This window comes from Manihot esculenta, chromosome 7 (assembly GCF_001659605.2).
Source record: "Manihot esculenta cultivar AM560-2 chromosome 7, M.esculenta_v8, whole genome shotgun sequence".
In the NCBI taxonomy this organism is placed as follows: Eukaryota; Viridiplantae; Streptophyta; class Magnoliopsida; order Malpighiales; family Euphorbiaceae; genus Manihot; species Manihot esculenta.
In genome coordinates this window covers 7,889,115-7,961,203 of record NC_035167.2, presented here as the reverse complement: position 1 = coordinate 7,961,203, position 72,089 = coordinate 7,889,115, and the positions used below count along the sequence as shown (strand labels likewise).

General features: G+C 29.2%; 3 protein-coding genes and 1 long non-coding RNA gene across 4 annotated transcripts in view; 1 reads left to right on the top strand and 3 right to left on the bottom strand.

Moving 5' to 3' along the window:
• Positions 1-24,341: 24,341 nt before the first annotated feature.
• Positions 24,342-34,852, bottom strand: LOC122723952. Its single transcript, XR_006351177.1, has 2 exons — positions 34,435-34,852; positions 24,342-24,418 (listed from the first exon to the last, which is right to left on the bottom strand). It is a non-coding gene; the product is annotated as an uncharacterized LOC122723952 (long non-coding RNA).
• A 31,007-nt stretch (positions 34,853-65,859) lies between these two features.
• On the top strand, positions 65,860-67,167 carry LOC110607737 (BURP domain-containing protein BNM2A). The gene is made up of 2 exons (XM_021746887.1): positions 65,860-65,883; positions 66,394-67,167. Exons 1-2 carry the CDS (start codon positions 65,860-65,862, stop codon positions 67,165-67,167), a joined length of 798 nt encoding a protein of 265 aa, XP_021602579.1.
• A 1,229-nt stretch (positions 67,168-68,396) lies between these two features.
• LOC110607736 (proline-rich receptor-like protein kinase PERK2) overlaps positions 68,397-72,089 on the bottom strand; it is a 3,724-nt gene continuing 31 nt past the window's right edge. Inside the window, exons 2-11 of the mRNA XM_021746886.2 lie at positions 71,827-71,960; positions 71,509-71,670; positions 71,183-71,258; positions 70,544-71,047; positions 70,221-70,304; positions 70,078-70,151; positions 69,935-69,993; positions 69,715-69,838; positions 69,040-69,192; positions 68,397-68,777 (exon numbers count right to left, since the gene is read on the bottom strand). Of these exons, the coding sequence (XP_021602578.2) occupies positions 68,733-68,777; positions 69,040-69,192; positions 69,715-69,838; positions 69,935-69,993; positions 70,078-70,151; positions 70,221-70,304; positions 70,544-71,047; positions 71,183-71,258; positions 71,509-71,670; positions 71,827-71,960 (1,415 nt within the window). The 3' untranslated portion in view covers positions 68,397-68,732. The remainder of the gene's footprint in view (positions 68,778-69,039; positions 69,193-69,714; positions 69,839-69,934; positions 69,994-70,077; positions 70,152-70,220; positions 70,305-70,543; positions 71,048-71,182; positions 71,259-71,508; positions 71,671-71,826; positions 71,961-72,089) is intronic.
• The window catches only part of LOC122724032 (proline-rich receptor-like protein kinase PERK3), a 2,030-nt gene continuing 1,773 nt past the window's right edge, over positions 71,833-72,089 (bottom strand). The window contains exon 5 of the mRNA XM_043958249.1: positions 71,833-72,089. This exon is cut by the window's right edge and continues 119 nt beyond it. The gene's annotated coding sequence lies outside the window, so the exon portion shown is untranslated.

Genomic DNA, 72,089 nt, shown 5'->3' with positions numbered 1-72,089 from the left:
ATTTGTTGTATACATTTTATTTTTAAATTAAAAATAAATTATTTTATTAAAAAAATATAAAAATATAAAAATATATTTTAAAATATAAAGTATTTTTCACCTTTAATTTGAATTTAAAATTTGAATTCAAAATTTGAATTCAACGGAGCTAGACAAAATTTGAATTCAAATCCACACATAATCATGACCGTTTGTAGACTAGGTAGCAGGGCAATCTTTAGCATAATGTCCCTTTTGGTTACATAAATAACATGTTATATTGTTTTTATTATTTGGTTTCCTAAAATTATTTTTCTTATAATTATTTCTCCTAAATTATTTTCTTTTAAAAGGTTTTTTCGCTATCTATTTATCATATTTTTTATGTCTATAATTATATCTCCTATAGATCTTTTCTGTCTTATAAGGTTTATACTTTCTTTGTTTAAGTTTATTTATGGTTCCAAAACTAAATTGTTCACACCAGTTTCCTAATTCTTTTCTAGATTGTCTATTTTCCATTTTCAACTTATTTTGTAGTTTTATATCTCTACATAATCTTATCCCTGTTAAATTTACACATGTTATTAAATCTCCATATGTTAAATCATCGTATGATATATGGCCAAATTTTTGTTCAATTGTCTCTTTTACTTTTGTTGAAAATAATCTAGGTAATCCTGTTAGGAATATTTCTTTCCAATGGTATGCATTCGGGTCTGCTAAAGCATAAACTCTTTTTAGAAAATTGTCTTTATACCATCTAAAATTTTCTAACTTTCGACATTTAAGATTTTGTAATATTACACTATTTCTTTCAGTATATAAATCTAAATCTCCAATAAAATGGGATATAATATTATAAACTAAATAAGCTAAAGTAAAAGATTGTGGTTGTCCTGTGGATGGGTCAATGACTGGTTCTCCTGTAGTACTATCAATTCGTCTAGCTGTTAGTATATTGGTTTTTATTTCATTACTTAGTAATTTGTCCCACCAAGTTCTTAGTTCTCCTGTAAATCCTAAAATTATATTTTCTGCTGCATCTCTTTCAGTAATGCCAACTCTTTGTTTATAAATATTTCCTACTATTACCATTTCTTTGGTTACTTGGATTATTTCTATTTCTGATAAATCATCTATGTTCCATTCGTAAATGTTTTTCGCATTATATTATTTTTGTTTTCTATCTAATATTTTTAAGTCATCTGGTCTGTTATTTTGTCTTTCAATGATATTTATAGGAATATTAATATCTTGGTCAGAGTCTGATGCTTCCAAGGGATTGTATATGGTTTCATTATCTGAAGAAGAAGATGTTTCATTATACTCGGTAAGAATAGTTATTTTTCTTTTATCTTTATTAGTACTTGGTTCTTCTATTTTTATCCCTCCTGAAGTATTAGTCTTTTGAGAATTATTTTGTTCATTTATTATTTTTTTTAATAATTTTGACATGTCATTTAATTCTGTCTTTGGACTTAGTGTTACTGTATCAAAGGGGTTTTGTGAAGGTGGTATCATTTTTGTGAAAGGTTTATTGATTTTTTTTTTAGCTGGATCTATATCATATGGTTTTGGATTACTAAATCTTTGAGATAGATATGTAGTGTTTGGTTTAGGAGTTATAGGGGATGGTGTCTGAGGTGTTTCTACATGTTCTATATTTGTGATTTCTTCATGGTTTCTATCTATTTTTTCTTCTATTCTATCTAATTGTCCTCCTATGATATGTAATGTAACATTTGTCCAATTATTTTGTAGACTAATATCTCTTATGTCATTAGTTGATATATTTTTCGTATCTACTATTGGTTGCATTCCATGAGATATTTGGTTCTTTTTAAAGAATACTCTATCCATTGGTGGTCTTTCACACTCATGATATATATCACTAGGTTCTCCTGCATTATTTACTTTGTGCCATTTGTGTATTTTCCTTACTAATACATTTAATTTCTTATCATGAAAATATTTTAAGTATGTGAAAAATGGTATAGTTTCTTCTACTTGTTCACAAAATGCAAAGAATTATTTTTTAATTAAACTTTATTCTCTTCTGGAATAGGTTTGTAGAAATATGTCCCTTTTCCCCCGGTTTTGATCTGACATATAGTCAGCTTGAATTTGGTCTTTATCTAAAACAAAAGTATGTGTTAAAGTGTTAATGGTGAAATTACTATCTTCATAAGGTTGGCTAAATTGGCCTTGTCTAAAAATGCCTTCTTGTATTTTTATACCTGGTGGAGGTTGTGGTATAGTGTGTTGATTAAAGGTTTCTTCTATTGGTTTAGTTCCAGAAGTTTCACCAATATATGGTCCTTGGTAAGGTGGAATGGGTAATTCTTCTGATATACTAGTATCTGTCTGTATATCTATGTTATGTCTTCTACATGAGGATTCTAAGGAATGTCGAGATGGTTGGTATATACTAGGAGTACTTTGTCTAAAAGAATTGGATCTTTTGAATTTTAATTCTACCGTTCCATCATTATTTTGAATAATATAATCTATTTCTGTATTTTCTTTGGCAGGTAAACTTAGCATGGTTTTGATGGGATATTTCCATGTTTCTGGTAGGCTGACATCTTTCCACTGTATTGCTTTTGGTATATTTATATTAGCTTTGGTTTGGTCAATTTCCCAAAAAATTGTTTCTCCTATTTGTCTATTATGATCAATAGCATTAGGACATAATCCTGTATTCATTATTTTATAATTTAATCTATAAAATACTTCATAAATATGGGATCCTTTTAACATATTATAATTATGTGTTAATATGTCTAATGTCAATATTTTCATTATATGAGGGTCAGTTAATGAAATTATAAACTTAGGGAAACAGTTTGAATATATTGGTCCATTTGTTAAACTAGTTTCAAATAATCCTAATAAAGAATCTTTGTAATTAAGATGTCTACGGTCTCTTAATGCTACATGCATACTAGTATTTAATCCTTCTACTGTTAATGGTTTTATGGCAATTTGTACTAATCCTATATGCATAAATCTATATCCTTGATTAATATATTTTAATATAGTCTTTTTACTTAATAGACTCATAGTTTGGTTTTCAGAATATAAAGGTACTACTTTTTCTTTTGTTTTAATTGCTCTGGCGGATTTAAAATCTAATATACCTGTTTTATATATTGTTTCTATTGGTGTCTTGGGAGGTTTCTAATTTGTTAATTGTTGATTATTCCAAATACTTTCTCTAGATAATATTGTTTTATTGCTATCTGTATTAATATTTAAATCATTTATGAGTTCGTCATCTGGTTGTCTGGACCTAGAAGATCTATTTCTCCTAAATAAACTCATCTTAAAAGTCTAGGGTTTTCACATACACTTCCTTCTCTACTCGTTTTGCAGGACTTACACCTTTTGCCTGACTTATGACTTTCGTGACACAGTTCCAACCCTAAACGTTTAATTTGAATTTATTTAAGATAAATAAAGTCTTCACTGGCTCTGATACCATTATTAACACGAACCCAGGTGTGATTTAAATGCTTTGTACAGATATTTTGATTATTTTGATTTATTATGATCTAAAAATTATTATTTCTTAATAATTGATCTAAATAACTTATCATACAATTAAATAAATCTAAGATTCTTTGTGTTTCTCGACAATCACAGAGAATATTATGGTTTGTAATATGCCATTCAAATAAATGTGTTTCTTGTCTTACTAGACAATTTCTAAAACTTTCTACCTCTGTTTTATTTGTCAAATCGACTAGACTTAAGTTTTCTAATGCAGATTTTATAAATCTCATGATAATAGTTTAATTAATGTATTCATAAAAATAATATGCTATAATATAATCTGTTCGTGATGAAATATAATATTTAAGAACATAGCCATTTTCTAATTCAATAATATCAAATAAAACGATAAACATAATGATTATACAATATTAAGAGTTAAATAAGGATTAATAATACCATTACATTCATAACAGTAATATAAAATATAGAATTGGTTACAAGTTTCACAATAATATATTCCTATTTCAGCTTTCATGGTCAATACAATTTCTGATGTGGGAGATCAACCGAAGTTGCAGCCACAGAGCATACTTATCCAAATGATATGCAATTTTGATTTGGTTTCAGGATTCCTGCACTGTTAACCTGGATCCCATAGTTAACTCAGAATGATATTTGAAGAGAGAGAGAAATGATTGCCGTTAACACGGTCTTACACAGTAACAGTTGGTATAAACAGATGTATATTAATAATTGAAATATAGAATACAAATTACACACTTACTTTTGTAAATACAAATAATTAAAAATAAACTGCTACGTTCCAGTTGTAGTAAACTTGGAACTCCTTACAGATTGAAAATAAAGCTATTCTGGAATACATGAGAGAATTTAAGAGAATTTCTTTGTGAAATTTTTTCGGTGTGTTGCAATGGTCTGGGACTCCTCCTTTTATAGGCTGCGGACTTCAAAATTTTCTTCAATGGAATTGAGCGGTCCATTTCTGTGTGGTACTGTTTGGTACTGTTTGGTCACTGTTCTTGTCAGCCACTTGTCTGCTGGTTGCGTCATTGCTTACGTCATCGATTTTGTCCTTCTTCGTCTGAATGATTGTCTGAGTCATTGTGGGCCATGATGTCTGCCATCTTTGTCGGGTAAATGCCTTGTGACATCATTGCTTGCGTCACCATATTTGTCTTTGTTCTATCTTTGTCAAATTGTAGGTTCATGTGGGTCCTACATTTCTGCTTGTGTAAAGAAATCATCATTGTCGTCTGACAGATCTACTGGTGAGGCTGTTGAGTTTTTGGTCTCATTTAATTCTTTTATTAATTTTTCATATTCTACTTCAGAAGTGCAGGCTGCTAATTGAGATATGATCAATTGTCTTTTTGCTAAAAAAGTCTCATGTTTGGTTATATAAACTGGGCTCGGGTTTTGGCATAATTGTGGATATTTCAAGAAAAATGGGTCTAAAGCTTCTGGGCCACAAGCCTTCAAATCGGTCTTGGACCACCATTTGGTTTTGTATCTTCTTACAAGAATTGGTACCTGAAAATTATCAATAGTTTAGTCTTTAATTTGGTATTCTATCATCAAGATCCAGGGTATGTGAAAATAATGGCTATAAATTAACCATTTTGGGGAACAATTTATGGTGTCTGGTAATTTGGTTTTCTCAAAAAATTGAAGGAATGCGGTTTGAACTTGATCTGGGATTATATCAGTGTGGATGCCAAATTTGTTCCACCATTGGTGAAACCAATATGGAATAGGATATTCGAAATTGTCAGCAATATAAATAAAAAATGAAATAGACATATGGTCATTCTGCTTTAGGAATGTTCGTTCCCAAGCAATTTGATAATCATAATAATTATATTTTGTACTTTATCCATTTGTCAAAATAAAATCCTTTGTCTGGTGGGGCTCTTGTCCCCACTCTGCCAGAGTCCATACCTTCAAGAGGCGGACTTTACAACATCTAATTTTGGTTGGATATTGAGGATCATAATTATTTTGCATGAGTATAGAATTTGTCTGGATGAGAATGGCTTCATAGTATTGTTGGGATTTGGTAAAATTATCAGGGATATAAAAATGTGTTTTGGGAAAAATTGACTCACATATCTGGTATGCATTAAGGTTGGGGTTTTTGGCCCAATATTCAGGTTCTATTGTAATGATATGGTCTTCAATAGGCTTATATTTATATTCTGATGAGTTTGGTTCTTGTGAAACTTGTGGACTTTGGTTGGAGGATGAAGCATGTGTAACAACCTGTTTGAAGGTGGATGGTGTAATAGGCCTAATCGATCCCATAGGGGATTATAATGGATTATATCTATTTAGTGAAGTAAAATTTGGAGAGAAATTTGGTCTAGGTGATCTTGGTCTAGAATAACTTGGTTGAGTTATCAATGCACTTGAGATTGGAGACAACGGTCTATTTATTATGCTAGTACTACTAGTGTACAATGGTCTTTGAGCGGATGGTCCAGAAGTGATTAATTTTGCATTTGTCAAATTTGTCTTTATGATATTTGTCTGGGACCTTAATGAAATCTTCTCTGGTTCTTTTCCTTTGTTAGTTGTCATTTTCCCTGCAACAATTCACGAGTTAAAAAATCTGCAATAGAATTATCAGTGCCTTTTATATGCTCAATATCAAAATCAAAAATAGAAAGGAAAGCTTACCATCTGGCAAAAATATGTTTAGCTGCTAAATTTTTTACATCTTTGGTCAAAACATCCTTTGCAACTTTACAATCTGTTCTGATAGTAAACTTCTGATTTAAAAGATCACTTTGGAATTTTGTTACACATAATACTATTGCTAAAATTTCTTTTTTAATTGTAGAATATTTTTCTTGTGTAGGATTCCATATACCAGAATAATATCTTATAATATAATCTTTATGATCTATGTTTTGTTTAAGGATTCCTCCATAACCTTGGTCAGAGGCATCTGCTTCAACTATCTTTGGAATATGTGGGTTACAAATATTTAAGCAAGGTAACGTTTTTACATGTCGTTTTATTTCTTTTATTATTTTGGTATGTTCGTCTGTCCATGGTTTAGGGTTCTTTTTTAACCTATTATACAATGGTTTACATAGTATTTGTAAATTTGGTAAAAATTCAGCAACATAGTTTAAAGATCCTAAAAATCTTTGTAGTTGGTTTTTATCTTTAATCTCATCCGGAAATTTGTCAGCAAATTCTATACTTCTTTGAATTGGTACTATGGTATTTTGATAAATTTCATGACCTAGAAATCTAATTTTTGTTTGAAATAATTTCATCTTTGGTTGGGATAATCCTAAACCGTTTCTCTTTACAGCTTTATAAAAAATATTTAGATGCTTAATGTGTTGGTCTATATTTTCACTAAAAATTAAAACATCATCAATGTAAGTAATTATAAAATTATAAGGATTAAATATGTCGTTCATTATTTTTTGGAATTCACTTGGTGCATTTTTGAACCCAAAAGGCATAATATTCCATTCATATTGTCCAAATGGTACTGTGAAAGCAGTTTTATACTTGTCTTGTTCAGCTATCTGGATTTGCCAAAATCCAGATTTCATGTCAAATTTTGAAAATATTTGTGCCCTATATAATCTGTTTAATAGATCTTGTTTATTGGGTATTGGGTATCTAATCCATTGTAAAGCTTTATTCAAAGGTTTATAGTTTATAACTAGCCTAGGTGCTCCTCTTTCGATTTCTGCATTTTTTATGACATAAAAGGCAGTACAGGACCATGGTGATTTGCTTGGTCTAATAAGTTTTTTATTTAATAACTCTTGTATTTCTTTTTTACAATATTCTAACATTTCCTGATTCATTTGTATTGGTCTAGCTTTTGTTGGTATATTTTGTTCATTAAAATCAGGTTCATAGGGTAAAGTAACAATGTGTTGTTTTCTGTCCCAAAATGCACTTGGTAAGTCTGAACATAAATTTTTTTCAAATTTGTCTTGGATCTCTTTTATTTGTTGTTGGATATTTAGCTTTTCTAATTGTTCTTCTATTTTTATTGAATGTAAATCTTTCTTTAAAAATTTTATTTGGTTTTCTAGATTATTAATCTTACTTATGTTTTCTTGTTGAAATAAATTTACATCATGATAATTTATTGGGGATATAAATTGAAAAAGAATATCTTGTCCTAATACATTGGTCTCTAATCCTAATTGTGTTACCTTAAAGGGATATAACATTTGTAAAAATATATTTCGTAATATAATTTGTGTATTAAGATTTTTTATTAACATGAAACTGGTTTTAAAACAAATTCCATTGTTACAAATATGTGCACTAGGTATTTTGTAATCTATTTTGACTTTAGTCGAATTTGCTGCAAATAGAGTTTGTTTAGTTTTATGAAAGTATTTACTCAGTATAATGCCTTGGTCTATACAATTCATATCTGCACCTGAGTCTAACATAGCTATGGTTTCTAATTTAAAATCTTTAATTGTTAGATTTATTTTTACATACCATTTTTGATATTTAATCCGGGTAATATCATTAAATTTCAATGTTTGTTCTTCTTCTGTGTCTGTGTCTACTATTTTTTCTATTTTAGTTTTGTCCTTTCCTGAACTCTGTCCTACACTTTGGTTCTGATTTGGATTTTGTTGTATCTTTTGATTTTGTTCTAAATAATCACATCTTAATTTTAATTGTTTAACTTCTAATTTTAATTGTCTTATTTCTAATTGTAAATCCATAGAAAAAATTGTTGTTACTGTTTTTTTGTTTTTAAACATTTGTTCAATGTCTTCAAACTTTGTTGGTGGTTCAGTTTCTTGCTTTATTTCTTTATTAATTAATTTTGTTAACTTTTTAAACATCTTTCGTTTTATATTAAAGTCTTGTACTTGCTCGATTTGTTCTAATACTTGTTGATATTCTGTTAGGACATTTACTTTATTATTACAATTACAAATTTCTCCTTGACAATTATGATTACTGTCTGTGCTACTTATTGTGTCTGATGAATTGTCACTACTATATTCATCATCTAGTTCTGAAGAAGATAATTTAATTTGGTCAATCTTATCTAATAATTGATCGATATTGTCAATTTTTAGTTCTAAACCTAATTCATATATTTTCTTTCTAGCAGGGCATTCTTTGGCATAATGTCCCTTTTGGTTACATAAATAACATGTTATATTGTTTTTATTATTTGGTTTCCTAAAAACCAACTACAAAGATTTTTAGGATCTTTAAACTATGTTGCTGAATTTTTACCAAATTTACGAATACTATGTAAACCTTTGTATAATAGGTTAAAAAAGAACCCTAAACCATGGACAGACGAACATACCAAAATAATAAAAGAAATAAAACGAAATGTAAAAATGTTACCTTGCTTAAATATTTGTAACCCACATATTCCAAAGATAATTGAAACAGATGCCTCTGACCAAGGTTATGGAGGAATCCTTAAACAAAACATAGATCATAAAGATTATATTATAAGATATTATTCTGGTATATGGAATCCTACACAAGAAAAATATTCTACAATTAAAAAAGAAATTTTAGCAATAGTATTATGTGTAACAAAATTCCAAAGTGATCTTTTAAATCAGAAATTTACTATCAGAGTAGATTGTAAAGCTGCAAAGGATGTTTTGACCAAAGATGTAAAAAATTTAGCAGCTAAACATATTTTTGCCAGATGGCAAGTTTTCCTTTCTATTTTTGATTTTAATATTGAGCATATAAAAGGCACTGATAATTCTATTGCAGATTTTTTAACTCGTGAATTGTTGCAGGGAAAATGACAACTAACAAAGGAAAAGAACCAGAGAATATTTCATTAAGGTCCCAGACAAATATCATAAAGACAAATTTGACAAATGCAAAATTAATCACTTCTGGACCATCCCCTCAAAGACCATTGTACACTAGTAGTACTAGCATAATAAATAGACCGTTGTCTCCAATCTCAAGTGCATTGATAACTCAACCAAGTTATTCTAGACCAAGATCACCTAGACCAAATTTCTCTCCAAATTTTACTTCACTAAATAGATATAATCCATTACAATCCCCTATGGGATCGATTAGGCCTATTACACCATCCACCTTCAAACAGGTTGTTACACATGCTTCATCCTCCAACCAAAGTCCACAAGTTTCACAAGAACCAAACTCATCAGAATATAAATATAAGCCTATTGAAGACCATATCATTACAATAGAACCTGAATATTGGGCCAAAAACCCCAACCTTAATGCATACCAGATATGTGAGTCAATTTTTCCCAAAACACATTTTTATATCCCTGATAATTTTACCAAATCCCAACAATACTATGAAGCCATTCTCATCCAGACAAATTCTATACTCATGCAAAATAATTATGATCCTCAATATCCAACCAAAATTAGATGTTGTAAAGTCCGCCTCTTGAAGGTATGGACTCTGACAGAGTGGGGACAAGAGCCCCACCAGATAAAGGATTTTATTTTGACAAATGGATAAAGTACAAAATATAATTATTATGATTATCAAATTGCTTGGGAACGAACATTCCTAAAGCAGAATGACCATATGTCTATTTCATTTTTTATTTATATTGCTGACAATTTCGAATATCCTATTCCATATTGGTTTCACCAATGGTGGAACAAATTTGGCATCCACACTGATATAATCCCAGATCAAGTTCAAACCGCATACCTTCAATTTTTTGAGAAAACCAAATTACCAGACACCATAAATTGTTCCCCAAAATGGTTAATTTATAGCCATTATTTTCATACCCTGGATCTTGATGATAGAATACCAAATTAAAGACCAAACTATTGATAATTTCCAGGTACCAATTCTTGTAAGAAGATACAAAACCAAATGGTGGTCCAAGACCGATTTGAAGGCTTGTGGCCCAGAAGCTTTAGACACATTTTTCTTGAAATATCCACAATTATGCCAAAACCCGAGCCCAGTTCATATAACCAAACATGAGACTTTTTTAGCAAAAAGATAATTGATCATATCTCAATTAGCAGCCTGCACTTCTGAAGTAGAATATGAAAAATTAATAGAAGAATTAAATGAGACCAAAAACTCAACAGCCTCACCAGTAGATCTGTCAGACGACAATGATGATTTCTTTACACAAGCAGAAATGTAGGACCCACATGAACCTACAATTTGACAAAGATAGAACAAAGACAAATATGGTGACGCAAGCAATGATGTCACAAGGCATTTACCCGACAAAGATGACAGACATCATGGCCCACAATGACTCAGACAATCATTCAGACGAAGAAGGACAAAATCGATGACGTAAGCAATGACGCAACCAGCAGACAAGTGGCCGACAAGAACAGTGACCAAACAGTACCAAACAGTACCACACAGAAATGGACCGCTCAATTCCATTGAAGAAAATTTTGAAGTCCGCAGCCTATAAAAGGAGGAGTCCCAGACCATTGCAACACACCGAAAAAATTTCACAAAGAAATTCTCTTAAATTCTCTCATGTATTCCAGAATAGCTTTATTTTCAATCTGTAAGGAGTTCCAAGTTTACTACAACTGGAACGTAGCAGTTTATTTTTAATTATTTGTATTTACAAAAGTAAGTGTGTAATTTGTATTCTATATTTCAATTATTAATATACATCTGTTTATACCAACTGTTACTGTGTAAGACCGTGTTAACGGCAATCATTTCTCTCTCTCTTCAAATATCATTCTGAGTTAACTCTGGGATCCAGGTTAACAGTGCAGGAATCCTGAAACCAAACCAAAATTGCATATCATTTGGATAAGTATGCTCTGTGGCTGCAACTTCGGTTGATCTCCCACATCAGAAATTGTATTGACCATGAAAGCTGAAATAGGAATATATTATTGTGAAACTTGTAACCAATTCTATATTTTATATTACTGTTATGAATGTAATTGCTTTTATACTAAGGATATTATTGATCCTTATTTAACTCTTAATATTGTATAATCATTATGTTTATCGTTTTATTTGATATTATTGAATTAGAAAATGGCTATGTTCTTAAATATTATATTTCATCACGAACAGATTATATTATAGCATATTATTTTTATGAATACATTAATTAAACTATTATCATGAGATTTATAAAATCTGCATTAGAAAACTTAAGTCTAGTCGATTTGACAAATAAAACAGAGGTAGAAAGTTTTAGAAATTGTCTAGTAAGACAAGAAACACATTTATTTGAATGGCATATTACAAACCATAATATTCTCTGTGATTGTCGAGAAACACAAAGAATCTTAGATTTATTTAATTGTATGATAAGTTATTTAGATCAATTATTAAGAAATAATAATTTTTAGATCATAATAAATCAAAATAATCAAAATATCTGTACAAAGCATTTAAATCACACCTGGGTTCGTGTTAATAATGGTATCAGAGCCAGTGAAGACTTTATTTATCTTAAATAAATTCAAATTAAACGTTTAGGGTTGGAACTGTGTCACGAAAGTCATAAGTCAGGCAAAAGGTGTAAGTCCTGCATAACGAGTAGAGAAGGAAGTGTATGTGAAAACCCTAGACTTTTAAGATGAGTTTATTTAGGAGAAATAGATCTTCTAGGTCTAGACAACCAGATGACGAACTCATAAATGATTTAAATATTAATACAGATAGCAATAAAACAATATTATCTAGAGAAAGTATTTGGAATAATCAACAATTAACAAATTGGAAACCTCCCAAGACACCAATAGAAACAATATATAAAACAGGTATATTAGATTTTAAATCCGCCAGAGCAATTAAAACAAAAGAAAAAGTAGTACCTTTATATTCTGAAAACCAAACTATGAGTCTATTAAGTAAAAAGACCATATTAAAATATATTAATCAAGGATATAGATTTATGCATATAAGATTAGTACAAATTGCCATAAAACCATTAACAGTAGAAGGATTAAATACTAGTATGCATGTAGCATTAAGAGACTGTAGACATCTTAATTACAAAGATTCTTTATTAGGATTATTTGAAACTAGTTTAACAAATGGACCAATATATTCAAACTGTTTCCCTAATTTTACAATTTCATTAACTGACCCTCATATAATGAAAATATTGACATTAGACATATTAACACATAATTATAATATGTTAAAAGGATACCATATTTATGAAGTATTTTATAGATTAAATTATAAAATAATGAATACAGGATTATGTCCTAATGCTATTGATCATAATAGACAAACAGGAGAAACAATTTTTTGGAAAATTGACCAAACCAAAGCTAATATAAATATACCAAAAGCAATACAGTGGAAAGATGTCAGCCTACCAGAAACATGGAAATATCCCATCAAAACCATGCCAAGTTTACCTGCCAAAGAAAATACAGAAATAGATTATATTATTCAAAATAATGATGGAACGGTAGAATTAAAATTCAAAAGATCCAATTTTTTTAGACAAAGTACTCCTAGTATATACCAACCATCTCGACATTCCTTAGAATCCTCATGTAGAAGACATAACATAGATATACAGACAGATACTAGTATATCAGAAGAATTACCCATTCCACCTTACCAAGGACCATATATTGGTGAAACTTCTGGAACTAAACCAATAGAAGAAACCTTTAATCAACACACTATACCACAACCTCCACCAGGTATAAAAATACAAGAAGGCATTTTTAGACAAGGCCAATTTAGCCAACCTTATGAAGATAGTAATTTCACCATTAACACTTTAACACATACTTTTGTTTTAGATAAAGACCAAATTCAAGCTGACTATATGTCAGATCAAAACCGGGGGAAAAGGGACATATTTCTACAAACCTATTCTAGAAGAGAACAAAGTTTAATTAAAAAATAATTCTTTGCATTTTGTGAACAAGTAGAAGAAACTATACCATTTTTCACATACTTAAAATATTTTCATGATAAGAAATTAAATGTATTAGAAAGGAAAATACACAAATGGCACAAAGTAAATAATGCAGGAGAACCTAGTGATATATGTCATGAGTGTGAAAGACCACCAATGGATAGAGTATTCTTTAAAAAGAACCAAATATCTCATGGAATGCAACCAATAGTAGATACGAAAAATATATCAACTAATGACATAAGAGATATTAGTCTACAAAATAATTGGACAAATGTTACATTACATATCATAGGAGGACAATTACATAGAATAGGAGAAAAAATAGATAGAAACCATGAAGAAATCACAAATATAGAACATGTAGAAACACCTCAGACACCATCCCCTATAACTCCTAAACCAAACACTACATATCTATCTCAAAGATTTAGTAATCCAAAACCATATGATATAGATCCAGCTAAAAAACAAATCAATAAACCTTTCACAAAAATGATACCACCTTCACAAAACCCCTTTGATACAGTAACACTAAGTCCAAAGACAGAATTGAATGACATGTCAAAATTATTAAAAAAAATAATAAATGAACAAAATAATTCTCAAAAGACTAATACTTCAGGAGGGATAAAAATAGAAGAACCAAGTACTAATAAAGATAAAAGAAAAATAACTATTCTTACCGAGTATAATGAAACATCTTCTTCTTCAGATAATGAAACCATATACAATCCCTTGGAAGCATCAGACTCTGACCAAGATATTAATATTCCTATAAATATCATTGAAAGACAAAATAACAGACCAGATGACTTAAAAATATTAGATAGAAAACAAAAACAATATAATGCGAAAAACATTTACGAATGGAACATAGATGATTTATCAGAAATAGAAATAATCCAAGTAACCAAAGAAATGGTAATAGTAGGAAATATTTATAAACAAAGAGTTGACATTACTGAAAGAGATGCAGCAGAAAATATAATTTTAGGATTTACAGGAGAACTAAGAACTTGGTGGGACAAATTACTAAGTAATGAAATAAAAACCAATATACTAACAGCTAGACGAATTGATAGTACTACAGGAGAACCAGTCATTGACCCATCCACAGGACAACCACAATCTTTTACTTTAGCTTATTTAGTTTATAATATTATATCCCATTTTATTGGAGATTTAGATTTATATACTGAAAGAAATAGTAAAATATTACAAAATCTTAAATGTCGAAAGTTAGAAAATTTTAGATGGTATAAAGACAATTTTCTAAAAAGAGTTTATGCTTTAGCAGACCCAAATGCATACCATTGGAAAGAAAAATTCCTAACAGGATTACCTAGATTATTTTCAACAAAAGTAAAAGAGACAATTGAACAAAAATTTGGCCATATATCATACGATGATTTAACATATGGAGATTTAATAACATGTGTAAATTTAACAGGGATAAGATTATGTAGAGATATAAAACTACAAAATAAGTTGAAAATGAAAAATAGACAATCTAGAAAAGAATTAGGAAACTGGTGTGAACAATTTAGTTTTGGAACCATAAAGAAACATAAACAAAGAAAGTATAAACCTTATAAGACAGAAAAGATCTATAGGAGATATAATTATAGACATAAAAAATATGATAAACAGATAGCGAAAAAACCTTTTAAAAGAAAACAATTTAGGAGAAATAATTATAAGAAAAATAATTTTAGGAAACCAAATAATAAAAACAATATAACATGTTATTTATGTAACCAAAAGGGACATTATGCCAAAGATTGCCCTGCTACCTAGTCTACAAACGGTCATGATTATGTGTGGATTTGAATTCAAATTTTGTCTAGCTCCGTTGAATTCAAATTTTGAATTCAAATTTTAAATTCAAATTAAAGGTGAAAAATACTTTATATTTTAAAATATATTTTTATATTTTTATATTTTTTTAATAAAATAATTTATTTTTAATTTAAAAATAAAATGTATACAACAAATTTATGTATTTAAATTTTTAATAAAATATTTAAAGTGTAAAAAAATTATTATTTAAAAAAATCATATTTTAAAAACCTTAATTTTTTTAATTAAAAAAATATTTTTTATTGATTAATTTTTTTCAGAGTTTAAATATTAAAAAAATAAAAAATATATTTTTTATTAAAATCTAAATATCAATAAATTTAGGGAGCATATGTTTTCATTGTGTAATCAAAAAGGACATTATGCAAAAGAATGTCCTGCAAGAAGAAAAATACATGAATTAGGTTTAGAATTAAAAATAGATAACATAGAACAATTATTAGAAAAGATTGACCAAATTAAGTTATCTTCCTCGACATTCTTTAGATACATCTCGTAGAAGACATAGTATAGAAATACAACCAGATAATAGTATATCCGAAGACTCTACTATTCCTCTTCCTCATTATCAAGGACCCTTTGTAGGAGAAACCTCTGGAACTAAACCAATAGAAGAAACATTTGACCAACATACAAAACCACAACATGCTAATCAAGGTATCAAAATACAAGAAGGTATATTTAGACAGGGACAATTTAGTCAACCTTATGACGATAGTGATTTTACCATCAATACTTTAACCCAAGCTTTTACCCTTGATAAAGATCAAATTCAAGCTGACTATATGTCAGATCAAAACGGGGGGAAAAGGAGCCTATTTTTGCAAACCTATTCCAGAAAAGAACAGAGTCTAATTAAAAAACAATTCTTTACATTTTGTGAACAAGTAGAAAAAACTATACCATTTTTTACATACTTAAAATATTTTCATGAAAAGAAATTAAATGTATTGGAAAAGAAAATACATAAATGGCACAAAGTAAATAATGAAGGAGGAGTTAGTGATTTAGCCCATGAATGCGAAAGACCACCACTTGATAGAGTATTTTTCAAAAGGAACCAAATATCTCATGGAATGCAAGCAATTGTAAATACAAACAATATCGAGGATAATAATATAAGAGAAATTAATTTACAAAACAACTGGACTAATGTATCATTACATATCATAGGCCAACAATTAGATAGAATAGAAGAAAAGATAGATAGAAATCACGAAGACATTACAAATATAGAACACATAGAAACACCACAGGCACCATCTCCTTTAACACCTAAACCAAACACAATATATTTATCTCAGAGATATAGCAATCCAAAACCATATGATATAGATCCAGCGAAAAAACCCATTAATAAACCTTTCACCAAAATGATACCTCCATCACAAAATCCCATAGAAATAGTAACTCTAAAGCCAAAGACAGAATTAAATGACATGTCAAAATTCTTGCAGAAAATTATAAGTGAACAAAGTACTGCTCAAAAACCCAGTGTGGCAGGAGGCATTAAAATAAAAGAACCTACACAAAGTAAGATACCTACACAAAGTAAGATACCAAGTGAAAATACTAACAAAGACAAAAATAAAATAACAATTTTAACTGAATATAATGAAATCTCTTCCTCAGAAGATGACACTATAAACAATCCCTTAGAAGCATCAGACTCTGACTAAGACAATGTTATTCCTTTAAATACTATAGGCAAAAGACAATATGAAACTAGACCAGATGATTTAAAAATATTAGATAGAAAACAAAAACAGTATAATGCAAAAAATATTTATGAATGGAATATCGATGATCTATCAGAAACAGAAATAATACAAATAACCAAAGAAATGGTCATAGTAGGAAATATTTATAAACAAAGAGTCGGCATTACAGAAAAAGATGCCGCTGAAAATATCATATTAGGTTTTACTGGCGAACTAAGAACTTGGTGGGACAAATTATTAAGCAATGAAATAAAAATAAATATACTAAATGCAAGAAGAATAGATAGTATTACAGGAGAACCTGTCATCGACCAATCTACAGGACAACCACAATCTTTTACCTTAGCCTATTTAGTGTACAATATTATATCTCATTTTATTGGAGACTTAGATCTATATACAGAAAGAAATAGTGAAATATTACAAAATCTCAAATGTAGGAAGTTAGAAAATTTTAGATGGTATAAAGACAATTTTCTAAAACGAGTTTATGCATTAGCTGACCCAAATGCATACCATTGGAAAGAAAAGTTCTTAACTGAATTACCAAGATTATTTGCAACAAAAGTAAAAGAAACAATTGAACAAAAATTTGGTCAAATATCATATGATGATTTAACATATGGAGATTTAATAACATGTGTTAATTTAACAGGAATAAGATTATGTAGAGATATGAAACTACAACAAAAATTAAAAATGGAAAATAGACAATCTCGGAAAGAATTAGGAAATTGGTGTGAACAATTTGGATTTGGAACCATAAAGAAACAAAAACATACAAAATATAAACCTTTTAAAAATAAAATTTATAGACAATATAAGTACCCTAGGAAGTCCTTTAATAAACAAAATAAGAAGCAGATTACTAAAAAACCTTTTAAGAAACCCTTTAAAAGAAACAATTATAAGAAAAATAATTTTAAAAGATCCAATGATAAAACAAACATAACTTGTTATTTGTGTAATCAAAAAGGACATTATGCAAAAGAATGTCCTGCAAGAAGAAAAATACATGAATTAGGTTTAGAATTAAAAATAGATAACATAGAACAATTATTAGAAAAGATTGACCAAATTAAGTTATCTTCCTCGGAATCAGATTATGAATATAGTAGTGATACTGCAACAGAAACAATAAGTAGTTCAGATAGTAACCATGATTGTCAAGGAGAAATTTGTAATTGTAACAATAAAATAAATGTTTTAACAGAATATCAACATGTATTAGAACAAATAGAACAAGTACAAGATTCCAATATTAAACGAAAAATGTTTAAAAAATTAACAAAATTAATAAATGAAGAAATAAAACAAGAAAATGAACCACCAACGAAGTTTGAAGATATTGAACAATTATTTAAACAGAAAAAATCCATAACAACAATTTCTTCTATGGATCTACAATCAGAAATAAAACAACTAAAATCAGAAGTTAGACAATTAAAATTAAGATGTGATTATTTAGAACAAAATCAAAAATTAACACAACAGGTGGAAAAAGGACAAACATCAGGAAAAGATAAAATAAACGAAGAGCAAAAACCCCTAGTCATAACTTCTGACAGTGAAGGAGAAACAGCATTAAAATTTAATGATATTACAAGAATAAAATATCAAAAATGGTATGTAAAAATAAATTTAACAATAAAAGATTTTATATTAGAAACCATAGCTATGTTAGATTCAGGGGCAGACATGAATTGCATAGATCAAGGAATCATACCAAGTAAATACTTTCATAAAACTAAACAAACTTTATCTGCAGCTAATTCAACTAAAGTCAAAATAAATTACAAAATACCTAGTGCACATATTTGTAACAATGGAATATGTTTCAAAACCAATTTCATGTTGATTAAAAATCTCAATACACAAATTATCCTAGGAAATCCATTCTTACAAATGTTATACCCCTTTAAAGTCACACAATTAGAATTAGAAACCAATGTATTAGGACAAGATATTATATTTAAATTCATAACACCTATCAACTACCATGATGTTAATTCAGTTCAACAAGAAAACATAAGTAAAATTAATAAGTTAGAAAACCAAATCATATTTCTAAAACAAGATTTACATTCTATTCGAATAGAAGAACAGTTAGAAACTCCAAACATTAAACAACAAATTAAAACACTGAAAGAACAATTTGAAACAGACTTATGTTCAGATTTACCAACAGCATTTTGGGATAGAAAACAGCACATAGTAACTTTACCATATGAACCAGACTTTAACGAACAAGATATACCAACTAAAGCAAGACCTATACAAATGAACCAAGAAATGTTAGAATTTTGCAAAAAAGAAATTCAAGATCTATTAGCAAAACGGTTAATTAGACCAAGTAAATCACCATGGTCATGTGCAGCTTTTTATGTAAATAAAAATGCTGAGATAGAAAGAGGTGCACCACGATTAGTAATTAATTATAAACCATTAAATAAGGTTTTAAGATGGATTAGATATCCCATACCAAACAAACAAGATCTCTTAAATAGATTATATAAAGCAGAAATCTTTTCAAAATTTGATATGAAATCAGGTTTCTGGCAAGTACAAATAGATGAAACAGATAAATACAAGACAACATTTACAGTACCATTTGGACAATATGAATGGAACATTATGCCATTTGGTTTAAAAAATGCACCAAGTGAATTTCAAAAAATTATGAATGACATTTTTACACCATATAATTTTATAATAACATATATTGACGATGTTTTAGTATTCAGTGAAAACATTAACCAACATACTAAACATTTACACATCTTTTATAAAATCGTAAAAAGAAATGGTTTAGTATTATCCAAACCAAAAATGAAATTATTTCAAACAAAAATTCGATTTCTAGGTCATGAAATTTATCAAAATACTATAGTACCAATCCAGAGAAGTATAGAATTTGCTGACAAATTTCCAGACATAATTAAAGATAAAAATCAATTACAAAGATTTTTAGGATCTTTAAATTATATTGCTGACTTCTTACCTAACTTGAGAATATTATGTAAACCTTTATACAATCGATTGAAAAAGAATCCTAAACCATGGACAGAAGAGCATACAAAAATAATACAAGAAATCAAAAAACATGTAAAGACATTACCCTGTTTGAATATCTGTAATCCTAATATTCCCAAGATTGTAGAAACAGATGCATCTGATCAAGGTTTTGGTGGCATATTAAAACAAAAAATAAATAATAAAGACCATATTATACGATATTATTCAGGTGTTTGGAACCCTACTCAAGAGAAATATTCCACTATTAAAAAAGAAATTTTAGCCATCGTCTTATGTGTAACTAAATTTCAAAGTGATCTTTTAAACCAGAAATTTACCATTCGAGTTGACTGTAAAGCTGCAAAAGATGTATTAACAAAAGATGTAAAAAATTTAGCAGCTAAACATATTTTTGCCAGGTGGCAAGCTTTCTTATCTATCTTTGATTTTGACATTATTCATATTAAAGGAACTGATAATTCTATTGCTGATTTTCTAACAAGAGAATTTTTGCAGGGAACATCATGAATAAAGGCAAAGACAAATCAGAAGAGGCACCCAAGATTTCATTAAGACAAAAGACAAATGAGACACAAAAAATAAATGTAAATTTATTTTCAGGACAAAGTCCTAGACCAAATTTCAATTTATCATCAACAGGACAAAGTCCTAGACAAAATGCATACATGCATAGGCCCATGTTTACTAGTAGTACAAGTATAATAAACAGGCCTCTTAGTCCAATGTCTAGTGCCCTTATCACAAGACCAAGTTCTCCTCAATCCAGATCTCCAAGCCCACAAATGACTTTGTTAAATAAATTCTCTCCTTTACAACCTCAAAAATTAATTACCCCTTCGACCTTTAAACAAGCTGTCACTGGGCAAAGTTCAAGTCCAAGCTCAACATCCTCACCAACACAATCACTACAAATAACCCAGCCGAATATAGTTACAAGACCATTGACGATACTATTTTAACCATTGAACCAGAATATTGGTCACAAAATCCAAACCTTAATGTCTATCAACTTTGTGAGTCCATTTTTCCAAAAACTCATTTTTATATCCCTGACAATTTTGCCAAAAACCAAGCCTTTTATGAGACTATACTTGTTCAAACAAATTCTATTATTATGTATAATAATTTTGATCCTCATATTAAACATAAAATCAGGTATTGTAAAGTAAGAATAATCAAAGTATTTACCATTTCTGATTGGGGACAAGAACCTCATAAGAGTAAAGATCTTTCTTTACCCAATGGACAATTGACCAAATTCAATTATTATGATTACCAATCTGCTTGGGAACGTACGTTCCTCAAACAAAATGACCAATTATCAATTTCATTTTTCTTTTACTTATCTGATGATTTTTCTTATCCAGTACCCTATTGGTTCCACCACTGGTGGCATAAGTTCGGTATTGATTCTACCATTATACCAGAACAAATTATAGCAGCCCAAGACCACTTTTTCGACAATACTCAATTACCAGATAACATCCTCTTATCTCCTAAATGGCTGATTTATTCTCACCTTTTCCACATCCCTTGGATTTATATGTCAGAATACCAAATTAAAAACCATACTCTAAATAATTTCCAAATACCCAATTTAGTCCGCAGACACAAAATTAAATGGTGGCCTAAGACTGATCTGGCCAATTGCGGCTCAAAAGCTGTTCGACCATTTTCTTGATTCACAACCCCAATATGTCAAAACATTAAGCCCAATCCAGATTACCAAACAGGAAACATTTTTAGCCAAGAAGCAACAGATAATGGCCCAAATGGCCAAATGCATCTCCGAAGAAGAATATGACAAATTGCTCGAAGAAATAAAAGAAGCAAGAAGTTCTGTCTCCTCTCCAGTGGATTTATCCACCTACAATGACGATTTCTTTACACAAGCAGAAATGTAGGACCCACAAAGCACTCATGCAAGTAGGCAGACATCGACCACTGGCCGACAAAGTAAAAAGAAAAAGAGACAAAGACAAAAGCACAGACGTAAGCAATGACGTCACAAGGCACTCACCAATAATACGACAGACAAACGACAACTCACGGGACCCACACCAACACAATGGCAGACAAAGTGGCAGACAAAATAAAATGGTGGACCCCACAACGCACTTACCTCGACAGACCGCTCAGCTGAATTCAATAAAATTTGGCGTCCGTAGGCTATAAATGGAGGTTCCCACTTCATTGTAAAACACCAAAAATTTCACCAAAGAAAATTTCTCTCTATGTATTCACACTCTAGCTTAGTTTTATGCTCAATCATTTGTAAGGAGTTCCAAGTTTACAACAACTGGAACGTAGCAGTTTATTTTTAATATTTGTATTCACAAAGTAAGTTTAAATTTATAGTGGTATACCAGCTTTAATATATCTGTATTATCCAACTGATACTTTGGCATACTTATATTGGTCAGGGTTCCTGCAACGTTATCCTGGAGTTCCCAGAAATAACTCAGATTGATGATCGAAGAGAGAGAGAAATAGTTGCCGTCAACACGGTCTTACAAAGTATCAGTTGGATAATACAAATATATTAAAGCTGGTATACCACTATAAATTTAAACTTACTTTGTGAATACAAATATTAAAAATAAACTGCTACGTTCCAGTTGTTGTAAACTTGGAACTCCTTACAAATGATTGAGCATAAAACTAAGCTAGAGTGTGAATACATAGAGAGAAATTTTCTTTGGTGAAATTTTCGGTGTTTTACAATGAAGTGGGAACCTCCATTTATAGCCTACGGACGCCAAATTTTATTGAATTCAGCTGAGCGGTCTGTCGAGGTAAGTGCGTTGTGGGGTCCACCATTTTATTTTGTCTGCCACTTTGTCTACCATTGTGTTGGTGTGGGTCCCGTGAGTTGTCGTTTGTCTGTCGTATTATTGGTGAGTGCCTTGTGACGTCATTGCTTACGTCTGTGCTTTTGTCTTTGTCTCTTTTTCTTTTTACTTTGTCGGCCAGTGGTCGATGTCTGCCTACTTGCATGAGTGCTTTGTGGGTCCTACATTTCTGCTTGTGTAAAGAAATCGTCATTGTCGGTGGATAAATCCACTGGAGAGGAGACAGAACTTCTTGCTTCTTTTATTTCTTCGAGCAATTTGTCATATTCTTCTTCGGAGACGCATTTGGCCATTTGGGCCATTATCTGTTGCTTCTTGGCTAAAAATGTTTCCTGTTTGGTAATCTGGATTGGGCTTAATGTTTTGACATATTGGGGTTGTGAATCAAGAAAATGGTCAACAGCTTTTGAGCCGCAATTGGCCAGATCAGTCTTAGGCCACCATTTAATTTTGTGTCTGCGGACTAAATTGGGTATTTGGAAATTATTTAGAGTATGGTCTTTAATTTGGTATTCTGACATATAAATCCAAGGGATGTGGAAAAGGTGAGAATAAATCAGCCATTTAGGAGATAAGAGGATGTTATCTGGTAATTGAGTATTGTCGAAAAAGTGGTCTTGGGCTGCTATAATTTGTTCTGGTATAATGGTAGAATCAATACCGAACTTATGCCACCAGTGGTGGAACCAATAGGGTACTGGATAAGAAAAATCATCAGATGAGTAAAAGAAAAATGAAATTGATAATTGGTCATTTTGTTTGAGGAACGTACGTTCCCAAGCAGATTGGTAATCATAATAATTGAATTTGGTCAATTGTCCATTGGGTAAAGAAAGATCTTTACTCTTATGAGGTTCTTGTCCCCAATCAGAAATGGTAAATACTTTGATTATTCTTACTTTACAATACCTGATTTTATGTTTAATATGAGGATCAAAATTATTATACATAATAATAGAATTTGTTTGAACAAGTATAGTCTCATAAAAGGCTTGGTTTTTGGCAAAATTGTCAGGGATATAAAAATGAGTTTTTGGAAAAATGGACTCACAAAGTTGATAGACATTAAGGTTTGGATTTTGTGACCAATATTCTGGTTCAATGGTTAAAATAGTATCGTCAATGGTCTTGTAACTATATTCTGGCTGGGTTATTTGTAGTGATTGTGTTGGTGAGGATGTTGGGCTTGGACTTGAACTTTGCCCAGTGACAGCTTGTTTAAAGGTCGAAGGGGTAATTAATTTTTGAGGTTGTAAAGGAGAGAATTTATTTAACAAAGTCATTTGTGGGCTTGGAGATCTGGATTGAGGAGAACTTGGTCTTGTGATAAGGGCACTAGACATTGGACTAAGAGGCCTGTTTATTATACTTGTACTACTAGTAAACATGGGCCTATGCATGTATGCATTTTGTCTAGGACTTTGTCCTGTTGATGATAAATTGAAATTTGGTCTAGGACTTTGTCCTGAAAATAAATTTACATTTATTTTTTGTGTCTCATTTGTCTTTTGTCTTAATGAAATCTTGGGTGCCTCTTCTGATTTGTCTTTGCCTTTATTCATGATGTTCCCTGCAAAAATTCTCTTGTTAGAAAATCAGCAATAGAATTATCAGTTCCTTTAATATGAATAATGTCAAAATCAAAGATAGATAAGAAAGCTTGCCACCTGGCAAAAATATGTTTAGCTGCTAAATTTTTTACATCTTTTGTTAATACATCTTTTGCAGCTTTACAGTCAACTCGAATGGTAAATTTCTGGTTTAAAAGATCACTTTGAAATTTAGTTACACATAAGACGATGGCTAAAATTTCTTTTTTAATAGTGGAATATTTCTCTTGAGTAGGGTTCCAAACACCTGAATAATATCGTATAATATGGTCTTTATTATTTATTTTTTGTTTTAATATGCCACCAAAACCTTGATCAGATGCATCTGTTTCTACAATCTTGGGAATATTAGGATTACAGATATTCAAACAGGGTAATGTCTTTACATGTTTTTTGATTTCTTGTATTATTTTTGTATGCTCTTCTGTCCATGGTTTAGGATTCTTTTTCAATCGATTGTATAAAGGTTTACATAATATTCTCAAGTTAGGTAAGAAGTCAGCAATATAATTTAAAGATCCTAAAAATCTTTGTAATTGATTTTTATCTTTAATTATGTCTGGAAATTTGTCAGCAAATTCTATACTTCTCTGGATTGGTACTATAGTATTTTGATAAATTTCATGACCTAGAAATCGAATTTTTGTTTGAAATAATTTCATTTTTTGATTGGATAATACTAAACCATTTCTTTTTACGATTTTATAAAAGATGTGTAAATGTTTAGTATGTTGGTTAATGTTTTCACTGAATACTAAAACATCGTCAATATATGTTATTATAAAATTATATGGTGTAAAAATGTCATTCATAATTTTTTGAAATTCACTTGGTGCATTTTTTAAACCAAATGGCATAATGTTCCATTCATATTGTCCAAATGGTACTGTAAATGCTGTCTTGTATTTATCTGTTTCATCTATTTGTACTTGCCAGAAACCTGATTTCATATCAAATTTTGAAAAGATTTCTGCTTTATATAATCTATTTAAGAGATCTTGTTTGTTTGGTATGGGATATCTAATCCATCTTAAAATCTTATTTAATGGTTTATAATTAATTACTAATCGTGGTGCACCTCTTTCTATCTCAGCATTTTTATTTACATAAAAAGCTGCACATGACCATGGTGATTTACTTGGTCTAATTAACCGTTTTGCTAATAGATCTTGAATTTCTTTTTTGCAAAATTCTAACATTTCTTGGTTCATTTGTATAAGTCTTGCTTTAGTTGGTATATCTTATTCGTTAAAGTCTGGTTCATATGGTAAAGTTACTATGTGCTGTTTTCTATCCCAAAATGCTGTTGGTAAATCTGAACATAAGTCTGTTTCAAATTGTTCTTTCAGTGTTTTAATTTGTTGTTTAATGTTTGGAGTTTCTAACTGTTCTTCTATTCGAATAGAATGTAAATCTTGTTTTAGAAATATGATTTGATTTTCTAACTTATTAATTTTACTTATGTTTTCTTGTTGAACTGAATTAACATCATGGTAGTTGATAGGTGTTATGAATTTAAATATAATATCTTATCCTAATACATTGGTTTCTAATCCTAATTGTGTGACTTTAAAGGGGTATAACATTTGTAAGAATGGATTTCCTAGGATAATTTGTGTATTGAGATTTTTAATCAACATGAAACTGGTTTTGAAACATATTCCATTGTTACAAATATGTGCACTAGGTATTTTGTAATTTATTTTGACTTTAGTTGAATTAGCTGCAGATAAAGTTTGTTTAGTTTTATGAAAGTATTTATTTGGTATGATTCCTTGATCTATGCAATTCATGTCTGCCCCTGAATCTAACATAGCTATGGTTTCTAATATAAAATCTTTTATTGTTAAATTTATTTTTACATACCATTTTTGATATTTTATTCTTGTAATATCATTAAATTTTAATGCTGTTTCTCCTTCACTGTCAGAAGTTATGACTAGGGGTTTTTGCTCTTCGTTTATTTTATCTTTTCCTGATGTTTGTCCTTTTTCCACCTGTTGTGTTAATTTTTGATTTTGTTCTAAATAATCACATCTTAATTTTAATTGTCTAACTTCTGATTTTAGTTGTTTTATTTATGATTGTAGATCCATAGAAGAAATTGTTGTTATGGGTTTTTTCTGTTTAAATAATTGTTCAATATCTTCAAACTTCGTTGGTGGTTCATTTTCTTGTTTTATTTCTTCATTTATTAATTTTGTTAATTTTTTAAACATTTTTCGTTTAATATTGGAATCTTGTACTTGTTCTATTTGTTCTAGTACGTGTTGATATTCTGTTAAAACATTTATTTTATTGTTACAATTACAAATTTCTCCTTGACAATCATGGTTACTATCTGAACTACTTATTGTTTCTGTTGCAGTATCACTACTATATTCATAATCTGATTCCGAGGAAGATAACTTAATTTGGTCAATCTTTTCTAATAATTGTTCTATGTTATCTATTTTTAATTCTAAACCTAATTCATGTATTTTTCTTCTTGCAAGACATTCTTTTGCATAATGTCCTTTTTGATTACACAAATAACAAGTTATGTTTGTTTTATCATTGGATCTTTTAAAATTGTTTTTCTTATAATTGTTTCTTTTAAAGGGTTTCTTAAAAGGTTTTTTTAGTAATCTGCTTCTTATATTGTTTATTAAAGGACTTCCTAGGGTACTTATATTGTCTATAAATTTTATTTTTAAAAGGTTTATATTTTGTATGTTTTTGTTTCTTTATGGTTCCAAATCCAAATTGTTCACACCAATTTCCTAATTCTTTCCGAAATTGTCTATTTTCCATTTTTAATTTTTGTTGTAGTTTCATATCTCTACATAATCTTATTCCTGTTAAATTAACACATGTTATTAAATCTCCATATGTTAAATCATCATATGATATTTGACCAAATTTTTGTTCAATTGTTTCTTTCACTTTTGTTGCAAATAATCTTGGTAATCCAGTTAAGAACTTTTCTTTCCAATGGTATGCATTTGGGTCAGCTAATGCATAAACTCGTTTTAGAAAATTGTCTTTATACCATCTAAAATTTTCTAACTTCCTACATTTGAGATTTTGTAATATTTCACTATTTCTTTCTGTATATAGATCTAAGTCTCCAATAAAATGAGATATAATATTGTACACTAAATAGGCTAAGGTAAAAGATTGTGGTTGTCCTGTAGATTGGTCGATGACAGGTTCTCCTGTAATACTATCTATTCTTCTTGCATTTAGTATATTTGTTTTTATTTCATTGCTTAATAATTTGTCCCACCAAGTTCTTAGTTCGCCAGTAAAACCTAATATGATATTTTCAGCGGCATCTTTTTCTGTAATGCCGACTCTTTGTTTATAAATATTTCCTACTATGACCATTTCTTTGGTTATTTGTATTATTTCTGTTTCTGATAGATCATCGATATTTCATTCATAAATATTTTTTGCATTATACTGTTTTTGTTTTCTATCTAATATTTTTAAATCATCTGGTCTAGTTTCATATTGTCTTTTGCCTATAGTATTTAAAGGAATAACATTGTCTTGGTCAGAGTCTGATGCTTCTAAGGGATTGTTTATAGTGTCATCTTCTGAGGAAGAGGTTTCATTATATTCAGTTAAAATTGTTATTTTATTTTTGTCTTTGTTAGTATTTTCACTTGGTATCTTACTTTGTGTAGGTATCTTACTTTGTGTAGGTTCTTTTATTTTAATGCCTCCTGCCACACTGGGTTTTTGAGCAGTACTTTGTTCACTTATAATTTTCTGCAAGAATTTTGACATGTCATTTAATTCTGTCTTTGGCTTTAGAGTTACTATTTCTATGGGATTTTGTGATGGAGGTATCATTTTGGTGAAAGGTTTATTAATGGGTTTTTTCGCTGGATCTATATCATATGGTTTTGGATTGCTATATCTCTGAGATAAATATATTGTGTTTGGTTTAGGTGTTAAAGGAGATGGTGCCTGTGGTGTTTCTATGTGTTCTATATTTGTAATGTCTTCGTGATTTCTATCTATCTTTTCTTCTATTCTATCTAATTGTTGGCCTATGATATGTAATGATACATTAGTCCAGTTGTTTTGTAAATTAATTTCTCTTATATTATTATCTTCGATATTGTTTGTATTTACAATTGCTTGCATTCCATGAGATATTTGGTTCCTTTTGAAAAATACTCTATCAAGTGGTGGTCTTTCGCATTCATGGGCTAAATCACTAACTCCTCCTTCATTATTTACTTTGTGCCATTTATGTATTTTCTTTTCCAATACATTTAATTTCTTTTCATGAAAATATTTTAAGTATGTAAAAAATGGTATAGTTTTTTCTACTTGTTCACAAAATGTAAAGAATTGTTTTTTAATTAGACTCTGTTCTTTTCTGGAATAGGTTTGCAAAAATAGGCTCCTTTTCCCCCCGTTTTGATCTGACATATAGTCAGCTTGAATTTGATCTTTATCAAGGGTAAAAGCTTGGGTTAAAGTATTGATGGTAAAATCATTATCGTCATAAGGTTGACTAAATTGTCCCTGTCTAAATATACCTTCTTGTATTTTGATACCTTAAATATGAGAGATTTTGGTTCTACTCCCTCAATCTCCAATTCCCATTTTAAAAAAATAATTAAAAAAAATTTATTATTTAATTCTTATAATATTGAAAATTCATTGGTTAGTATTTCAATTTTGAAAAATATATTTAAATATCTCTAAAATATTACATAATATATTAATTAGTCTTTTTATTAGTTTAATTGTTAAATATTTTATTATTTAATTCGTACGAAAAAATTATTAATTAATTTCTTAATTTTTATAAAATATCTATTAATTATTTTTTTCATATTAAAAGCATTTTAAATAATTTTATAATATTTAATAGGTAAAATTGATAGAGAGATTAATACTATATTGTTTTAAGAATATTTTAATATATTTTTTAAAATTAATTAATTAATTAACGAGATTTCAAAAATATTTTAATATATTTATTAAAATTAATTGATTAATTAGTGAGTTTTTATATTAGAGAACTAAATAATAATTTTTTTATTTTTATAATACTTAATAACTAAAATTGATGAAATGGATTAATTAGTAGATTTTTTTAAAATTTTATAAATAAATTAATATATTTTTAAATTTAAAGAGTAATCAATGAGTTTTTCTATAGTATTGAAATCAAATAATAATTTTTTTTTATTATAATATCATATGCATTACAAAAATAATTTATTATTTATTTTTATGTGCAATTATTTATATTTTTATTTTATTATTAAATATTATATTTTTTAAAAAAATATTTTACTTTTTATTTTTATATAAAAATTTCTAAATTTATTTTTATGCAAACAATCTTTATGAAATAAATAACAAAAATAAAAAATTGTTTAATTTGGAAAAGTAAAAAATAAAAATCCTACGAGATTACTAGACGCATCCTTAAATTTCATCTGTTTAACAATGGAATTAAAATAAACCGAGTCTTATAAAGGTAAATTGCAAATAATATACTAACAATTCAACTCATTTACATCAATATTAATAAATTTAAATTAAAAATAATAAATCTAGACTAAAAAATTTTAATTAAATGGATATATTTCTAAATCCGCTTGTATCTTTATTAAACAAATGAGTTCTCAAATCTTAACAAATCAAATATCTATAAATTTGTTTTTAGCTTATGATAAATCAAAATCCAGCAGGGTTATCATATGCAGATATTTGGACTGTGGTTTGATTTAATAGGTAGATCAATGAACTATGATCGGTTTAATGAAAAAAGAATGAATTTAAAATTTTTTTTGGATCCCTCCATGCTCAATTTTAAGGAAAGAGCCCGCAAAATATGGGAAAAAAGGTCAAGAGTCTACCGGAGATACCCATTGAAGACCTTCCGACGTTCAAGTCAGATCTGGGACCTTTTAGTGGTGTCAAGGGAAATAAAACAGAGAGGAGAAGATAAGAGAAAGCTTCCGAAAGAAACAGGATGTGTTCTAGTATTTCTGCATGTGTGTGGGCGAGAGAGAGAGAGAAAGAGTTCACCCCTCTTTTAAGTTAGTTCAGTGATATATATACATCTGATTATTTTGACGCTCTTTGTGCCATGTTCCCATTAGACTGGGTATCGATGCTTTTTTGCAAGTGTGTTAGCCGACACATTAATGATGGATGATATGATAATAAATGCGGAGCCGACTAGTTCGTACCTACCACATGCGTATTTATGATCTCGGTGCTGTATCAAAGAGACGGCCAGTGCGTAAAAGGTAGGCAATTTACTCCAGTCTCATCAAGTCATGCTCGAGTCATCTAGTCTGTATCGAGGTGAAATTCCCTAAGTCACTAAGGTCAATAGTGTCAGTATTTAATTTTCGTTTATTGGTACGAGCTTTGAAGAGGTCTGTTTGTCCGTTCCGGATTTTGATAAAGTCAGGAGTGTTGGTGGTCTGATCTTTGTACTCCATAGGTCGGGCTTCCCACTGCCTGGTCCTATCATATGGAAAGGTTCGTACGACCCTTCTGAATCCTATATACACATGTCATGATCTTACTGGGTCCTATTTTTTATATGTTATCAAATGCCTTTTTACTTCTCCGAGGGTTATTTATGACTGTTGGAGAAGGGAATCCGACCTGCTAATTCGATGCCAACTGTTCATTTGGCAGACGCTTATGAATTTCAAAGGAAAGTGCAATCAGTTGAATTGGTCGATTTAATATAAATCGAACCAAGAGAGTAAATTTTATATCTATAAAAACGAGAAAAATTCTCAATGAATTATTTTCCAATTTAATATGAAATAGTTTTGCCCCTTGCTTAAATCTGATCTTGGTGATCTTTTTTATGAAAGATCTGACCTTGTTGGTTTTCCTTTTGGAAGGTCTGACCTTGGTAATCTGCCTTTCTGATCTGACCTTAGTGGTATGCCCTTTTAGGTCTTCTTTATGGAAGGTCTGACCTTGGTGGTCATTCCTTTTGGCCTTGTCCTTTTGACTTGACCTTATTGGTCTGCCCTTCTGCGTCTTCTTCTAAGCATTTTGATTTGAAGCGTCTTTTGGGCTTTAAGTCCTGGATCTTTTTAATGAGCATTTCAGCTGATTAGCTTTACGAGCACTTTAGCTCTTTACCTCTTTAGCCCTGATTATATTTTACGAATGTTTTAGCTCTTTACCGGGCTCTTTAGCCCTAAATATTTTTATGAGCATTTTAGCTCTTTACCGGGCTCTTTAGCCTTGATTCTTCATCCGAGCTCTTAGCCTTGGTGGAGTTTGCCTACAATAACAGCTATCATGCTAGCATAGGGATGGCTCCATATGAAGCTTTATATGGAAGGAAGTGTAGGTCACCTGTCTGCTGGGAAGAAGATGGAGAAAGGGCCTTGGCAGGGCCTGAGTTAGTAGAGATCACCAGAAGGATGGTGCCCATCATCAGAGAAAGGATCAGAACTGCTGTGAGCAAGCAAAAGAGTTATGCAGACATCCGCAGGAAGCATGTAGAGTTTCAGGAGGGAGATATGGTGTTGCTTAAGGTGTCTCCTATGAAAGGGGTGATTCGTTTTGGGAAGAAAGGTAAGCAAGCTCCACAGTACATCGGACCCTTTAAGATCTTGCAAAAGATTGGGAGTGTATCATACAAGTTGGATTTACCTGCTTCCATGGAGAGAATCCATCCGGTTTTTCATGTTTCCATGTTAAGGAAGTTCATGTCAGATCTGGGCAAGGTCCTTAATGAGCCTGATGTGGAGATCCTAGGAGATCTCACCTATGTTGAGCAGCCAGTGCGGATCCTAGACACGCAGATCAAAAAGCTGAGGAACAAGGAATTCCCGATGGTGAAAGTCCTTTGGAATCACCACAACATGGAAGAGTGTACCTGGGAGACACAGGAGTCCATGCTCCAGTAATACCCTTATCTCTTTTAAGGTTAGTGTTATGTGTTTTTATGTATTTATGTTTATGCTATGCATGGGTTTGTTTGTTGAACATTCAGGGACGAATGTTCTTAAGGGGGGAAGAATGTAATACCCGGCTAGACCCCGGCATCAGAATTCCTACCTTCCGGCGGAATCTCCATTGAAATCCGGAATTCTTGGATGACGGAGCCTTCTAGAAGGATAAAATAAAGGTTTTCTAAAATGTTTTTACATGTTTTCATGATTTTAATGAAGAAAGAAATTAAGTTTTGAAAGAAAAGACCAAGGGAGGAAAATCCAGGTTCGGCCGCCGAACATGGGGAGCTTGCGGAAGCACCTTTAGCCCTCGAAGGTGGTCTGGCCAGCCACCTATAAAAAGCCCCTTGTCCAAAAATGGGCGAGTTTTCTCTCCCTATTTTCGGGCATAGGTGAGATTTCGCCCTCCTTTGGTTAATTTTGTGTTTTCCTTCAATCACTTCAAGTTTTAATGAGTTTTAATTTGGTTCTGAAGATTTTTGAGCTAAGATCAAAGTTTCGAAGCTTGGAGACCTCGGAGCTCGTTTCCTCCACATCTCCAAGTTTGGATCGCCTCTCCTCTCGATCTTCAAGAGGTAAAAGTAGATCCTCACCTTTTTTTATGTTTTAAGTAAGTTTTAAGAAGGGGTTAAGGGTTTTGATGCATGTTTAGAGTAAATGTAAAATGTTAGGGCTTATGTTTAATGTATGTTAAATGTGATGCTTTTTTTATGTTTATTGGGGTTTAGGCTAGTTTTATGCCCCTATATGCTTGAAAATGTATTTATGCATGCTTTAGAATAGTTGGTTGTGTGTTGGGAAGGTTTTGGGTGGCTGGATGTGTGTGTGAGGCTCAGGTTCTGCCATTCTGGAGAATCCAGGTTCGGCCGTCAAAGCCAATTTCAACTGCCAAACCTGCCTGTGGAGGCAGTTTTGGCCGCCTAAACTCGCCTCCGAAAGTTTGGACTTTATGCTCTGGAGGGGAGTTTCGGCCGCGAAATCTGCCGTCGAAGGTTAGTGACTTTTGGCTCTGGAAGGACTTTCGGCCGCCGAACCTGCCCCCGAAAGTGTCTGACTTTCCGATCTGTAGGGACCTTCGGCCGCCGAACCTACCACCGAAAGTCCCCTGCTCAGCCTTCCTTTACTTGTTTTGCATGCATGTTTTGTGATGTTTTAGGGGGTTTTTGGGGAGTTGTTTAGAGTCCTTATAGAATATGTTTGGTCCCTCATTTGAGTCCACCTGTGTAGGATTGGACCCGAGGAACCGAGGAGGTCAGCAGTGTTAGTAGCCAGAGGTGAGTAGAATTGAACTATGTTTTAAAGTAAATGAAATTTTTAGCATGTTCATACATCACGAATGCCATGATATGTACTAGGTTGTTTTGCATTAGAATTCATGAATATGATGCATTGCATAATATGATGTTGATGTGGATGGATATTGGATGACCCACTAGCCCTCGATATGGTATGTTATGATACGGTATGGAAGTCTAGTGAGGCCCATTCTACGCCCCTGGCACAATGTGAGAGAAAGACCAGTGTTATAATAGCGTACTCTTCTATTCAAATAAAAAGGATTATTCTTCCAAAAGATTGGCCAGTCTCAAATTTATATATTGCACTGACATTTAAAAATTTTAAAAAGTATTGTACTTTATATAATCATTTTGATTATATTGATGCATGGACAAGTATTTTAAGTATTCAAAATCCTACCACAACTCATTCGTGATTAATATATTTTGACTAACAAAGCATTAAAGCAACCACCAGATTTTCAAATTGATTTTTAAAATGGTGGTAGTAGAGAGGTATTACTAAAGATATTCTATCTCAAAACGTACTTCATGTATATCAATATTTTAAAAGTAATTATAAGCTAGCCCAAAATGAAAAGTATATCCTTCCTTTAATGTATTTTTATATAAAATTTTTTATTCCTTAGGTATAGCAATGGTATTTCAATTTTCAATATATAACAGAATTAAATATTTCAGTAAAAAAGCACAAAATAAAATGGTGGAGATCCTTCAGAAACTTACCACGGAAGAAGTGGTAAAAAATTGGATAACCAAGAGAATCCAATTCTCAACTGTATCTTATGCTGGTAAATTAACATTGCAAGCAGAACCCTCATTTGGTGCCCAGAAAGCCCAATATCAGGCCTTGTTAACAGCAGCTAAAACTCCCAAAGAATATAAAATGATTTATCAGCAAATGTTCAATCATCTTGCTTCAGGAGAATCAATAAAAAAGGAAAAAATAAAGCAAACTTCCAATAAAGAATCTTCAAAGAAATTCTCTGATAAAAATTATCAAAGAAGGCACTCAGCAGAAGAAAGAGACAGTCCAGTTCGGAAACGGAGTCAACAGCGTCATCTCAGACGTCATCCTCTAGTAAAAACTAAACATCTTCATACTGTGATAGTAATGAAGACGACAGCTATAAAGTTCTTCCAGCAACAAAAATCAAAAGCAAGACAGATAAAGTAAAAAGAAAAGAAAAGAAAGAGAAAGAGAAAATAAAGAAAAAAGAAAAAGAAAAGGGAAAGAAAAGGCGGGACACCTCTTTATCTTCATCCTAAAACTCAGACTAAAAGACAGACACAAAAGACAGACACAGTAAGGTTCGGAGGCGGACAAGCTACTATTCATGAACAGTTGAGACAAAAACAGTAAAAGAAGATAGCAGACAAACTATTCATCTACAATAAAAAGAAGCAGACAAGTTACTATTCATGAACAGTAAAAGCCGCATGAATCAACAGTAAAGGTCTTGTGACTCAACAGTAAAAACTTAAAAATTTTCTATAAAAGGGAGCCTCTCCCCTTGTGAAGGCACACATCTGGATATAACTACTCTCTCTATATTTTCTCTATCTTCACACTTCCTCTATAAATCATTCCTCTTCCACTTATTTCTTTATATTTCTCAGAAATTCTATAAAATGTTTCAAGTTTTGTAAAAAGTAAGTTTATTTTGTTATAAGTTTATTTTTGCTACTTATATAAAGACCGTGTTGACGACACTCTTCTCTTCTCCCCCTCACCCTCACTCTGACTTAATTCTGAAATTCTGGGAATTCCAAGTTAAGATTGCAGGAACCCTAACCTCTGTAATAAAATTAAAACATCATAAGTATACTCTGTGATTACAACTTAGCCTGATCTTTCACATCAGGAAAATTGCCATAATTTGATTGCTTTATTAAAAGGCCAATGACTCTGAGAGGTTAGTAATATTATTCTTATACTTTCTTGATATACCGATTGGAAAACCAGATCTCTTCGATCCGGCAAATTGTTGTGCCGTAGAAGAAACTTGAGTTACAAAGTGAGGTACTATTGAAAATACTATTGACTCTGAATCACTCGATGTATGTTCGATCATGTGTGTTTGTTGGTATATATATATATATAATATATATATAAATCAAACATGCATGAAACACATAATTCTAAAATAGACCAGAGCCTTATTATGTAATAAGTATTAACCATAAAAATTATTTTCTCACAATAATTTTATAAACACATAAGGTGTTATCTGCTTGGTGAAAAGGAAAATTGCCATCAAACTATCAAATAAAAAAAAAAATGATATATTACTATACCCTCAGTAAGATAACAACAGTATTTTTTTTTTTAATTTCTTTCCATATCATATCAATAAACATAAATAGAGTTACTGATAATCTCTTTTATGTTCATGAACAAATATTGATCAAATCAGGGGATAAGTTTAGAATCTTTGAAGCAAACAAAAAGCATTTTCATTCTTAATAAGTCTGTAAGAGTTAATACGTAAATAAAAGAATTTATAAAGAGTAGAAATTACAGTTGGTGAAGAGTGAACTTATATTCATTCCATCAAACTTAGCTGAGCATGAGAGAAAATTTAATGCACAAAAGTCTGCTCTATTATAATGATATCACAAGAAACCCAAATAGATTTTACTCATAAATACAAAAGTGTAGCTACAAGAGTAAAAAGACAAACAATAATTAAACCAAGAGAACCAAGACAAATAAAAAGGGTGAGCTTATACTCCTTTGAGAGAATGACTAAATTGAAAGTAAAATCCTTAAAATGGATCTAAAATTTAGAGTGAAGAATCAAGAATTTCGGCTGGTTTGTACCTTATATGAAGAAAGCCTGTAGGTGGCTGTAGGAACTTATAAATGGCAGGGGAATAAAATTGAAACTCGCCCTGAGATTTCATGGAAGCGAGAACCCCAAAAGAAATCTTCTCCTCTTGACCCACTCTCTCTCTCTCTCTCTCTTTCCTCCCCCTTTCTTTTTCTTTACTCCTCCATTGTCTCTTCCCGACTCTCCTTTTATCTTTTCTTCTTTATTTTTGCCAGAAGATAAAAGCCACGTGGATAGCTATCGTGCCCTTTCCTTTCTTTTTTTTTTTAAGAAAAATACCTTTTAATCCTCCAAAATTTTCATGCTTCCATTAAAATCCTTAAAATGGATGTAAAGTTTAGAGTGAAGAATAAAGAATTTCGGCTGGTTTGTACCTTATACGAAAAGAGCCTGTAGGTGGCTGTAGGAACTTATAAATGGCAGGGGAATAAAATTGAAACTCGCCCTGAGATTTCATGGAAGCGAGAACCCAAAAAAAAAATCTTCTCCTCTTGACCCACTCTCTCTATTTCTTTCCCTCTTCCTCTCATCTCTATCTCTCTCTCTCTCTCTCTCTCTCTCTCTCTCTCTTTCTGTTATGAAATTCTGCCCCTTCCCCATCTTATCCGCTCTCTCTTCTTTCCTCCCCATTTCTTTTTTTTTTTACTCCATTGTCTCTTCCCGACTCTCCTTTATCTTTTCTTCTTTATTTTTGCCAGAAGATAAAAGCCACGTGGGTAGCTATCGTGCCCTTTCCTTTCATTTTTTTAAGAAAATACCTTTTAATCCTCCAAAATTTTCATGCTTCCATTTTAGCCCGTCAATTTAGGGGTGAACATTGATGGATTCAACTCTAATTCAATTCGAAAAATCTTAAAAGCAATATACCGATTCTAAAGCTAACCAAAACCGATTCTAAAGTTAACCAAACCTATTAAAGTAATAAAACTAAATTGAACCAGTGGAACCACTTCAATCGTTTTCCTCTTATGTTTTACCTCAAAGAAAGAGTACACATCTATATTTTTTCCGTCCATCAAACACGAAGACAACTTCTAAGAACTTTGAAAAAAAAAAAACATTTCTAAGAACTGAAAAATAAAATGGATCCCATAAAATTGAAAAAAAATGGAGGATTGGTTTTGCCATGAGCATAAAAGAAAAGTATAATTCAAGAGCTGCCATGGAAATATTACTCTGTCATATTTTCTACTGGTTACTGTAAAGGTGTCAGTTAAAAGCAGTACCTCTAGTGTCACCGTCAGTGCGTGGATCGGCGTTTCTGAAGCAATTCGTCAAGCAAGCCATATGCAAATCGATACACTATTATGCTACTACTTTAGGGTTGAGGAGAATGTGAGAGGAGGAAGTGGGTGTGGTTAGAAACGCATAGAAAAAGAGAGATCAGTGTCACTTCAGACCTCAGGTAGAGAGCGAGAGAGAAAGAAAGAGAGAGAGAGAGAGAGAGAGAGAGAGAGAGAGAGAGAGAGGTGCCCTTGCGCGCCTCTTATAGAAATTTTTTTTTTTTTTTTTTTGTTTCTTATACGAAGGAATCCAAGGGTATTTGTTTAGGTAAAATGCCGTTAAGAAATTTTGAGTCACCGATAGATTCGATTTAAAATTCAATATTATAAGTGGAAATTGAAATTTTAATATTTATAAAATTAAATTAGTTTAATTTTAATTAAAAATTAAATAGAATTTATTAAATTTTATTTTATTTAATTTGATTTGAGAGATTTTAATTTTTAATAAATTTTTTATTTTTTATATTTTATTTTTAATATTTTAAAATTTAAATAAAATATTTTATTTTTAATTTAATTTTTTTATATTATTTTAAAAAATATATTATTATCACTGATCGATTTAATTTAATTTTTTTTAATTTATTTTAATTAAAATTAAATTAAAATAATTAAAATTTTTAAAATTAAAAATTTAATTAAATTGAATAAAATAATAAAAAAATTAAATTAAATAATTAAATTAATTCAATTTATCAATTTATCTGAACCTGCTCACTTTAATTAAAACTCAAGTATAAATGAGCTTAGGTTACAGTAAGAAGAAATTTAATAAAATTTAGAAAAAATTATTATTTAATTTTTATAATATAAAAAATTTATTAATTAATTTATTAATTTTAAAAATATATTAAAATATTTTAATATTTTAAAAAATTTAAAAATTAACTTACCGTTAAATTTTTTATTATTTAATTTTTATAATTTAAAAAATTTATTAATTAATTTTTAAAATTTTTAAAATATTTAGTAATTATTTCTTTCATATTAAAAATATTTTAAATTTTTTACAATTATTAATTAATATATTTTTTAAAATTAAAAAATAAACTAATAATTTTATTTACTATATAAATTAAATAATATTTTTTTCTAAAATCTATTATTTTAATAATATTAATTATATTTTTTAAAAAATGAAAGTAAGCCTACCTTTTTAGTATTAAGAGAGTACTTATCTCTTAATAATATAACTTTAAAATGTATAACAATACTAATAATCATTTAATAATTTAAATAAAATGATATTATATTAAAAATTTAAATTATATATTGTTAATTTAATGATAAAAACATTCAATTAAATTATTTCAGAAATTAATTTATGAATTTATGAATATTACTTTTTTTTTTTTGGGAGAAAGCATACTGTTTTGTTGTACTGTTGTTGATTGGTTTGCCACATAGAAAGCCTACCTGGTACCTAGTCTACTAATGGTCATGATTATGTTTGGATTTTAATTCAAATTTTGTCTAGGTCCATTGAATTCAAATTTTAAATTCAAATTAAAGGTGAAAAATACTTTATATTAAAAAATATTTTTTAATATTTTTTAATTTTTTAATAAAATAATTTATTTTAAATTTAAAAAAAAATGTATACAACAAATTTATATATTTAATTTTTTAATAAAATATTTAAAGTGTAAAAAAATTATTATTTAAAAAAATCATTTTTTAAATAGCTTAATTTTTTTAATTAAAAAGTATTTTTTATTGATTAATTTTTTTCAGAGTTTAAATATTAAAAAAATAAAAAATATATTTTTTATAAAAATCTAAATATCAATAAATTTAGGGTGCATATGTTTTCATTGTGATTTTTTATTTTTTATTTAATAAAAAAATAAAATATCTATTCCATTGAAAATATTGTATTTTTATTTTTATTATTTATTAAAAAATATTTTTAAAATAAAAAAATCAAACACCAAATAAAAGACCAAACCCTAGATACTTTTCAAATACCAAATCTCGTCCGCAAATACAAAATAAAATGGTGGACGAAGACCGATCCAAATAATTGTAGCCCAAAAGCTGTAGACCAATTTCTGTCTCTCAACCTCAATATTGTAAAACTTTGAGCCCAATTCAAATTACCAAACAATAAACATTCCTAGCCAGGAAACAACAAGTCATGGCCCAAATGGCCAAATGTACGTCAGAAGAAGAATATGACAAATTATTGAAAGAAATAAAAGAAACCAAAAGTTCTGTCTCCTCTCCTATAGATCTCTCCAACGACAATGATGACTTTTTTACACAAGCAGAGATATAAATGGCCCACACAGGACCCACAAGGCATATGATGTAAGCAACAAAGATAAGAAGCACTTACCAGAAAAAGACAACATGGCCGACAAAGAAAAAGAAAAATGACACCAAGTGGCCGACAAAGAAAAAGACAAGGAGAAAAAGACAAGTGACTCAACAAAGCACTGAAAGAAAAAGACAAGGAGAAAAAGACAAGTGACTCAACAAAGCACTGAAAGAAAAAGACAAAGCAGATAAAGAAAAAGAAAAGCAAAAAAGACAAATGACTCGACAAAGCACTACTTGAAAAAGACAAAGCCAACTCACGGACCGCTCAACCAAAATGAAGAAACATTTGAAGTCCGTCGCCTATATAAGGCACTCTCATACTCAAAGAAGGACACACCGAAATTCACCAAGAAATTTCTCTCTATGAACTTCATGCTTAGTTTAGCTTATTTCTCTACAATTTGTAAGGAGTTCCAAGTTTACTACAACTGGAACGTAGCAGTTTATGTTTAAACAAAGTTTGTAATTCAGTAAGTTGTATTTGTATTTTGTATTAATAATATTTGTATTATACAATTGATACTGTGTAAGTCCGTGTTGACGGCAAAATATTCTCTCTCTCTTCGTGTACCAATCTGAGTTAATTCTGGGCATCCAGATTAACAGTGCAGGAACCCTGACCACAATAAGTATGCTCTGTGCTTGCAGTTCAAACTGATCTGGCACATCAGAAACCATGAACATTGAAATAGGAATATTTTATTGTCATATTTGTGATCAATTTTATATTTTATATTATTGTTATGATTGTAAAAATTGGTATACTATTGACATTATTGATCCTTATTGTACTCTTAATATTATATAATGGAATATTTAATTTTAGTTTATATTTATGAATCAGACAATGAATATATTACTGAATATATTGTTTATTATGGACCATCTCTTTATGTATTCTTTCATACTATATTAAATATTGCATTACAATTCTTCAACAATTAATCATAAAATGAGATTTATAATAGCTGCATTAGAACAGTTAAGTTTAGTTGATTTAACAAATAAAGGTGAAGTAGAAGTTTTTAGACATTGTTTGGTACGATAAGGAACATTTATGTATGAATGGCATCTTACAAATCATAACAATTTTTGTGATTGTAGAGAAACACAAAGAACTTTAGATCTATTTAATTGTATTATAGCCTATTTAGATCAATTATTAAGAAATAATAATTTTTAAAGAAAGTTATTATCTGTAATAGAATTTAAATCATACCTGGGATCGTTTTATGGTATCAGAGCCAGTGAAGGCTTTATTTGGCTTAAATAAATTCAAATTAAACTTTTAGGGTTGGAACTGTGTCACGAAAGTCATAAGTCAGGCAAAATGTGTAAGTCCTGCAGAACAAGTAGAGAAGGAAGTGTATGTGAACACCCTAGACGTTTAAGATGAGTTTATTTAGGAGAAATAGATCTTCTAGGTCGAGACAAGCTGATGACGAACTTATAAATGATTTAAATATTAATACAGATAATAGTAAAATAATATTATCTAGAGAAAGTATTTGGAATAATCAACAATTAACAAATTGGAAACCCCTCAAGACACCAATAGATACAATATATAAAACAGGTATATTAGATTTTAAATCCGCCAGAGCAATTAAAACAAAAGAAAAAGTAGTACCTTTATATTCTGAAAATCAATCTATGAGTTTATTAAGTAAAAAAGACTATATTAAAATATATTAATCAAGGATATAGATTTATGCATATAGGATTAGTACAAATTGCCATAAAACCATTAACAGTAGAAAGATTAAATACTAGTATGCATGTCGCACTAAGAGACTGTAGACATCTTAATTATAAAGATTCTTTATTAGGATTATTTGAAACTAGTTTAACTAATGGACCAATATATTCAAACTGTTTTCCTAATTTCACAATTTCTTTAACTGATCCTCATATAATGAAAATATTGACATTAGACATATTAACACATAACTATAATATGTTAAAAGGATCCCATATTTATGAAGTATTTTATAGATTAAATTATAAAATAATGAATACAGGATTATGTCCTAATGCTATTGATCATAATAGACAAACAGGAGAAACAATATTTTGGGAAATTGACCAAACCAAAGCTAATATAAATATACCAAAAGCGATACAATGGAAAGATGTCAATCTACCAGAAACATGGAAATATCCAGTCAAAACAATGCCAAGTTTACCTGCTAAAGAAAATACAGAAATAGATTATATTATTTAAAATAATGATGGAACAGTAGAATTAAAATTTAAAAGATCTAATTCTTTTAGACAAACCACTCATAGTATATATCAACCATCTAGACATTCCTTAGAATCCTCCCGTAGAAGACATACCATAGATATACAGCCCGATACAAGTATTTCTGAAGACTCCACTATTCCACATTATCAAGGACCTTTTGTAGGAGAAACCTCTGGTACTAAACCAATAGAAGAAACATTTGACCAACATACAAAACCACAACATGTTCCTCAAGGTATCAACATACAAGAAGGTGTTTTTAGACAAAGTCAATTTAGTCAACCCTATGAAGACAGCACTTTTACGCTTAACACATTAACTCAACCCTTTGACATTGATAAAGACCGTATTCAAGCTGACTATATGTCAGATCAAAATCGGGGGAAAAGAGACATATTTTTACAAACCTATTCCAGAAAAGAACAAAGTCTAATTAAAAAACAATTCTTTGCTTTTTGTGAACAAGTCGAAAAAACCATACCATTTTTTACATATTTGAAATATTTTCATGAAAATAGGTTAAATATATTAGAAAAGAAAATACATAAATGGCACAAAGTAAATAATGATGGTGGACCTAGCGATATAGCCCATGAATGTGAAAGACCACCATTAGATAGAGTATTTTTTAAAAAGAACCAAATATCTCATGGAATGCAACCAATTGTAGATACTAAAAATATACAGAGTAATGACATAAGAGATATTAATTTACAAAATAATTGGACTAATGTAACATTACACATAATAGGACAACAATTAGATAGGATGGAAGAAAAATTAGATAGAAATCATGAAGAAATAATTAATATAGAACATATAGAAACACCTCAGGCACCATCTCCCATAATGCCCAAACCAAACACAATATATTTATCTCAACGCTATAGTAATCCAAAACCATATGATATAGACCCAGCTAAAAAACAAATTAATAAACCTTTCACAAAAATGATACCACCTTCACAAAACTCAATTGATACAGTAACAATAAGTCCAAAGACAGAATTAAGTGATATGTCAAAATTATTACAAAAAATAATAAACGAACAAAATACTTCTCCAACTAGTACTTTAGGAGGAATAAAAATAGAAGAACCAAATAAGAATAAAGATAAAGTAAAAATAATCATTCTCACAGAATATAATGACACTTCTTCTTCTTCAGATGATGAAAGTATATACAATCCATTGGAAATATCAGACTCTGACCAAGACATTAATATTCCCATAAATACTATTGAAAGGCAAAATAACAGACCAGATGATTTAAAAATATTAGATAGAAAACAAAAACAATATAATGCAAAAAATATTTATGAATGGAACATAGATGATCTATCAGAAACAGAAATAATACAAATAACTAAAGAAATAGTCATCGTAGGAAATATTTACAAACAAAGAGTTGGCATTACAGAAAGAGATGCCGCGGAAAATATCATATTAGGATTTACTGGAGAATTAAGAACTTGGTGGGATAAATTATTAAGTAATGAGATAAAAACGAATATATTAACAGCAAGAAGAATTGATAGTACCACAGGTGAACCAGTTATTGACCCAGCAACAGGACAACCACAATCTTTTACCCTAGCATATCTAGTATACAATATTATATCACATTTTATAGGAGACTTAGATTTATATACAGAAAGAAACAGTGAAATTCTACAAAATTTAAAATGTAGAAAATTAGAAAATTTTAGATGGTATAAAGACAATTTTCTCAAAAGAGTTTATGCTCTAGCAGACCCTAATGCATATCATTGGAAAGAAAAGTTCTTAACAGGATTACCAAGATTATTTGCAACAAAAGTAAAAGAAACAATTGAACAAAAATTTGGCCATATATCATACGATGATTTAACATATGGAGATTTAATCACGTGTGTCAATTTAACAGGAATAAGACTCTGTAGAGATATAAAACTACAAAATAAATTAAAAATGGAAAATAGACAATCTAGAAAAGAATTAGGAAACTGGTGTGAACAATTTGGTTTCGGAACCATAAAGAAACATAAACAGAAGAAATATAGACCTTTTAAGACAGATAAGATTTATAAAAAATATAATTACAAACATAAACGATATAATAAACAAATAGACAAAAAACCCTTCAGAAGAAAACAATTTAAAAGAAATAATTATAGAAAAAATAACTTCAAAAGACCAAATAATAAAAATAATATAACATGTTATTTATGCAACCAGAAAGGACACTATGCAAAAGAATGTCCTGCTAGAAAGAAAATATATGAATTAGGTTTAGAATTAAAACTTGACAACATAGAACAATTATTAGATAAGATTGACCAAATTAAATTATCTTCTGCAGAATTAGATGATGAATATAGTAGTGACAATTCATCAGATACAATAAGTAGTACTGATAGTAACCATAATTGTCAAGGAGAAATTTGTAATTGTAAGAATAAAATAAATGTCCTAACTGAATACCATCAAGTATTAGAACAAATAGAACAAGTACAAGATTCTAATATAAAACGTAAAATGTTTAAAAAATTAACCAAATTAATCAATGAAGAAATAAAACAAGAAACTGAACCTCCAACAAAGTTTGAAGATATTGAACAAATGTTTAAAAACAAAAAATCAGTAACCACAATTTCTTCTATAGATTTACAAGCAGAAATAAGACAATTAAAATTAGAAGTAAGACAATTGAAATTAAGATGTGACTATTTAGAACAAAATCAAAAATTAACACAGCATGAGGAAATAGGACAAACATCAGGAAAAGATAAAATAAACATAGAACAAAAACCAACAGCAATAACATCAGACAGTGAGGGAGAAACAGCGTTAAAATTCAATGATATTACAAGAATAAAATATCAAAAATGGTATGTAAAAATAAATTTGACAATAAAAGATTTTACATTAGAAACTATAGCCATGTTAGATTCAGGTGCAGATATGAACTGCATAGACCAAGGAATCATACCAAGTAGATATTTTCATAAGACTAAACAGACATTATCTGCAGCAAATTCCACTAAAGTCAAAATAGATTATAAAATACCTAGTGCACATATTTGTAATAATGGAATTTGTTTTAAAACCAGTTTCATGTTAATAAAAAACCTTAATACACAAATCATATTAGGAAATCCATTCTTACAAATGCTATATCCCTTTAAGGTAACACAATTAGGATTAGAAACCAATGTGTTAGGACAAGATATTCTTTTTCAATTTATATCCCCAATAAATTATCATGATGTAAATTTATTCCAACAAGAAAACATAAGTAAAATTAATAATTTAGAAAACCAAATAAAATTTTTAAAGAAGGATTTACATTCTATTAGAATAGAAGAACAGTTAGAAAATCCAAATACTAAACAACAAATTAAAAAAATTCAAGAACAATTTGAAAAAGACTTATGTTCAGATTTACCAACAGCATTTTGGGATAGAAAACAGCACATAGTAACTTTACCATATGAACCCGACTTTAAAGAACAAGATCTACCAACTAAAGCCAGGCCTATTCAAATGAATCAAGAAATGTTAGAATTTTGTAAAAAAGAAATTCAAGATTTATTAAACAAAAATTTAATTAGACCAAGTAAATCACCATGGTCATGTGCAGCATTTTATGTCATTAAAAATGCTGAGATAGAACGAGGCGCACCAAGATTGGTAATCAATTATAAACCATTAAACAAGGTTTTAAGATGGATTAGATATCCCATACCAAACAAACAAGATCTCTTAAATAGATTATATAAAGCAGAAATCTTTTCAAAATTTGATATGAAATCAGGATTTTGGCAAGTACAAATAGATGAAAAAGATAAATATAAGACAGCATTTACCGTACCATTTGGACAATATGAATGGAACATTATGTCATTTGGCTTAAAAAATGCACCAAGTGAATTCCAGAAAATTATGAATGACATCTTTACACCATATGATTTTATTATAACTTATATAGATGATGTTTTAGTATTTAGTCAAAACATTGATCAACATATTAAACATTTACATATCTTTTATAAAATCATAAAAAGAAATGGATTGGTTTTATCCAAACCCAAAATAAAAATTTTTCAAACAAAAATTAGATTCTTAGGTCATGAAATATATCAAAATACTATAGTACCAATTCATAGAAGTATAGAATTTACAGATAAATTCCCGAATGAAATTAAAGATAAAAATCAATTACAAAGATTTTTAGGTTCTTTAAATTATGTTGCTGATTTCTTACCAAATATAAGAATATTATGCAAACCATTATACAATAGATTAAAAAAGAATCCTAAACCATGGACAGAAGAACATACTAAATTGATACAGGAAATTAAAAAGCATGTAAAAACTTTACCATGTTTAAACCTTTGTAACCCCAATTATCCTAAGATTGTAGAAACAGACGCATCTGACCAAGGATACGGTGGAATATTAAAACAGAATATAAACCATAAAGATTATATTTTAAAAATATTTTTTCATTAAACGATCCCAGGTATGATTTAAATTCTATTACAGATAATAACTTTCTTTAAAAATTATTATTTCTTAATAATTGATCTAAATGGGCTATAATACAATTAAATAGATCTAAAGTTCTTTGTGTTTCTCGACAGTCACATAACTGGTTATGATTGGTTATATGCCACTCATACATAAATGTTCCTTGTCGTACCAAACAATGTCTAAAAACTTCTACTTCACCTTTATTTGTTAAATCAACTAAACTTAACTGTTCTAATGCAGCTATTATAAATCTCATTTTATGATTAATTGTTGAAGAATTGTAATGCAATATTTAATATAGTATGAAAGAATACATAAAGAGATGGTCCATAATAAACAATATATTCAGTAATATATTCATTGTCTGATTCATAAACATAAACTAAAATTAAATATTCCATTATATAATATTAAGAGTACAATAAGGATCAATAATGTCAATAGTATACCAATTTTTACAATCATAACAATAATATAAAATATAAAATTGATCACAAATATGACAATAAAATATTCCTATTTCAATGTTCATGGTTTCTGATGTGCCAGATCAGTTTGAACTGCAAGCACAGAGCATACTTATTGTGGTCAGGGTTCCTGCACTGTTAATCTGGATGCCCAGAATTAACTCAGATTGGTACACGAAGAGAGAGAGAATATTTTGCCGTCAACACGGACTTACACAGTATCAATTGTATAATACAAATATTATTAATACAAAATACAAATACAACTTACTGAATTACAAACTTTGTTTAAACATAAACTGCTACGTTCCAGTTGTAGTAAACTTGGAACTCCTTACAAATTGTAGAGAAATAAGCTAAACTAAGCATGAAGTTCATAGAGAGAAATTTCTTGGTGAATTTCGGTGTGTCCTTCTTTGAGTATGAGAGTGCCTTATATAGGCGACGGACTTCAAATGTTTCTTCATTTTGGTTGAGCGGTCCGTGAGTTGGCTTTGTCTTTTTCAAGTAGTGCTTTGTCGAGTCATTTGTCTTTTTCGCTTTTCTTTTTCTTTATCTGCTTTGTCTTTTTCTTTCAGTGCTTTGTTGAGTCACTAGTCTTTTTCTCCTTGTCTTTTTCTTTCAGTGCTTTGTTGAGTCACTTGTCTTTTTCTCCTTGTCTTTTTCTTTGTCGGCCACTTGGTGTCATTTTTCTTTTTCTTTGTCGGCCATGTTGTCTTTTTCTGGTAAGTGCTTCTTATCTTTGTTGCTTACATCATATGCCTTGTGGGTCCTGTGTGGGCCATTTATATCTCTGCTTGTGTAAAAAAGTCATCATTGTCGTTGGAGCGATCTATAGGAGAAGAGACAGAACTTTTGGTTTCTTTTATTTCTTCCAATAATTTGTCATATTCTTCTTCTGACGTACATTTGGCCATTTGGGCCATGACTTGTTGTTTCCTGGCTAGGAATGTTTCTTGTTTGGTAATTTGAATTGGGCTCAAAGTTTTACAATATTGAGGTTGAGAGGACAGAAATTGGTCTACAGCTTTTGGGCTACAATTATTTGGATCGGTCTTCGTCCACCATTTTATTTTGTATTTGCGGACGAGATTTGGTATTTGAAAATTATCTAGGGTTTGGTCTTTTATTTGGTATTCTGACATATAAATCCATGGAATATGAAAAAGGTGGGAAAAAATAAGCCATTTAGGAGATGTGATAATATGGTCGGGTAATTGGGCATTATCAAAAAATTGATCATGGGCTTGGTGAACTGAATCTGGTATAATACTTGAATCTATACCAAATTTATTCCACCAATAATGGAACCAATAAGGTATTGGATAGGGAAAGTCATCAGAGATATAAAAGAAAAATGAAATAGACATTTGGTCATTTTGCTTTAGAAACGTTCGTTCCCAAGCACTTTGATAATCATAGTAATTAAATTTGGTCAATTGTCCATTGGACAAAGAAATATCTTTACTTTTGTGAGACTCTTGTCCCCAATCAGATATGGTGAGAACTTTGGTAATTCTTACTTTGCGATATCTGATTTTGTTCTGAATATGAGGATCAAAATTGTTATGCATAATTATAGAATTGGTTTTAACAAGGATAGACTCATAAAAAGACTGATTTTTAGAGAAATTGTCTGGAATATAAAAATGAGTTTTTGGGAAAATGGAGTTGCAAATCTGGTAGGCATTAAGGTTTGGATTTTGTATCCAATATTCTGGTTCTATGGTAAGAATAATGTCTTCAATATCTTTGTAACTATATTCGGATTGCTCGATTGGTGAGGATCTCATTGGTGATGGGTTTGAGCTTTGTCCTGTGACAGCTTGTTTGAAGGTAGAGGGAGTGATTAACTCTTGAGGTTGTAAAGGGGTAAACTTATTTAGTAACGTAAATTGTGGGCTTGGTGACTTAGGCTGAGGAGAACTTGGTCTGATAATAAGAGCGCTGGACATTGGGCTTAAGGGCCTACTCATTATACTTGTACTACTAGTAAACATGGGCCTATGCATGTATGCATTTTGTCTAGGACTTTGTCCTGATATTGATGATAAGTTTAAATTTGGTCGAGGACTTTGTCCCGAAAATAAATTGATATTGGCATTGGTCAAATTGGCTTTTTGTCTTAAAAAGACTTTTGGTGTTTCTTCCTTGCCTTTATCCTTATTCATAGTGTTCCCTGCAAAAATTCTCTGGTTAGAAAATCAGCAATGAAATTATCAGTTCCTTTAATATGTTCAATTTCAAACTCAAAAATAGACAAAAATGTTTGCCATCTAGCAAAAATATGTTTGGCTGCAAGATTTTTTACATCTTTGGTTAAAACGTCTTTTGCAGCTTTACAATCAACTCTTATGGTAAACTTTTGATTTAATAAATCACTTTGGAATTTTGTAACACATAAAACTATTGCTAAAATTTCTTTTTTAATTGTAGAATATTTTTCTTGTGTAGGATTCCATATACCAGAATAATATCTTATAATATAATCTTTATGCTTTATATTCTGTTTTAATATTCCACCGTATCCTTGGTCAGATGCGTCTGTTTCTACAATCTTAGGATAATTGGGGTTACAAAGGTTTAAACATGGTAAAGTTTTTACATGCTTTTTAATTTCCTGTATCAATTTAGTATGTTCTTCTGTCCATGGTTTAGGATTCTTTTTTAATCTATTGTATAATGGTTTGCATAATATTCTTATATTTGGTAAGAAATCAGCAACATAATTTAAAGAACCTAAAAATCTTTGTAATTGATTTTTATCTTTAATTTCATTCGGGAATTTATCTGCAAATTCTATACTTCTCTGAATTGGTACTATAGTATTTTGATATATTTCATGACCTAAGAATCTAATTTTTGTTTGAAAAATTTTTATTTTGGGTTTGGATAAAACCAATCCATTTCTTTTTATGATTTTATAAAAGATATGTAAATGCTTAATATGTTGATCAATGTTTTGACTAAATACTAAAACATCATCTATATAAGTTATAATAAAATCATATGGTGTAAAGATGTCATTCATAATTTTCTGGAATTCACTTGGTGCATTTTTTAAGCCAAATGGCATAATGTTCCATTCATATTGTCCAAATGGTACGGTAAATGCTGTCTTATATTTATCTTTTTCATCTATTTGTACTTGCCAAAATCCTGATTTCATATCAAATTTTGAAAAGATTTCTGCTTTATATAATCTATTTAAGAGATCTTGTTTGTTTGGTATAGGATATCTAATCCATCTTAAAACCTTGTTTAATGGTTTATAATTGATTACCAATCTTGGTGCGCCTCGTTCTATCTCAGCATTTTTAATGACATAAAATGCTGCACATGACCATGGTGATTTACTTGGTCTAATTAAATTTTTGTTTAATAAATCTTGAATTTCTTTTTTACAAAATTCTAACATTTCTTGATTCATTTGAATAGGCCTGGCTTTAGTTGGTATATCTTATTCTTTAAAGTCGGGTTCATATGGTAAAGTTACTATGTGCTGTTTTCTATCCCAAAATGCTGTTGGTAAATCTGAACATAAGTCTTTTTCAAATTGTTCTTGAATTTTTTTAATTTGTTGTTTAGTATTTGGATTTTCTAACTGTTCTTCTATTCTAATAGAATGTAAATCCTTCTTTAAAAATTTTATTTGGTTTTCTAAATTATTAATTTTACTTATGTTTTCTTGTTGGAATAAATTTACATCATGATAATTTATTGGGGATATAAATTGAAAAAGAATATCTTGTCCTAACACATTGGTTTCTAATCCTAATTGTGTTACCTTAAAGGGATATAGCATTTGTAAGAATGGATTTCCTAATATGATTTGTGTATTAAGGTTTTTTATTAACATGAAACTGGTTTTAAAACAAATTCCATTATTACAAATATGTGCACTAGGTATTTTGTAATCTATTTTGACTTTAGTGGAATTTGCTGCAGATAATGTCTGTTTAGTCTTATGAAAATATCTACTTGGTATGATTCCTTGGTCTATGCAGTTCATATCTGCACCTGAATCTAACATGGCTATAGTTTCTAATGTAAAATCTTTTATTGTCAAATTTATTTTTACATACCATTTTTGATATTTTATTCTTGTAATATCATTGAATTTTAACGCTGTTTCTCCCTCACTGTCTGATGTTATTGCTGTTGGTTTTTGTTCTATGTTTATTTTATCTTTTCCTGATGTTTGTCCTATTTCCTCATGCTGTGTTAATTTTTGATTTTGTTCTAAATAGTCACATCTTAATTTCAATTGTCTTACTTCTAATTTTAATTGTCTTATTTCTGCTTGTAAATCTATAGAAGAAATTGTGGTTACTGATTTTTTGTTTTTAAACATTTGTTCAATATCTTCAAACTTTGTTGGAGGTTCAGTTTCTTGTTTTATTTCTTCATTGATTAATTTGGTTAATTTTTTAAACATTTTACGTTTTATATTAGAATCTTGTACTTGTTCTATTTGTTCTAATACTTGATGGTATTCGGTTAGGACATTTATTTTATTGTTACAATTACAAATTTCTCCTTGACAATTATGGTTACTATCAGTACTACTTATTGTATCTGATGAATTGTCACTACTATATTCATCATCTAATTCTGCAGAAGATAATTTAATTTGGTCAATCTTATCTAATAATTGTTCTATGTTGTCAAGTTTTAATTCTAAACCTAATTCATATATTTTCTTTCTAGCAGGACATTCTTTTGCATAGTGTCCTTTCTGGTTGCATAAATAACATGTTATATTATTTTTATTATTTGGTCTTTTGAAGTTATTTTTTCTATAATTATTTCTTTTAAATTGTTTTCTTCTGAAGGGTTTTTTGTCTATTTGTTTATTATATCGTTTATGTTTGTAATTATATTTTTTATAAATCTTATCTGTCTTAAAAGGTCTATATTTCTTCTGTTTATGTTTCTTTATGGTTCCGAAACCAAATTGTTCACACCAGTTTCCTAATTCTTTTCTAGATTGTCTATTTTCCATTTTTAATTTATTTTGTAGTTTTATATCTCTACAGAGTCTTATTCCTGTTAAATTGACACACGTGATTAAATCTCCATATGTTAAATCATCGTATGATATATGGCCAAATTTTTGTTCAATTGTTTCTTTTACTTTTGTTGCAAATAATCTTGGTAATCCTGTTAAGAACTTTTCTTTCCAATGATATGCATTAGGGTCTGCTAGAGCATAAACTCTTTTGAGAAAATTGTTTTTATACCATCTAAAATTTTCTAATTTTCTACATTTTAAATTTTGTAGAATTTCACTGTTTCTTTCTGTATATAAATCTAAGTCTCCTATAAAATGTGATATAATATTGTATACTAGATATGCTAGTGTAAAAGATTGTGGTTGTCCTGTTGCTGGGTCAATAACTGGTTCACCTGTGGTACTATCAATTCTTCTTGCTGTTAATATATTCGTTTTTATCTCATTACTTAATAATTTATCCCACCAAGTTCTTAATTCTCCAGTAAATCCTAATATGATATTTTCTGCGGCATCTCTTTCTGTAATGCCAACTCTTTGTTTGTAAATATTTCCTACGATGACCATTTCTTTAGTTATTTGTATTATTTCTGTTTCTGATAGATCATCTATGTTTCATTCATAAATATTTTTTGCATTATATTGTTTTTGTTTTCTATCTAATATTTTTAAATTATCTGGTCTATTATTTTGCCTTTCAATAGTATTTATGGGAATATTAATGTCTTGGTCAGAGTCTGATATTTCCAATGGATTGTATATACTTTCATCATCTGAAGAAGAAGAAGTGTCATTATATTCTGTGAGAATGGTTATTTTTCCTTTATCTTTATTCTTACTTGGTTCTTCTATTTTTATTCCTCCTGAAGTACTAGTTGGAGAAGTATTTTGTTCGTTTATTATTTTTTGTAATAATTTTGACATATCACTTAATTCTGTCTTTGGACTTATTGTTACTGTATCAATTGGGTTTTGTGAAGGTGGTATCATTTTTGTGAAAGGTTTATTAATTTGTTTTTTAGCTGGGTCTATATCATATGGTTTTGGATTACTATAGCGTTGAGATAAATATATTGTGTTTGGTTTGGGCATTATGGGAGATGGTGCCTGCGGTGTTTCTATATGTTCTATATTAATTATTTCTTCATGATTTCTATCTAATTTTTCTTCCATCCTATCTAATTGTTGTCCTATTATGTGTAATGTTACATTAGTCCAATTATTTTGTAAATTAATATCTCTTATGTCATTACTCTGTATATTTTTAGTATCTACAATTGGTTCCATTCCATGAGATATTTGGTTCTTTTTGAAAAATATTCTATTTAATGGTGGTCTTTCACATTCATGGGCTATATCGCTAGGTCCACCATCATTATTTACTTTGTGCCATTTATGTATTTTCTTTTCTAATATATTTAACCTATTTTCATGAAAATATTTCAAATATGTAAAAAATGGTATGATTTTTTCGACTTGTTCACAAAAAGCAAAGAATTATTTTTTTAATTAGACTTTGTTCTTTTCTGGAATAGGTTTGTAAAAATATGTCTCTTTTTTCCCGATTTTGATCTGACATATAGTCAGCTTGAATACGGTCTTTATCAATGTCAAAGGGTTGAGTTAATGTGTTAAGCGTAAAAGTGCTGTCTTCATAGGGTGGACTAAATTGACCTTGTCTAAAAACACCTTCTTGTATGTTGATACCTTGAGGAACATGTTGTGATTTTGTATGTTGGTCAAATGTTTCTTCTATTGGTTTAGTACCAGAGGTTTCTCCTACAAAAGGTCATTGATAATGTGGAATAGTGGAGTCTTCAGAAATACTTGTATCGGACTGTATATCTATGGTATGTCTTCTACGAGACGATTTTAAGGAATGTCTAGATGGTTGATATATACTAGGAGTGGTTTGTCTAAAAGAATTAGAAAAAATTATTATTTAATTTTTATAATATAAAAAATTATTAATTAATTTATTAATTTTAAAAATATATTAAAATATTTTAATATTTTAAAAAATTTAAAAATTAACTTACCGTTAAATTTTTTATTATTTAATTTTTATAATTTAAAAAATTTATTAATTAATTTTTAAAATTTTTAAAATATTTAGTAATTATTTCTTTCATATTAAAAATATTTTAAATTTTTTACAATTATTAATTAATATATTTTTTAAAATTAAAAAATAAACTAATAATTTTATTTACTATATAAATTAAATAATATTTTTTTCTAAAATCTATTATTTTAATAATATTAATTATATTTTTTAAAAAATGAAAGTAAGCCTACCTTTTTAGTATTAAGAGAGTACTTATCTCTTAATAATATAACTTTAAAATGTATAACAATACTAATAATCATTTAATAATTTAAATAAAATGATATTATATTAAAAATTTAAATTATATATTGTTAATTTAATGATAAAAACATTCAATTAAATTATTTCAGAAATTAATTTATGAATTTATGAATATTACTTTTTTTTTTTGGGAGAAAGCATACTGTTTTGTTGTACTGTTGTTGATTGGTTTGCCACATAGAAAGCCTACCTGGTACCTAGTCTACTAATGGTCATGATTATGTTTGGATTTTAATTCAAATTTTGTCTAGGTCCGTTGAATTCAAATTTTAAATTCAAATTAAAGGTGAAAAATACTTTATATTAAAAAATATATTTTAATATTTTTTAATTTTTTAATAAAATAATTTATTTTAAATTTAAAAAAAAAATGTATACAACAAATTTATATATTTAATTTTTTAATAAAATATTTAAAGTGTAAAAAAATTATTATTTAAAAAAATCATTTTTTAAATAGCTTAATTTTTTTAATTAAAAAGTATTTTTTATTGATTAATTTTTTTCAGAGTTTAAATATTAAAAAAATAAAAAATATATTTTTTATAAAAATCTAAATATCAATAAATTTAGGGAGCATATGTTTTCATTGTGATTTTTTATTTTTTATTTAATAAAAAAATAAAATATCTATTCCATTGAAAATATTGTATTTTTATTTTTATTATTTATTAAAAAATATTTTTAAAATAAAAAAATCAAACACCAACAACTAGAAATATTAATTTTCTGATTACATATTTTATCACATTCTTATTTTTCTTTGTAACTTTTATCAGATTATTATTATTAATTTCAAATTTTTATTTTTATTAATTAAATTTATTTTTTTAAAATATAAATTTATTCAATTAATTTATAAAATATAATTTTATTTTATTATTATAAAAAATTTACTATTTAATCTCATTAATAAATTTTTAATTTTAAAAAAAAATATTAAAATATCTTTAAAATTTTAAACAAGACATTTTTGTTAAACTTTTAATTTTTTAATATAAAAAATTTATTAATTAATTCATCATTTTTATAAACATGTTTATTAATTATCTCTCCACATTAAATAAATTTTAAATTTTTTTTAAAAAATTACTATTTATTTCTTATAATATTAAAAAATTCATTAATTAATATTTTAATCTTATAAATTACATCTAAATATCTATATTATACAATATATTAATTAATTTTTTTATTAATTTAATTATTAAATATTTTATTATTTAATCCATATAAAAAAAATTATTAATTAGTTTTTCAATTCTCATAAAATATTTATTAATTATTTCTTCCATATTAATGACATTTTAAATAATTTTACAATGAGATTAATATATTATTTTAAATTTTAAGAATATTTTAATATATTTTTTAAAATTAATTAATTAATTAGTGAGTTTTTATATTAAAGAAATTAAATAATTTTTTTCATTTTTATTATTATTAATTTCAATTTTTTATTTTTATTAATTAAATTTATTTTTTTAAAATATAAATTTATTCAATTAATTTATAAAATATAATTTTATTTTATTATTATAAAAAATTTACTATTTAATCTCATTAATAAATTTTTAATTTTAAAAAAAAATATTAAAATATCTTTAAAATTTTAAACAAGACATTTTTGTTAAACTTTTAATTTTTTAATATAAAAAATTTATTAATTAATTCATCATTTTTATAAACATGTTTATTAATTATCTCTCCACATTAAATAAATTTTAAATTTTTTTTAAAAAATTACTATTTATTTCTTATAATATTAAAAAATTCATTAATTAATATTTTAATCTTATAAATTACATCTAAATATCTATGTTATACAATATATTAATTAATTTTTTTATTAATTTAATTATTAAATATTTTATTATTTAATCCATATAAAAAAAATTATTAATTAGTTTTTCAATTCTCATAAAATATTTATTAATTATTTCTTCCATATTAATGACATTTTAAATAATTTTACAATGAGATTAATATATTATTTTAAATTTTAAGAATATTTTAATATATTTTTTAAAATTAATTAATTAATTAGTGAGTTTTTATATTAAAGAAATTAAATAATTTTTTTCATTTTTATAATATTTAATGACTAAAATTAATGAAAAATACTAATTCATAAATTTTTTAATATTTTAAAAATAAATTAATATATTTTTAAATTAAAAAAATAATTAATGAGTTTTTTAATATTATGAAAATCAAATAATATTTTTTTATTATAATATTATATACATTAAAAGAATAATTTATTATTTATTTTTACATATAATTATTTATAAATTATTTATATCTTTATTTTATTATTAAATATTGTATTTTAAAAAATATATATTTTACTATTTATTTTTGTATAAAAATTTCTAAATTTATTTTTATGCAAACAATCTTTAAGAAATAAATAACAAAAATAAAAATTGTTTAATTTGGAAAAGTAAAAAAGAAAAATACTACGAGATTACTAGACGCACCCTTAAATTTCATCTGTTTAAAAAAGGAATTAAAATAAATCGATTCTTATAAAGGTAAATTGCAAATAATATACTAACAATTCAACTCATTTACATCAATATTAATAAATTTAAATTAAAAATAATAAATCTAGACTAAAAAATTTTAATTAAATGGATATATTTCCAAATCGACTTGTATCTTTATTAAACAAATGAGTTCTCAAATCTTAACAAATCAAATATCTATAAATTTATTTTTAGCTTATGATTTGTCAAAATTCAGCAGGGTTATCAGATGTCGAAATTCAGTAGGGATACCAGATGCAGACATTTAGACTGTAGTTTGATTTAATAAACAGATCAATGAACTGTGATCAGTTTGATGAAAGAAGAATGCATTTGAGATTTCATTTTGGTCTCTCCATGCTCAATTTTAAGGAAAGGGTCAGTAAAATATGGAAAAAAAAAGTCAGGAGTCTACTGAAGATACTCCAGTGAAGACCCTCCGACGTTCAGGTCAGATCTGGGACTTTTTAGTGGTGTTAAGAGAAATAAAATAGAGAGGAGAAGAGAAGAGAAAACTTCCGAGAGAGAGGATGTGTTCCAGTGTTTCTGTATGTGTGTGGGCGAGAGAGAGAAAGAGTTTGCCCCTCTTTTGAGTTAGTTCAATGATATATATACATCTGATTATTCTGACATTCTTTGTGCCATGATTCAATCGGACTGGGCAGCGATACTTTTTTGTAGGTGTGTCAGGCAACACATTAATGATGGGCGACATGATAATAAATGCGGAGTCGACTAGTTCGTACCTATCACATGCGTATTTATGATATCGGTGCTATACCAAAGAGACAACCGGTGCGTAGAAGGTCGACATTCTACTTCAATCTCATCAAGTCATGCTCAGCTCACCTAGTCTGTATCGAGGTGGAGTCCCCTAACTCACTAAGGTCAATAGTGTCAATATTTAATTCTCGTTTATTGGTATGAGCTTTGAAGAGGTTTGTATGTCCATTCTGAGTTTTGGTAAAGTCAGGAGTTTTCGTGGTCTGATCTTCGTACTCCATAGGTCAGGCTTCCTACTGTCCGGTCCTATTAGATGGAAAGGTTCATACGACTCTTCTGAATCCTGTGTAAATATGTCATGATCTTACTGGATCCTATTTTTTATATATTATAAATGCCTTTTTACTTCTTTGAGGGTTATTTATGACCGTTAGAAAAGGAAATCTGATCTGCTAATTCGATGCCAACTGTTTATTTGGCAAACACTTATGAATTTCAAAAGAAAGTGTGATAGATTGAATTGATCGATTTAATATAGATCGAGCTAATGGAGTAAATTTTATATTTGTAAAAGCGAGAAAATTCTCAATGAATTATTTTTCCAATGTAATATGAAGTAGTTTTGCCCTTGCTTTTGAAGGTCTCCCATTTGGAAAATTTGATTTTGGTGATCTTCTTTATGGAAGATTTGATCTTGATGGTTTCCCTTTTAGAAGATTTAACCTTGATGGTGCCTTTTCGACCTCACCTTAGTAGTATGCCATTTTAAATCTTCTTTATAGAAGGTCTGACCTTGGTAGTTCCTTTTAGTCTTGTCCTTTTGACGTGACTTTATTGGTATACTTTTTGGATCTTCTTCTAAGCATTTTGTTTTGAAGCGTCTTTTGGACTTTAAGTCCTGGATCTTTTTAATGAGCATTTCAGCTGATTATTTTTACGAGTACTTTAACTCTTTACTAAGCTTTTTAGCCCCGATTATATTTTACGAGTGTTTTAGCTCTTTACCGAGCTCTTTAGCCCTGAGTCTATTTAAAAAAATGAGTTAATATTATTTTCAAGTTTATATTTAAAAAAAATATTATATTTAGCATTTTATATAAACTCTTGTATTTTAATTTTTAAAAATTGATTAAAAATTACATTTAAATATAAATATTGAACTAATTCATCTAAAATTTAAATATTTGAATTAAAACACAAAATGATGTAAATTTGGTCTTGATCATTAATTTATAATTAAAAAGATAATAACAATAATACATGTATTTTAAAAGCTAGATTCTCAAATTTAAAATTTTACAAATTGGTTTAAAATTATATTAAAATATAAAAAAATTGAATCAATTAAATTAAAATTAAAAGAATTGAATTAAAATATAAATATGAGGAAACGTTGGGCTTTTTGAATCAATGGACCTTTAAGTTTTTATTAATAATTATAATTATAATAAACTAATAAATAAGACGGGAAAGTATAAATTAATTCTAAATTAATATATTACTGTATTCATAGATTTAGTTTAATAATAAATATATTTAAATAAATCTAAGAGATTTCAGATTTTAGTCTCTCAATTTTTATTTAAAAAAATTAATATATTACTATGAAATTTTTTTTATTTTATTAAATATAGAGATTTTATTAATAAAAGACGGCCAAACCCATTATAAAAAGAGTAGAGGGCTAGAGGTTTTAACAAAAGAAAGGCCTACAGGCCCAAAGGACTTAAACAACTGTAGCTAAAACAAAAACAATTCATCAAGTTTCAAGCTAGCTCATAATCTGAAAAAGAAGAATCCAATCCAGCAAACAACCCAACCCAACCCACTTTGCAAAATCATTGAAATCCTAGGACCTGGATCCAGCCTGTGTTGTAGAGTAGAGTAGATTCGCTGGGAGCACTGTCTTTAGCTATGGCTGCTCCTTTTCAGAGAAGAAACCAAAGAGATGAGATCCTTGCATGTCAAAGAAATAACCATTAAAGTACATATTAGAGAAGAACAAACCCTAAAAACTTTTCTCTATATGATAGAGAGAGAAAGTCCTCTATCATATGGGTGTACAAACACTTTGATGTAAGTAAGAATTTTCCGATCATTGATAATTTCAATGATTTATTTAAAAAAAATTCCAATAAATTCTTTTAAAATTATATATGATTTTATTTTTTTTAAAATAAAAATTTTGTAAATTAAAAAAAAAAGAATTTTTCTAATATTAATAGAAAAGAATTAAATTTTTATAAATTTGTTTATTCAAAATAAATATAGAAAAGAAAATTCATCAATGGAAATATTAATGTTAATTGATTTTCATTTGAGTTGCCTTATGCCATGCTATGGAATAGTGTATCATGACGATATTGAAGATAAATTTTTATGGCGAGAGTGATAAAATAGCATTGAATTTGAAATTTCAATGATATGAAATTTTAAAATATAAAATTAAAAGAAAAATTCAAAATTACTTCCAATATATTAATTTCTTCATTGTTGCAAATTAATACGACTTCAAACTTTTAAATCCATTTCAAATTTAAGATCTTTATTAATTTGAACACAATAAATGACACTCCGTGTCTTTTCTTTTTTTTTTTAAGAAAAAATAATATAAATAAAATGCAAAAGAGGAAATATAAAGAATATTTAAAAATAATAAAAACCAATGCTTTGAATTGTTAATTTATTTTATTTTAATTTTAAAAAAAATTAATTGAAAGAAATTATATCTTCAAGATGAAAAAAAATAAAGACTGAAATAAAATTTTATATTTTATTTATAATAGTATATTTTTAATTTATTTTAAATAATTTAAAAAAAAAAACTTAAAATTACAAATCTTTTGGAAATTGTGTGGTTGTCCACCAACTCTTTTTTCTCTTTCTGGTAACATTTTTTAAAAATACTCTCTAAAAAAATCACAATCTCTTATAAAATTTTATTGATTTCAAAAAGAGAATAAAAATCATTCTTTCGATTTATTGTTTTTGTTAGACTATTTTTTGTCCGTATCAAACTATCTCCTGTGTATATTGAACTATCTCTTAAAGTAATGTGAAATGAAAAGAGATTGATCGTGGAATATCGAGATATCCAAATACTTAAGTTTAAATACAATGTGACTATAGATAATCGTTATATCATAAGATATATGTATTTTTATTGAAAATACTATATGAGTCATATGATATAAAGTGAATTTTGATATTTTATTTATTTATTTTTAATTTCAAAATTTTATAGATTTTTTAACATTAATGATATTTGATAATTATTATATATTTATAATATTTAAAATATGAGATAAAAAATAAATAAAAACTAGTTAAGAATAAGGAAAAAAAATCCATTCAAAATCAATTTTATTATTTTTAATTACTATTACAAAATATATAAATTTTTTTTATCGAATACAAAATATATAATTTTTTTTATCAAATACAAAATATATAAATTAACTAAGGATTTATACATTAATGATCAATTTGACAATTATGATTAATGAAATATTTAGAAAGGCTTCACTCGGAAATATACATTCAAAGGAAAAGAAAAAAATATATATATATGATAAAGGACTCATATAATTTTTACTATACTGAATATTGGAATAGTGAAAAACACCCTGACTTAAACCTAACAGTTATAAAATTCTTTTTTTATTTTATATTAACTAATTTTTCAAAATATTTTAAATAAAAAAAATAAAGATAACCAAGAAGGAGCAACAAAGTCCTTCAACCAAGGAGGTTTAGTGACTCTAGATGACATTTGAGGAGCAGATGGGTTAGAAAAGGACGGAGGGTGAGAAAGAATAGAAGGTAATGGCAAGGATGGGACATGTTCTAAATCATGTATGGGAATGGGTAGCATCACAGTTGGTGCAAGTGGTGATGTACTAAAAGGAAAAATATGTTCATAGAAAGCAATAACACGACTAACAAAGATAGTATCAACAGTTAGATTATAAAGTTTATAAGCTTTATGATTACTGGCATAGCCAATGAAGGCTGTCTTAATGGACTTACTGCCAAATTTGTTTTTGTGAGTATTGGTTTTTGTGGCAAAACAAAGGCATCCAAACTTTTTGAGATAGAAATAATCAAGGACCTTCCTATAGAGGCATTCATAAGGGCTCTACCACCCAAATTGCGCCATAGGAAGTCTGTTTATTAAGTAGATAGCTATGAGAATACATTTAGACCAAAAGGTTTTAGGAACATGAGAGTGAATTTTAATGGCTCTTGCCATGTCTAAAATATGCCTATACTTTCTCTCAACTGCTCCATTTTATTAAGGAGTGTGTGGACAAGATATTTGATGAATGATGCCCCTTTGACTTAATATTTTGGAGCATTCATTACTGAGAAATTCACATTCATTATCTGTTGTTATTATCTTAACAAAAGTGTTAAATTGAGTTTGCACCATACTCAGAAAAGTAGATAAAACATGAACAGTTTAACTCTTAAGGTGTATTAGGAAAGTTTAGGTAGCCCTAGTATAGTCATCAACTATAGTTAAGAAATATTTAGCTCCTATGATACTTTATGTGTTATAAGGTCCCCAAATGTCTATGTGTAGCAGGTCAAAGGCCTCCTTGGTAACAGTGTGGCTAAGGGGAAAGGGTAACCTAGCCTGCTTGGCCTGAGGACAAATTTGATATTGTAAAGGGTTACCCTCAGTGTGTTTAAACATTTCAATATGTTTTAGTTTGCCAAGAGATGCATGGCCTAGTCTATCATGCCAGTTAATGATAGTAACAGCAGACATACAAGATTCAGCTTTGAAAGTAAGGCTTTTTTTATTTACTGAAGATGTAGAAAGCATGATATTCAAAAAGGACTGAATGCCAGGCATGGTATTCATAATAGCAACCAATTATTTATCAATTTCAATAGACAAAAAACTCATTTGATTTAATCTGTATAGGCCTGTCTCTTCCTTGCCCACAACAACCACTCTCTTAATTAGAAGATCCTAAACAATGCAATAAGTAGGGAGGAAGAGACAACTCAGTTTGCAATATTTGATCAGTTTGCTAACAGAAAGGAGATTATAATTGAACTTTGGAACAAACATAACATTTTCCAAGTGCATATATTTTGAAACCATGATAGAACCAATATAACAGACTTTCATAGCATTATCATCAGGTAAGTAAACTGTAACTTGTTTATTCAATAACTCTAAGAATTTAAAAAGGAATTGATTTGAAGACATGTGGTCAGTGATACCAGTGTCAAGAATCCAATTGATGTGCTTATGAAAAGATGCATATGACATAGATTTTGAGTTAATGTTACCTACAAAGGCAACCGGATTTGCGTCTGAGTCATACTCATTGTTGTAATTAAGTTGTTGAGTATTTGCTGTGAGTATAGCCTTTCCTTTTATTAGTTTGTTGACCTCTTGTTGTAAGGAGCTCAACATGGCATTGAGATCACTTATCTGAGTAGATGTGTCAAGTATGTCAAGAGGTGTGTCCTTTCCATTAGGAGGACCCTCAATAGCTGCTACTACCCTTCTTTCATATCCTATATTTCTATTTGCTTTGAAGGATTGACCGTTATTCTTGGTTTTGGTTTTAAACCATTCAGGGTACCCTATCAACTTGAAACAACCATCTCTAACATGCCTATCCATATTACAATAGGAACAAAGCCTCCTTTTTAGGTCAAGCCTTTTCTGCCACCCTTGATATTATTTCTGTGTCCTATTCATCAAGACTAGAGGTTCAGTGTTCCCATTCATACTTCCTAGAATATCATTTTGAGACTCAAATTTGAGTACCATGAAATAGGCTTTGTTTACAGAGGGTATTGGATCCATACCTAGGATTTGATCTCTCACTATTCTGTAGGTATCATTTAATCCCATGAGGAATTGCATGAGCCTATTTCTATTATTTATCTCATAAATAGCTTTTGATGCCCCACAGGTGCATGGAGGAAGGGTGTTTATTGATCCCAACTCATCCCAAAGCCCTTTCAATTCTATGAAATAGACAGATGCAGAGGCACTGTTTTGAGATATCAAGGAAATTTTCCTTCGTAGTTCATAGATCATGGTTCCATTACACTCATCGAATCTTTCAGTGATTTCGAGTCAGAGATCCCTAGCTGAGGCCGTGTAAATAAAGCCATTGACTAACCATTTGGATATAGAGTTCAAGATCCAGGATATGACTATGAAGTCACATCGATTCCATTGTTCATAGGAATCAGATCCTTTATCAGGCAAAGTAACGGTGCCTTCTATAAATTCTAGTTTCGTTTGGCCCCTAAGGCTATCCTAATGACTCTATACTAGGATCTAAAATTGATTTCTATTAGAGGAGCAGATACTAAAATCATACCTAGATGGTTTGAAGACTAGAGAGTCAGAGGATCTCTAAGATTTTGAGTCTTGATTTGAGCTTTGTGCTTCACCTCTGTGTTTTTGCTCTCTTTACTGGTATTTTCTCGTTCCGCCATCATCAACAAAATCTACTTATTTTAGAGAGAGATCATGATGTAAAGGCTTTAGATCTGATAAAGACATGACCGATTTGAAAAGAAGGAAGAACGTCAATGAGATCTGGTTGACATGCAAGCTAGATTCGGTGTGAGATCGACGATAGGGTTTGCTTAGTGTATAAGCCAGGTCTTAGTAAAAAGGCGTTACTTTGAAGGAAAGATGGCCGAAAATCAACGGAGGAGATGGGAAAGAATATAAACTCTAATTTGCTCTGATACCATTTTGAGAAAGACAAGAAAGAAACATATTTAGTTTTATTCAAGATTGTAATGAATGTACAAAAATTAGTCTGAGACCTGTTCAAGAAGAATTTATATAGTTCTACAACTCACGTAAAGTAAGACACGTGGAATCTAAAAGAAAATACAAAATAGTTCCTATTTAAATTATTCAAAAAGATAAACATATCCATGAAACACATAAACATAAAATACAATAAACCAATATTTAGCATGCATTCTCATTAGCATTAAATATAATAAATTCTGATAAGAACTTATATAACTATTGGATTGTTAATTAAAATTTTATAATTTAATTAGTTAATTATACCGATTTATATTTAGATTTCAATTGGCGAAAAAATTATTTTAAAACTTAAATTTCATTTATCTAAATTTTTATTACAATAAAATATTAAAAATATAACTGAATAAAATAACAAATTTGTATTAAATCATAAAAAAGAATGATATTTTTGTTATAAATATTTGAATTCGAGCCTAATAATAAAATTTTAAAAAATTTAAATATTTATTATAAATTAGAGGCAAGTATTTTTTTCAATATTATTATAATAAATAAACAATAAGATCGAAACTGGTTTATCCAATAGCTAAAGAAATTTTATGAATATGAAAAATCCAGGTTCGAATTTCATACCCCCAATTTCCCACTAAAAGAAACAATGAAATTCCCGGGAGAACTTAACTTTGCACCCACCGCAAACGTGCTAACTCAGCTGCAAAACCACCATAAAAAATCCGACTATCTGTTCTTCTCACTAACCCATCTATATTCATTGTAAACTATTTTCGTTCTATAATAACTGCAGTTTTAGATTTTTTTTAAAATTTTTTAAAGATTTTTGTCCAAAATTATTTGTGGCTTAAAAAGATTAAGCATATTAATTAATTTTCTTTAATTTTATTCTTATCTCTATTAAATACAATAAATTCTAAAACATATTTTATAATTTATTTTTCTCTCTTTTTGATGTTCTGAGATCTACCAAAGTTTATAATCTACAGTATGGAGTGTGTAAAACTTAGTCTTTTCGGATGGCCTCTCCCCTTCTTATCATTGTTCCTTTTTGCCCCGATGCGTAATGATCTCTCTGCTACAGTATTACCTGTCCTGTCACACTGACTCATGCGTACGGATACTCAGAGACTCCCATGTTAGGCGGCTATTTAATGTCTTTCGACGTGCAAACGGAAAGAGTTGCGAAGTGACCGGATTCGCCGGCTTACCTCCTGTCACGTCAGTGGGCTGATCTTTGATTCGTTGGGCTAAGACCCATGTGCGTCCTGATCCCTCTTCGTGCCCTCGAGTCCGGCCTGGAGGAATCGAGCTGAGCGGTCCTGAGGTATCTTCCGGATTTTGGGCCGACCCTACTTTTCTGGATCCGGTCTGGTTCAGGGAGATGTAAAATCCAGCGCTTTTAATTGCCTTTCTTTTTTATTAGTATAGTAATGAAAATAAAATTGATGAGACTAAAATAATTATCAAATTTAACTATTTTGCCTTTCTTTTCTTTCATCTGCTGCTTTTCATGGTATAAGCTTTTCACTTTCATCAGTAATTTTCTCTATAATTTATGGGTATTTATTTCTGGTATTATTTCATGTGCAGTTTGGCCATTATTCTAATGGGGTTAGAGATGTGCCTAAGCAAGAGCACTTCCATGGAAATACAAATGAAGCAATGAAGAATACTTCAGTCAAATTATATTACAAAATCTTGGATGAACTTTTCAAAAGGCCAGCATTACTTGTTGCTACAGCATCAAAGTTTGGCAAGGAGTTCGATAATTTCGTGCTTGATTTCGTGCAGGCTTCATACATAGGCTTGTTTACTCCAGACGATGTATATTTTGGAAAGATCATGCCTATTTACTTTCCACAAGCCAAAATCTCTGTTGATCATCAACAGGAGAAATGTGAAATCGCTCCTGCTGAAGTTGAGACCAAAATCTGTGCTAGAGATATGGAATCAATGCTTGATTATGTTCATCGAGTCTTCGGTTCAGACAGCGAGTTCAAGGCTGTCGAAACGAAGCACTCCATGATATCGGCTCCATTATTACAAGACTATATTGTGTTGGAAGATCCTCAGGAGATTAAGGGTCCTGGAATTGTGATTTGTCATCCCATGTATGAAGATTTCTTCTGTCATTATGATGCTGATGCTACAAAGGTTCTGAAAGTCTCACTCGGAGGTAATAATGGAGATAAAGTTGAAGCTATTGGCATTTGCCATATGGATACTTCAGGGTTGAGCCATGATCATATTGCGTTTCGCTTGCTACCGATCAAGCTTGGTTCTCCGCTCTGCCATTTCTTAGCTGCAGGTCATCTTGTTTGGGTTCAGTCAGCTGCTGTTTCCCAAGGCCTCTTAATTAATTAAGCAGCTCCTCTGTTTGGTTTTCTTTTGTACTGCTGTGATATGCTGTCTATCTAGCATGCGTATATTGTAAAGGTCATCTTGTGTTTGCTTTGATATTACTATGTTGGAATAAAATGGGCCTGTAATTCTTAAAGAGGCTACCTGGAATAGAGAGTGAAAAACATACACCTTTCTCAATTATTCATTTTCAAGAGCAAAATCTTCTATAATATCACATGGTAATGCTAATTGGCATTTTCTAATTCTTCAATAGTCAGTGCAACATATTTTCAACATCTTTCTTGGTTATTCATATCTTCGAATACATGACGTTTGCTATAAAATTTAATTAGTGACATGTGTGAAATTCAACACACATTTTACCAATAAAAAATTTCGTCAGTAATGTAAGTTATGCTGATAAAAAAAATTGTGAGTAATTTTCTTGTTAGCAATATTTACCTAGCAAACTCCTACATCATAGAAGATTTGAGTTCATTCATTTACTACGCCATCCACCTGATCCTACTGCCCCGTATGCTCAGCTTGTTATCTAAGTTGCTGTTGTGCCAATTCTAGCAAATGGCGAGGAATGAGAGTATATTGAAGAGGCTTCGAATCCGTGACTATACACCCTTTGTCACTTCTCACCTCTAAAAACTCAGAGATACAACTAGTTCTTATCAATGTTTTTGTGGTACTTCATGCAAGTTTGTCTTTTTAAAATATCTCCGTGTACTAATTTAATTTTATTAAAATTTAAAATTATACACTAAATAAATTACTTTAATTATAAAAAAAAAATTCAGATTATTACATTCTTCACTTAAGAGAATTTGCCCCTGAATTTTAAATAAAGATAGAGAAAACAACCAAGGTAATTTATTTGAAGCCAATCTCAACTTGCCAAAATCCTGGGATTGGGCAGGGATTTCCTCCGCTTTGCTTGGCCGCCGGCTCGACTTGTTTAAGGCTTGATTTGGACTTGTGCAACGGCATTGTCCTGAAAATTCTTGTGGTAAAAGCTTCTTGACCAGATGAGAGGTAGTAATTTACATCCGTAGTCCCTCAATTTTAAAGTTATTATACTTAAATTCTTCATGTTTAAATTGCTATCATAAAATCCCTCATATTTAAATGTGTTATATAAAAAAATTTTCATATTTACAATTGTTTCATAAAAAATACTCAAACCATTAATCATTTATTTTTCAGGCAAAATTGATATATATAAATATCAAAATGTAAAAAATAAAAAAAATTACAAATTTAAAATATGTGAAAAGAGAAATTGTTATTAATATTTCATATATGAAACTTTTGATTTTTTAATTATTTTTTATTTTTATACTATTAACACTGTTACATATTAGTTTTGTCAAATAATTTAACGAAAATGACTTAGGATTTTTATATAACATTTTTAAAGATGAAGGATTTTATGGTAATAAATTAAATATGAAAAATAGAAGTGTAATAACCAATAAATTGAGGGATGATGGATAAAAATTACCCTAAAAACATAACTCAAAACAGCGATCAACTATGATGCTTCAATGTCCTGAGTTTAGTTATAATTTCCTTTTTCAGAGATCTTGAACATCGAGATTTCCTTTTAAAACTTCAACTATCTGCTAAATATAAAAAAATTGTAAATATTAAGGTTGATAAAAATACCAGTTTAGACTGTACTCACAGATTTAATCTGGTAGTAAGTACATTCTCAGATTTTACTCTCCCAATTTCCGATTCCATTTCAAAAAAAAAAAAAAAAAATTGGCTTATACTAAAGACTACTAACCAATGAACAAAAATTTATATTCATTTAGAGCTCCAAATCTATCAATATTGCTTTACACTATTTGAATATAATGAAGCTATTTGTGAAATTACCTGACTCATTTCCGGTCGATCCTGTGGATTATCACGTAAACAGGCTAAGGAACAAGCAACCATTCGATCCATTTCAAATTTATTATAATCCTTCAATCTCTTGTCGACAAAATAATAATTGCCGCTGAACCGCACTTTCAAGTTGAGTACCGTCTATGTATATCAAGCAAAATATTATTAAAGATGGTGAAAGATGAAGCTAAATAAACAAGTAAAATACACAAACACCTACAGAACGAAAACCAAAATCAAGACGAAGTAGGTAAATCATCAAGACTCAGTAGCCAAGCATGGGAAGGAGCCAAACCAAAGAAAACTCGACGGAGAAAATCAAGACGAATCCTCATAGGCATAGCAACAAACAACTAGAGTCCAAGATCTCATAAGCCGTACGCGAGAAAAAATCATGAAAAAAATCAAACACACGCGTTAAAACTAACACCCCCCGCAACTACTACAACCAAACAAGACCAATTTGAAATCACACAGCTCAAGGAAATGAAATCATGTTATGGAGATTCGAAGGAGTGCCAAATAATTAGTATCGTTAACAAAAAACTGACGAAAATACCTAAACTAAGCAATTAAGCTTTAGTTTCCATGCATTGTTTCCCTTCACTTCATAAATGCACAAGAATATTTGTAGACTATATTAATGGAGCAACAAGAACGTACCCATTGAAGTACAGCATCAACAGCTTCTTCACCAGTTATCATCTCTATAAGCATTACACCACAAGAATAAACACTGGTCTTCTGGGTGAACATCCTAGTACTAGTATATTCAGGAGCCATACAACTGCATTTAAGATGTAACAAGTGATGAAACGTTAGAAGAATTCTGTAGTAAATATTTAATTTAGCTTAGGCAACAAAATCGAATTTTCATCTTTACCTATTGGATTTATGAGGGGAGGAATCTGAAAAAAACTTTTCACGTCCATACTCTGCTAACTGAACAAATATAACCCAAGTAAATTTATTACATCTATAGTAAATAGTTTAATCTGAAGTTGCAAGTGAATAAGCAATTATCACCTTTGGTTCTAAATCATCATCACCAAGAAGATAGATGTCCATCCAATCAAGTGATGGATCCCACCAGCACTTATCTGAAAATACATAAATCAGAAATCAGATACAAAAACCTTAAATTAGTAGCCAAGGCCTAAGTTAATCACCACTTGTGTGCAGCAAAGCCTGAATATCAGCGGCAAGAATGCAGTTCTGAATTCTGGTAATCCAGGGCAAAGTTGAACCGCCATCTGTTACCATGTACCCATGCTTGTAAGAACATAAAATACATAAAACAAGGTGGCAACAAATGTGAACGCAAACTGAAATGTCCAAAAAGGAATGTAATATTTAAGCAGGCTAAGATGGGCTACTGCCTTTAGATTTTGGGATAGATTTGTTTATCACATCCCTAGAAGAATAGTTCCCCACAAAGCCTTGACAAAAATTTTCCATGTTGTGGAAACTTTAAAGTTAGTTAAGGGCATACCCCTTAAATAACGTCTGAAGGATTTGCCTTGCGCAATAAAATCATAAACAAGCAGTCTGTTGGCTCCTTCTTCGCAGTATCCAATAAGGTTAACAACATTTCTGTGATGGAAACTACTCCCAATAGCTTTCATCTTCTTGTATTCTTCTTCTTGCTTCCTAGGATTATTAAATTTCTTAACTGTCACCTTTTCACCATTTAGGTCTCCCTTGTAGACTTGACCCAAAGGACCTTCGTCAAGACGGTTGTCCTCAGAGAAACCTCTAGTTGCCACTATAAGTTCTTGATAAGTAAAGCTATTCAGCTTATAATCGTCTTCAAAATAAGCTTGAAACTTCTTAGTAACTTCAGTGGTATTAGAGGGGCCATTAGTTGTAACCATGAGTTCCTGTTGAGTAAATTTCCTCGACTTAATGCCATTAATAGCTTCTGAAATGACAAGAGCCTTTGGTACCGTATGCTGGAACTCGTCAACATTATGAGAACCATTAGGCTTAGGGTTATCTGGCCAAGGAAGAGAATGTGTAAATTAGAGAAGTGGTATAATAAAAGCAAAACAGGAACTTTAGTATATCATTTCTCATGGCAATACGTATAATATATTGAATTCCTTTAGAAATGTGTATTCATATGGAGTACCACTCAAGAATTTGTTGTCATTCTTCTCATCCCATATATCCTTTATATTCATATATCCTTCGAGAGCTCGAACTATCTGCATAACATAGCAATGCAAAAGAATTCATTAATGGGAGTTAACACAAAGAGATCCGAAGAACTAGAGATAACATTGAGAATTAGTTGAAGGTAGATATTGCTTAGCAGTAGAGATAAAAACTCAAGCGTGCATCCTCTTTACATCTCATGAACCACTACGTTAACGTTGATTAGGACAAATGCTTTGATAGATAATCAATAACATAAAGGATAAAGAAGTGCAATAGATAATGGAATAGAATGTTAACCTCTTTCATTGGTGGGCGAAAGTGTGAAGGTTTGTATACACAAGCTGTAGCGCAACAAACCATTATTCTTAATTCCTCTTCGATGCAATTCATTTGTAATTTAGGATCTACAAGATTTGTAAAATCTCCACTGCGAAAAGTATATTCAATTCGAGGTTTCGCCTAAAAATCAATAAATAAAAGAACGTCATTGTTATTTTCTTATTAAAATTTATTTTTCTACTATTATATTACACATTGAAGTTAGTATATTATTTAAGAAAATTGAAAGAGTATATAAATTTTAAAATATATCGACTATTAAGACGAGTGTCATACCCAAATAACAATATCTATGCCTTCCACGCCTTCCACTTTAGTTTTTCTCCCGGTTATTAGCTCTAATAGCACTACACCATAGGAATAAACATCTGACTTTTCAGATACTTTCTGAGAAGGATAATTCTCTGGATCTGCATAACTATATTAAAGAATCATTAAAACATCTTTTAGAAAAATCGAAACTTTTGAAAGTGAAACCTAAAAATGGAATTTTTCTTTATTTTTATTTCATTAATTATAAGAAATCAGACTATAATGTT

What these genes read in the sequence shown, in the direction of transcription:
- LOC110607737 (XM_021746887.1), top strand. Translation starts at nt 65,860, where the DNA reads ATGCGTAATGATCTCTCTGCTACA. An exon ending in GTAATGATCTCTCTGCTACA is followed by an intron (nt 65,884 to 66,393) that starts GTATTACCTGTC and finishes TTTCATGTGCAG; the next exon opens with TTTGGCCATTATTCTAATGG.